We start from the raw sequence: 72,089 nt of genomic DNA on the forward strand, positions 1-72,089 counted from the left end.
GATCAGTTGTGCCTCCACACATGCATGGCAAGGTCAGCAGAGCCCGTTAATCACTCCTGGAGGAGGGAATGATATATTGCTTCCATTTCATTATGATAAACAAATTCTTAATCCTCTCTTTCCCAATCTATTCTGAAACAGAAGACAACTGAGAAAAGCTTGGCCTTAGTCCCATCAATACACATACCTTTCTACTGGGTTGGAAGAAGCACCTTGTCTGTGTTCCACATAGGAACGAACGTGTTGCAAGAACTGCTCAAGGGGAAGGCCATCTATTACTCAAGACTCATCCTGCTCCCTCTGACATTCATTCTGGTCTGTTTTGAACATCCCTCTACACATATGTATCTGTTAGACATTTATATAAAATACATCTGGAAACATTTTCAAAATTATATTTTTTCTATAAGAAATTTAATTTGCCCATCTTTATGCTAATTTAAAGAGGTTCATCTAATAACCAAGAGTAGTTTGACTCAGTCTTTCCTGAAACTGCCAGAAACAGTTGGAAGAAGAAAAGAAATTCATGATTGAATATTAACTGCTTCTCTTCATGACCTGTATTACCTGTATGTATTGATTATTTGAGTGCTTTTTTTGTTATTTAAATGTGGACCCTTGTTCCTCAAGTTTTTCTTTCTAGTGCTGTTGAAATTTGCTTTGTGCATGTGCATCTTCACTACTTATAAAATGGAATTAGGTAACCAAATCTAATTTTAAATTATGCAGCTTACAAAATACCTGTGAATGATGTGGCCGGGAAATATGAGTGATTTTAGACATTACATATAAAATAGCCCCCTAAAAAAGGAGTAGGGATAATTTATTCACCAGTTTTGAATTGGAGCTTTAACAACTGTATGAACAAGGTAGCATGGCATTATTGTCTGGAGTTTCATGGATCCCTTCACATCTGCATTCCTTAACCTCAATATTGAATCAGCCTCAGAACTGTAAACTAGAGGTGCTCAGGTCATCACAAATACAGGAATTTAAATGTATGAATTTGAAAAAGCACTTTAAAAACTAGATTTCATGTGCAGAAAGCCGTAAAAATACCACAAACTTCACTTTCACTGTCTGAGTGTCTATATCAAAATTAAACTAGAAACTCCAAGGTTATTAAACCCTTGGCTCTGAAACATATTTTATGTTTGGCAAACTACAATGCAAAATGTGTTGTATTCAGTGGTATAGTTTTGTAACCGCTAGTACCAAGGGTTCACTGAGGGTAAAGTCACTGAAAGCACACTTCAATTATGCTTGATATCTTACTAATTAAAGAGAAAATTGTGCTGTGAGAGACAACTGCTGCTGTTCTCAAACCACCTCTCTCTCACAGAGCTAATGGAGCAATTCTGTTTTTCAGTCCAGAAGCAGACATTCTTGTAATTGTCTGCAGCCCTACACTAAATGCTTCATCCAATAAGTAATTTTTATCTTTAACTAATTTCCTCCACTTCAATTCACTGTGTTCAAAGATGTAATTAAAAACTAGTGCTGTTTTCTAACATGAGTTTAGCCTACCAAACTATCATTCACCATCTGGAGGTTATGCTATGCAAAGATATTATCCAAAAAGGAAAACATACTGTTATTTGATTTGCTCTGAAAGATAAGGACTTCATTTTCATTTGTTTGCTATAAATCAAGAGCAATTCCACTGTATACTGATTTTAAAGCATACTAATGTATGCTTGTATAACAATGTGACTTGTGTGAGCCTGGCTGTGCAGAGAGGAAAAATGAAAAGCCAGAAAGAGAAAAAAAACCAAGCCCTTATTCCTGCTCCTCGGCACTTCTTTCTACTGAATCATCTATCCTGCCCAAATGATAACAGGAGGTAAAACTTTGTTCAGCCTAATTGAGTAGGGTAGGATCCGGTAATTGGATAAGGGCTGCACTGAAAAAATATTAGTCTAGCTTCATTTGATGGAAAACAATGTAGTGCAGAAAGAGAATTCTGGTAAACTCTGTATTTTATCATAGATCTCATGATACTTAGTATGATCCTAAAAAAATTTTAAAATAATAATAATAAAGAAAATTGTCAACAAAACCTGTGGTTTTTCAATGATTGTGAAAAGCTTGCTTTTCTTTTGTGTTTTAATTAGCTCATTCCTGAAGGTGGTAATTAAGCAAGAATTGGTAGAATGAAAAGCACATTCTCAAAAGCCTAATTAAAGAGCGGATGATTTTAAAATATGTTGATATTTTAGCCTAGAGTGTGATTTTTGGTTCCTGGTGGAGGGATTGATATATGACTGTTATATGCTTTGGTTTGGCCTAACTGAGATGTGCAACTGCAGAGTTAAAGCCCCTGGGGTCATTAAGTGTTACGGCTGGGCCAACTTCATGGTTCACTGCTGCCAAGAGGAAAAAGTCCTTCCTTGTTTCCTATTCCCCTCACTCTTGCTGTGCAGCCCTATCCTCGTCTTTACACAGATCTTGGCATGTGGTTGGTTAAGTTGTAAGCTGATTTGTCTGTCTAACCCAAACTTCACTCTCTGTATTAGATTGCCTTTCCGTCACATTAGCAGTCAGATCTGGCTCACCACAGAGGCTGGGCAGTGCAAGAGTGGGTGCCAGGCAAGGATTGGGAACATTTGACTTGAAATAGCGAATAAAGTGGTAAGAAAAGGAGCTTTCTGGGTTTTGGTGGCAGAAAACCATTAAGTTCAGTTGTAGTAACTAAAACTTCACCTCGAGAAGCACAAAGCATCTGACCCAAATAGAGTAGCAACATTAGTAAAACCTTGATGCCTGCTGGTAATAAGACATGTAGTTCAGTGCTGTGTTGGTTTTCTGCCCCCTAATTTTTTTCCTTTTTGAATGAGCCTTCTAACACCTTTTCTGCCTCTTCATCCGTATCCCCCGGTGAACCTGCTCATAGAGCTCTTGGACATTTTCTGTGTGGTAAGGATAAATTTTTTCTGGTGCCCTTTCTATATGCAGCTTTCTTGGTAGCTGTACATTTGGTGAAACAATTGCAAAAGAAACTTGAGGTAGGTTGTTAGTGTTTATTTCCATTAAAACATAGTTCTACTGAAAAGAAAAAATATATTTGTAAGTACTAAATAAAGAAATACAAGGAAATGTCTTGTAGTGCCAGAACATCTTTTCATTTTGAAACAAGACTATTCATGCAAAGTTAAAAAAAAAAAACAAAACCCTTGCAATAGATTTTATATGCTCCCAGGCAAAAACTGTGTCAGTTATAGAAGCTGTTTACCTTTCTTAGTTCCCCTCAACATTTTATTTCTCTCCATATTTTTACTCATGTAGAACCCTCTAAGTGTGTGGGATAGCTTTAGACAAGAGAAAAACATGGTCCTAAATATTTGAGTGACCTTAAAATATGTTGATAAATGGAGAGCGTGTACTAATGACTGAGGGATTATTTTCATCAGCCTTGTCAAGCTGGGAATTGCAACTACTAAAGCAGTAGCACTATTTCAGATCTCAGCTCAAAGACATTCAAATGAAGAACTACCAGTTGTGACACATGCACTTTTATTATCCTAAAATTGATTGATATCATGCTGAAGGCAACAGTACCTGTGAAATATGATGCATCTGTTAAAAAATTCCAGCTGTTTTGCTTTAAATATTATGGTACTTACAATGGAAAATTGCCAGAATCCAAATTATTTATTTTTCTAATATATCATTCCTGTATATATAGATACTGTGGAGGTCTATTCAGGATGCACATACAAACATGTACACATACATAAGTATGCATATATACATATATATACACATATATATATATATACACTTGCACATATGATTTTTTTTAAAACAGCTTTGCAGTCATACATGCATTACAGAGCCTGAGAGAATAGATTTTTTAAAAAAAATTTTAAGCCTCTAAGAAATAAGAGAAAATCCTGAACAATAGGTTCAAAATGAATTTTCCCTTTAATATCTTTAATCATAGTACAGAGATAGTAGTATAAGAGATTCAACCACTGGCAACAAATAGGACCGTATGTTTTTCCTAAATAGCATCTTGTATTGTCACCATCCTCTTCAGAGGAAGAGCATTGGGTGTAAATGCATCATTGATCTTACACAGCAACATGTTTTTTGTGATGGGAATCTAACTAAGGCTGTAGCTGCCTACAAGGTTGTAGGTTGTATGGGATAAGAACTTAGAAATCAAGCTGTGGCAATTATGTTGTAGAAGGGTGGAGATTTTTATTTGGTATCTCAATCTTCTTGCCTCAATAAGATGTTTTCCAGATGGTTATTTGTAAGCATATTCTTCCTGAGAAAGATAAAACAAACCTTCAAAAAATCAATATTGTTCCTTTTTTTTCCAAATAAATTACGAAGGCAAGGATCTTCTTGCAGTGTTGTCCATATGGAGGTTAGGGCAAATTTGCAATATTTCCTTGCCTACCTGAGAGACCCAGATTTCAGATGACTATTTTTAAACTATCATGCAAAGACACTGCTATTATTATTCTTCAAGAAATGATTGCTTGTCATACTGTATTTAATGATGTTGCCCTGGTATTTGGCTTGGATTCATATTTGCCTACTGTAGTAAGCCTCATTTGGTTTGAGCCCTTTTTCCCTATCACAGTGATTTTTCAAGTATTCTAGAGATTAGCAAAAAAGCTGCAAAATTCATAAATCTGTCAATCACATGATTTAATTTAAACTTTAATAAAACCCCAAAATATTTGATTTGAATGGAAGGGCCCCTCTCAGCAAGGTTGCTCTCAATCTCTTCATCCCACAGCCTGTGTTGATAGCAGGAGTTTCCCCAACCCATGTGCAGCACCTTGCACTTGGTCTTTTTAAACCTCATGATGTTCCCATGGATCCATTCTTTGAGTTTGTCCAGATTCCCCTGGATGGCATCCCATTCTTCAGGTATGTCAACAGCACCACTCACCTCAGTGTCATCTGCAAATTTGCAGAGGATATCTTCAATCCCTTCGTCTGTGTCATTAATGAAGATGTTAAATAACAATGGTCCCAATGCAGACCCCTGAGGGACATCACTGGCCATTGATGTCCACTGGGACTCTGAGCTGTTGACCACTACCTTCTGGATGTGACCATTCAACTGTTTTCTTATCCAACAGTCCACCCAAAGGTCCAGTTCAGGGACAAGGATGTCGTGGTGAACCACTAGGTTGCTAAGGCAACACTTGGAAGTTTCACTCTGTAATGGGTTTGATCCTACTCTTACGTGGAAAACACGTGAGGAATACTTTGTAATGTCCACTTTCTTAGTTACACCTAGTTACTGAGGAAGCCATGAATCAATCCCTTTACACACTGTTATTGTATACTTGAGCCTGAAAACAATACCTAATAAACACCGAATTAGTTCAATTCTGAGTAATAGAGATGCTCTGTTGTCAGAGAATTAATACAAGAAAAATGCTAAATGGACTGTACTGGTTAATAGAATTAGACTTTACCATCCCTGTCAAATTAAACACCATTTTACAATCTGTGTTTCTAATGTAGAACCCACGGCCTAAACCTTCTTGAGCCAAGAAAATGTCTGCAGAATGATTTGGTTTGACTTTAAGAGCAAAAGTGGATGTTTAATGTTTACCACATGATAATTCCTTAAAAATTACAAGCAAAAACGATGGAAAGTTGTCTCAAGCTGTGCTCCTTACTTTGTTGAAGAAGGTTTTACGGAATGAAAGGCATTTGGAGATCTTCCACTAGAAAAGAGAGGTCTTGAAATGTGGTGCTCTTGAAAGTAGAAAATTACAGAGTTTTGAAGTGTCACTGACTATTTGTTTACACCAGTGAGGATATTTCATGCTTTCATTCTGTGTCAATGCTGACTTGCTTAAAAAAAAACGTGAAAATCAAGGCAAAGGAGAACAAGGAGTGACATGGCATGAAGTTATGGCCAAATGAAAACTGTTTACATTAAAATAAACTTGGCTAAGAACATTGTATGATAAAATGTTCTTTGACAGATATTTTGATAGAAACAAGCAAGTTCATGGCAAGAATTTGGAGTTCAGTGCTGACTCACCAATAATCCTGCTTTGCAGGAGTTTGTTGTTGAAATTAGGCTAATTCATTTATCTGTACTACAATTTTTAAGGCAATGCTGCTGTCAATGGATAAGATGTGCCCTTAGTTTTCAGACAAAATTGTAGATCAAGAGTTTAGTTGAACGTTATGTGTACTCTTGTATAAATGGAGATCTCTTCGTCTTCTTGCTGTCGTTGCAAAGCTTCACCTCAAAGACAAAGCTCTTGCAGATGAGGTCTCTTCACAAGAATTGTCTAGTGAAGAAACAGTGGAGTGGTAACTGAAAGACTTCTCCTGGGAAAAAAGAGCAAAAAATGGTTAATTCTGCTGCTTGTGAACATTCACAGGTAAGGATGAAGCAATCAATTTTGCCTTAACAAACAGTCTTTGATATCTATTTTTAGTTCTGCCCCAAAGGCGAAGTAGATAGAAACACAGAACAGAAATATTTCCTGCATTTATAAGGCAACTATTCCTGTGAGGACCTGTTTAGAATTAGCTGGAAGGTTTATACATACTGTGCCTGTGCAATTACATTTTTACTACATTTTTGAAAGATTATCTGAAAATGAAATTTCAACATAAACTCATGTGGAATTTTCCATCCCTTTTTGTCATGCTTCTATTCAGTTATATAACTCTACAATAGACGGTAAAATGGTCTGTTCACTTTTTGAGGACAGGTGATTGACACATGAGTGAGATCTGTGTTGCTGACAGCATGACTGATATGGACCTCACTGACACACTTGGCATATGCATTAAAGGGATGCTTGTGCATACATGGTGGGCATTTGAACTGTTAAACATTTAGATATCTAGATGCCCTACAATCAGCAACACAACAAGGTTGGTCTGAAAATGCAAAATTGTTTACAGAAATAGGCATGTGGCAAACTAGCAAAGAACTAGTGAGATCGATGAGATGTGAAAGTTGAGGAGAGCTGAAACTGAGAGTGGTAATGGAACAAATAAGAGGTCTACAGAATGGGAGGAGGCAAAAATACCTTCATTAGTGGGTGGGGGGAAATGACTTGAAGCATCTAAACTTCAAAGCAACCCTTTGTTAAAAGCACATTTACCCAAGTATGACTTATTTCCTCTCCATATTTTAAAATGAATTCTTGCTTTCTAATACTATACTGAACTGTGATAACAAACAAGTGTCCAGAAATACTATATGTGCCTAATAAAGAAAACACTGTTTGTAGCCACTGCTGGTGTTACAATTCCAAGATTGGACCAATCACACCACTGCCATGGTTTTCAAACTGTTGTCTAGTGCTACCTTCTCACTGCCACTTATACCAAAGAGCAGACATAAAATATAGACAAAAGTACTCACATATCTTTGTCCCAACATCAACCAAACTTTGTGTCATGGTTTCCCCCCAGGTGGTAACTCAGTTCCACAGAGCCCCTTACTCTCTATCACCTGGAGGAATGGGGGAGAGAATCAGATGAATAAAAGCAAGAAAAATCATGGGCTGAGATAAAGACAGTTCAATATGGAAAGCAAAAGCTCTTCACCCAAGCAAAACTGGCAAGGGATTCAGTCACCACTCTCCATGGGCAGGTAGGTATTCAGCCATCCCCAGGAGAGCAGAACTCCATAACATGTAACACCTGGCAATCACTCTGAAAGTCACTCTAAAGTACCACCATTCTGACAGTCTTTCACCCCTTTTCTCCTTCTTTCCTCCAGTTCTGTGTGCTGAGTATGATTCTATATGGATTGGAATATCTTTATTGGAAGTTTGGGCCATCTGTTCTGGCTGTGTCCCCTCCCAGTCCCTTGTGCCCCTGCCAGCCTCCTCACTGGTGGGGTGGGATGAGAAGCAGGAAAGACCTGGGCTCTGTGCAAGCACTGCTCAGCAATAGCAAAAACATCCCTGTATTAACAATACTGTTCCCAGCACAAATGGAAAATATAGATCCATACAACCTACTATGAAGAAATTTAACTCTACCCCAGCCAATGTTGGTACAATCTCAAAGAAGTTTGACCTTATTTAGTATCCTTGTGATGTAAAAAAATATTCAACAAGGAACAAGGAGACCCAAGTGCAGAACAATGTTTTATGTCATATTATGCAATTTGAACAATTTTAAGTTTCCCATATTCTTTTGAAACTGCATTGTATTCAAGATAAACAAGCTTGTTTTATCAAAGTTACACAAACTCTAAACTTCACAGACTTTCCTGTGAGATTAGTAATACATTTCAGTATGGTGGTCAGTCAGATTGCCTGCTTAGTTGCTAATAAAGATGGATAAATATTTCTGCTATGCTGGACAGAGCACCCTACTGCTTTGACCAAGAAATAAAGCTTACATTTAGGTTATATACCAAACTTCCAACCTCTCTGCCTACGTCATAAAAGACAAGGGTGCACGTCTTTACTCGTGCCTTATTTATGGTATTTGAACTGAAAACAAAATTCATTATCAAAATAAAGATGAAAACAGTCCCTACTGTCTTAGTCATGCTTTTTGAAGGAATGGAAGGGGCTTGGACTTTCTTTTTGGAGTAGTGAAAAGGATTGAAAGGACTGAAGGAAGTGATCGGTTATGCTTATGAGTCTTATTCATAATAGCGTTGGAAAAACAGCAGAGTTTTTATTATTTTATTATTTTATTATTAAGTGCTACCTTCTGGTACATCTGGGGCCTCTTCATCTAGCCAAACTGTCCCATGTCTATATAAAGGTCTTGTCTATGGTTATAAAAATTGCTCAGTCTGGTTAGTCACTGTTCTGAGGGCTGAATATTTTCCAAAGCCTCTGGTTTGTGTCCAGCAACTTCTTGTTTTGAACAACTTTGATACCTTTTTTCTGTATTAAGATACTGGATTGCCTTTTGCTTTCATAGACTCCATTATGATATTCTCTGTGAACAGATCTCAAGTAACTCAAATTTCTCCCAGTTAACTTTCAAAGTCTCGATTTATCTCCATTTCAGGAGAGGTTTTCTTTGAGGTTGTATTATAAATATAGGCATGATCATACAAATACATGTATACAGCATTAGAAGATTCTTCAGGAAGATAGTCTTATTTCCAGATTTGGGGACAAAACATACTATCATAGCATTCCAACTTCAAATAATGAATCATTACAAAACTAACAAAAAAAATTTAAAGCCCAAATATGGAAAGGCAAATAATCTATGTCAGGAAATGCCCTATCTTCATTGCTGAGGTGACAAGCAACTGCCAGCATGGATGCCAACATGTTTCAACCTTTAAATAGTATGGATATACCCAGATACTTCTAGTAATCTACAATCTTCTTTAAAGACAATTTAGAGTTATACTTTCTGGTGGTTTTGACCTAAAAAGGAAGCATTTGATTCTCCAACAAGGAAACAGGACTCTTCAGCCCTTAATGGGCAGCCAGACAGAAACTATGTTCAGTTCTCACAGCTCTGTCTCACAGCAGTTTTAGTGCTCCCTCCATGCTCTCAGTGGAGAGAGATGGGCAAGAAGAAGCTTTCTTCAGGGTCTATGGTTTAAAAGGATCAGGTTTGCTATCCAGACCTGTGTTTAGGGAATACTGACCTTTGGATCTGGTTGGGGATTGTGTGCAGAATATGACAAAGCAGAAGCAGGTAAAATCTCCTTGTCTGAATATTGAAACCTGTTGCCTACCACTACATTTTAACAGAGACCCAAGAGACCACCTGAACATTGCAAAACCCATATAGTATTAGACAGACTCAGGCAGAACAAGACAGCCTTCTGCATGCTCCCATTATCTGGAGTTAAGAGGTCTGTGGCTGTAAATTCTGGGATTTGCAGGAGAGCTCCAGGATCAGGGACAAGGGACTACTGCCTTTACTGTACTTGCCAGACTTGCGAGGGTTGAGGGGTGGGTTGTGCTATAGAATGTATTTTATTTTATTTTATTTTATTTTATTTTATTTTATTTTATTTTATTTTCAGAAAAAGTTTAGTTTGTCTACTTTCCAGGCAGTTAAACTTTCCCATGGTCCAGTCTTACATTCACTGCAGTTGATGATGTTTTGTTTTGCTGGAAGAAGCCACTGCTCTGTGAGGCTGCAGCAATAGCACACAAAAATTCCTCAGTTTTTGAGAAGGCGCCCAATGCCTGCTAGGAAAGTGAACATTTGATATGGTTGTACTAATGAAGACAAGATACTTGTGGGTTTTTCTGGAGAGGGGAAAAAGAAGACTTTACAGGTTAGCTCTCCAAGGATTAGTTGATCTTCCCTTTGACCTCGTGAACAAACAAACTCTTTAGTTTTGGAGTCTAGAAGCAGATTAACATGCCCATTATGCTGAAGCTAAGTCGTTTAAGCAATTAGTTTCACAAAGGGCTGTTGCCATAACAAAGGCTTATGCACAGGGCTTTATGTTTGGAACAGACAGCTGTTGAGTCAGGGTGGCCTACATGCAGAAAAGCAGGGGTTCACATCTGTTCTTGGTGCTGGAAAAGTGGTTAAGTCTGCATGGCTTTCCAAGAACAGAATGAAGGAGAGAAGCCAGGGGATTTGAATGCTGTGTGCTGCAGCCAGAGTCGTTGCAGAAGGGAGACAGACATTGGCAGTCCAAAATTCTCTGTAAGGTGGTAAGGATGGTGGTAGAGGGCAACATTCATCACTTTTTTAGTTGGTTCAATAAAATAATCCATAATAATTCTTTAAGAAAATATTGTAGGGTTTAAAATTGGAGTTGTGAGAACTCAGTGGGGGAAAATCCACTGGACGATAAACTTTCATTTGCTTTGGGTTTGTTTTTTACTTTTTTAAGAAACTGAAAATATCTTTCAATATTTTGAAGATGTGCACAGACAAAATACAGCCCACAGATAATACAGATGTCAAAGAAAAACATCAAAACTAGTGATTAGAGAGCCAAAGAGTGGATCTTAATATTTTTTTTTGTCATCTTTGAAGTAGATCATATGGAGTAGAAGGAACATGGGCATTAAAAGTCATGACCATCGCACTTGCTTGCTAATTTTTTTTCTTTCTAACACAAATTAGGAACTGATGGCTGGTGAATGAATTTTTCAAAACAATTGTCCACTTCCACTGAGTTCCTGCTGCATTGAGCACTTTCCCATGACAAGCCTTAATCTGATTGTATCATTTCAAGTATTAAATTCTATTAAATATGGAGGTTTTGCCAAATAAAAATGCTGGTGCTGCTTATACAGTAATTTGATATTTTCCATATCAGAACCTTAAGGATTTCTGGATTTTCAAGGTACATTTACAGGTTTTGTAAGAATAAGGGTAATGGTTTTAAGTTAAGAGAGGGTAGATTAAAACTAGGTATAGGGAATAAATCTTTTATGATGGGGGTAGTGAAACACTGAAACAGATTGACCAGAGAAGTGGTAGATGCCTCACCCCCGGAAACATTCAGGGTCAGGTTGGACTGGGCTCTGAGCAACCTGGCTCAGCTGAAGGTGTCCCAGCTGATTACAGGGGTGTTAAACTAAATGACCTTTATAGGTCCCTTGCAACACAAGTAATTCTATGATTCTATGATTTTCCAGCCATGGTAATCTAGCTGCAGAAGTGAACATATTTCAGAAATATGTAAAATTCCTGCAGCATTTTCTTCTATCAAATGGGGGAAGAGGACAGTGGAGAAAAAGAGATTGTTTTTCAAAGATACAAAACTTATCAAGAATGGGATCATTTCAGTGTCTTGAATCCCACAGTCCAAGAAGGTTAAGGCTTGTGAGCACTGGATTTGGTTAGATATTTCTCAGAAAGGGGCAAGGAGTTTGTGAGTGTATGCTCTCAGTAATTATAGTTGCAGAAAAAGCACTGGGATCCACTTTCCTACTAATAGAGTGATCTGAAAAAAATTTCCATTATTTAAAGACTTATAGGAATATTACAGAAAACCCCTACAGATTTTGAAGTGTCACATGACCAAAAATTATGGATTTAGACATCAGTGGTGGAATGCACACTACAAGGCAGGGCTCTGGCTGTAGTATCTTCAGCACCTGTGATCTCAAACTGGCCTTGGAAACTTCTTGTGCTATGGATCACAACACAGCAAATAGTGTGGTCAGTGAGACAGACAGATTCATGCACATTTCCCCCTGTGACTGTCAATTCGGACTTACAGAATTACAGGAATGAAGGCCATTTCAAGTCTCTCCTCTACTGCTGAGGTCTCTGCATCAACTATAATGAAAGATTTTTGCCTTCAAGACAGTGGTCTCCCACAGTACGAAACAAGATGAAAGTCAAACTCTCACAGTCATAATATGGTCTGATAGTTTCTGATCACCTTCAAGCCAGGCCTACCTAGGAAAGTATTATTAAACTGATAAATAAAATGGCAAACCAATGAGAGCTGAGTACTGTGATGAAATTTAGTTCAGTTTTATAATGAGGTACTATAATGCCATCTTTAAAAGTGATAAATATTTTTCATGTCTTTAGATGCCTTTAAATAAATCACAGTTAAGATTTTTAAGACAGGGAAAACACAAATGAACCAGAACCCAAGTGAATCAACTCAGAGAAACCCTGTGAGAAAATCATTCCCATAAATACATCAAACATTTATTTAAGAATTGATAGATCTTCATGTCCCTTATGAATGTCCAGAATAAGATGATTCACCATCAGTACCTTTGGCGTTGTGTTCTTATACACTATCCACTGTGTTATAAATGGAGTAGAATGTGCTCAGTGAATGCTGTTCCTCATATTTGACTGTTGATAAATAGTTCAAGTCCTCAGAGATCCATCACGTGCCACAGATATAACAGTATAGAAACCCCAGAAAATAAAAAGTGTATTTTTAGTCATATTCACTTATAATGCTATATGCTAGCATACTTAAATCATCTTCAAAATAACTTTTGACAAGTGGACTTTTGCTCAATATTGTCACAAGAGGTAGGATGAGTGTGCCAGAGAGATAGACACTCATTTACAGCCTTTCTGGGGCCGTGTTTCCAGTGGGCAGTTCTGTTGGAGGAATAGATTCTGTGCTGTTTTGAGAGAGCCACAGTAAAGTCAAAAGTCTGGCTCATGAAACCATGGTGCTTGCTTGCTTATTTAATGCCTAAGTATGGCTTCTTAACAGTAGATTAAAAATAGCAGAACTTGGCTTTATATATGAAAATACAAATTGCCATCATGGAAGGAAATCTTTCTGCGTTGGTGGTGTTATTTTGAATAGATTCTTTTATTAGTGTGGTGGGGTTTTTTTAGTTTTGGGTTTGGTTTTTGTTTTTCTTTTATCACAGCATGAACCACAAAAAGGCATTGGCCTTTTATTTTAAGTGAAGGAATTGAAATGTGAATGGTGATACCATCTAAAACTGCTTCAAGCTGTCTGCTAAATGAAGGCCAAAACTGAATAAGCAGGGTTCTAAAGTTAGACATATAAGTTCTCATCTCTGTTTTGGCAATTTCATAAGCATACTCACATTCAAAGTGAAAGGAGCCTCCTGACTGCACTAAGATAAATGCAGGTTGCATTTTTAGGTATTAACAGTTTCCTGCCAAAATCCTGTTGTCCTGCCCTGGCTATCAGCAGAGAGAAAACTAAGGTAAATAATATCCTGACTTGGAAATAAATTTATTTTGCTGTCAGAAGCATTCAACTGTACTCCTGAAATCCATGCTTTTGTCCCATATATATGAGTCCAATCCAGTAGGCAATGTTCTGAAGCTATTTTTTCTTCACTGTATTAGAGCCTGAAACAAAGTGGAATTTGCAGCGTATTTGAAGAATGAATTATATTCCTTTTTGCCCTCAGAAAACTTCTAGAGTAGTGAAAACCTCAATAAAATGTTTCTTACCTCTAGTAATAGCTGACTGCTAGCAAATGCAAATATCATTAAATTACTTATTACACATGTAACCCCTTCATAATATGTTGACCTAATTAAAATATATTGGTATTCTCTAAGACAAAAGAGACATAATTTGGCTATTTTAAACACTGAAAATATTGCTGAAATGCATTTCTATCTTATGAGAATATTGAAGAACCATCAATACCCTGGGATTTTATGTTTGCTATTAAACCCTGCAGAATAAACACTCCTGTAAGGGAAAGAGAAATTAAATCCTTCCTACCTTATAATGTCCTACCTTTAAAATAGTACTAAGTTTAGCAAGTCAGTACTTACATTTCCATTCTATAGAAAGTTCTGGAAAAGGAATATGCAAATATCCTGAACTCCATACTCGTAAAACTTTACAGGCAGGGAAAGCGGCTCTTTCTGCACCACTTTCTTCTTTTGTGGTCTACAACCAGCAAAATCACAGATAAATTTTACTTCTGAATAATCATTTACCACTGGTTTAGTGGTAAGAGATTCCAAAGAAACATCATGAGACTGGTGTTCATGAGGGTCAGGACAAAGTGAAATGACACATTCACTGTTGGCAAGGGGAAAGTGCTTAGAGGACCAAGTTAGCATGAGGATTCCTTGAGTTCCTCAGTACCAGAGCCAAATGGGCTTCACAAGGTAATTCAAGCAGATCTGAACTCCTAACTGTCCCAAACTACCATCTAGACAGTTCAATCCATTGACTCTCCATGAAGAAACTTGATGTCCAGATCCTTTCTCTACCCCACTGACAGTTTGTTAGGGGAGTGCTGAATATTTCAAGATCCTCCAAGGATGTTTTTGATGTCCCTTTAGAGCACTTTGATAAAGTATTTGTGACGGTAAAGGAAATTGATTTACTTCAAACTAGAACTTCCAAAGAATATATGAGCTGACTTACTTGGTGTGTGCCTCACAAGAAATACTCTGCATGACTGAATCTGTAGAATCCAGCAGACTTACGACAGTTGTAATAAACAACTACAATAAGGACATATTATTTCAATTCATACATCTTTTTACCAATTCCTTGTACTGTATCATCTCATCCCTATCATAAAAATGTTAGATTTTTAAATAAAATGCTCTAAAACATAAGGCTTAATACTATCTATGCTCATGCTGAGAAAATATTCATAAGAAGTAACCTTTGACTTTTTGAAAACAGTTATCTCATTATTTTTGAACAGCATAATAAATTACTCTCTATCAGGGAATTGCATTTTGGCTTGAAAACAGTGACCTTGCAGACCATTCTACATGAATTACAGCTTGAAAGTAGTTCCCAAACCTAGTCTTCTGCTGTGCCCAGTTTATACCTCTGATTGGGAGATAAAAATGCAGCTGTTTCAGGCAAGCGAAGGGAATAGTGGAAAACCTTTTCCTGATTCACATCAATTGTAACAGATTGTACTACTAATACAGCAGCAGTACTACTAACACAGCAGTTTTGGAACTTGAGTTTTTTCTGAGGCATATGTGAGTTGGGGCAGAGGCTCTTAAGATCAGCAGAAATATGAGGAGTGTAAGGAGACAATGGACCGAGGAAAAGCGTAAGAGATTGTTTAATGAATGAAATAGATTATATATCTTTTCCCTTTGCCTTGTATGGCACATAGTACTTCAAGGAGGTCGCTGAGCATGAGAATGGAAGATGTCTAACCTATGAGGCTCTCTTCCTATCTGACAGAACATATTCTTGTCATCTATGTGGGCAGGGGGACCTACCACAGACCAGAGCATAAGAGATGTTACTTACAGGGACACACACTACTGTTTATGGTCTGAATACAGTTCAAAACACTGTGGTTTCATTCTACAAATATGCTGGATGGGAATAAATTACACTCTGAGATTCACCTTGTCTCTCCCTAGAGCAGAGTCTATCGCTACAGTTTCTTGCACTGCCCTTCATGTTCAGAACATATTTCTCTCATTCTTCAGCAACTCTTATTAGAAAATCCAATTATATAACATGTTTTTAGGGAGTGGTAAAACTTTGTTGTTCACAAAAGCAGCAGAAATGTTCATGAGCCATGTCTGCTCTTGTACAGTGAAGCATTTCTGCTTTAAGGTGTGCATTAGCACAGTGAAAAAATACAGCAATAAAAGTCAATAGATATGTTTCTACATGTCACAGAAGCACTTAAGATGAACACAGGCATTTTGTAGATGTCTCCATATCACTCCCAGACTAGAACCCAAGTTATTAGTAGATAAACTATAATGTTATACTCTTTATGTCACTTTTCAAGAGTTTTTCTGTGATCATGATCAGAAAACATGCATTGCAAAGTATTCTTATCTGAGGTGCAATTCTCCATATTTAGTATTTGCACTTCATGAACTAATATCTGATTATATTTTAACTGTGAGATCAGCCTTGACATTATGATGCAAAACATCGGAAATAGTTCTACTGGCCTGGGAGAATAGAATATAATTCCCATTTCCCATCTCCATCCAGGAGAAGCAGACTTAAAGTGTGTGGGTGTTTTCTGAACTGAATGACCAACAGTTTCAAATCTGTAGAGAAGTTCCCTAGGATAAATGTGAGGTATGTTTCCTTCACTTGTAGAAAAGGCCATGAAAGCCAGCTTTTCTTCTTAACTCTTCTAAGTTCAAACTCATAAAAAGGGAAGTTAGAGCCAAGGAGTTGACAAGGTCTGAGGTGTCTACCTATTCAAATGGCTTTGGGGTCTGGGAATTTTAGTGATTCCTGTTGGTTTTGTAGTGCTCTATCACTTCTGGCATGTCTTTGGAGCACACAGGTAATTCTGCACCCAATAGGAACAGGAAATGTATAATTTCTGGATACAGGAGTTTAGATACACTCTGCTAACTGATCAAATTCCTCTGCATAGTATGTGTTCCATCTTGCAGTGTAGAATGTTATGGTATATCATCTGTCAAGACAGCACCAATTAGAAATATTTTAGCTCTTAAATTACTGTTATAAATTTAGAAGCTGCTAGATGTCAAAGAAGTTATCTGGAAGAAAATATCTGTGCTTTAGTATACTTACCCAAAGGCACTCTGAGTTGTCTAGTTGGCACAATCAAAGAAAAACTGGAGGGCAAGTAACCAAAAGGCAGGTCTAGTATAAAGCTGAATTTTGAAGGCAATTTTTTGTCTTTGGTTAAAATTATTATTACGAAATGGAATCTGGAAGTTTGTTCTTGCAACTAACTCAAAGAGATACCTGTTTTCATTAAGTAAGCAAAATAGGCACTGAGAAAAGCATGCACATGTGTTGTTTGCTCACAAATCAGTGAAAACTTAGCACTCAAGGATTTTTTTTTAAGTTTGAAATTAAAAGGCGACTGTGTAATCTATAATACAGCCATTTTAGTCACTGTGCAGGTTATCCTACCACAATGTTGTCTTTACCGCTTTGTTAAAATCAGTCATGAATGAAAAGAAGGTGGGAGAGCTGAGCCTGAGCATTCCATGATATATTGGTGGAGCAGGAAGGGAAAAGAGAAGAATTCACAGCCAAACAGCTCTCCTTTGGTGGAAGTGCTTGTTGGTACTTGATCTGTTTAGCCCAAAGTTCACAAATTCTCCAGAACTGTTGCAGGGCATAAGGCCCTTGTATAACTATTAATGAAGTGATATGGCACCTTTCCCTAGTTAGAAAATGACCTACTTTGTCTCCCAGTGACCTCTCCTCATGTACTGAAGCTTCCAGTACATCTCAGCTAGTTTAGTGAAGTTGGGATGCACTGCAGTAACATTTTCCAGCTTTGTGTAGGAAGCTGAAGATAATCAAGATTTGTAGCTCATATACTCAAAAATAGAGATATGGATGATAGGTTCTGTTGTCTTATAGCTGCACTAGTAGAAAAATACCTCCTCCTTCTCAAGTAAAGATATATTTATTTAAGTGTAGCAGAATCTTCTATCTTAAAAAAAAAAAGAATATGCTAACAATATACAAATTACTCTTAATGAAGAGAGTTGGGTTTGGTTTTTTCCAAATATATCTATTGGGAATTTTCCATGTTGTGACTTATGTCCATTTCCCATCTTCTCACCACACACATATGAGAAAATTCTGACTCAACCTCTTCTACAATGACCACTTACGCAGCTGAAGACAGAAACTGGATTAGCTCAGTCTGAATAAAGCCGGCCTTCTCTCTCATCTTTCCTTGTACATCAAATGAGGGAGAATGGGTTGCATTGGGAAAGTGCCTGTCCAGATGATGAGTGCTCAGTCTCTGGGCACAAGGCATAATACACCAAAATATCTACCTAGGTGCAGACGCAATTTAATATAAATAATAATTCAGGGTACTGGCAATTCATAGCACTTCAACTTCTTGCCTTTCACACAAAGTCATCACTGAGTTTGTCAATACAACTAAGGACTTTTGTGATAAAACACATGAAGAGTGTAATTATGAGAAAATAACAGTGGCCAGTGAGTGACTGTGTGTAAATTACCTACAGCAGCAAAGCTGTCTCTGAATCTTTATAACGTCTTTCTCCATGCCAAAAGTATCAGATGAGACTTTGCTGAATCACAGGCTCCATCAAAGTGAATTCCCAGTTGACTATGACAGCAAATGTCACAAAAGTATGGTGGAGAATTTGCAAATAGGAAAACCTCAGAGGTGAGACTCAGTGGTGAGATTTTTCCCGTGGCACTGGAATTCATGGGTCATTTGTATCTGGGCAAACAAAAAGTAAGTTTGTTGCCCTAGGTTATAGGGAAGCCCTCCTGTGATGGGTTTGCTGGGCTTCTTGCATATTGGAATGGAGCCTTTAGATACTGAGTCACTGTAACAGATGTTCTGTTGATCCTGAACAATGAGAACTCCCAAAGCAAAGCAAAGCAAAGCTATTAGAAAATAGCTAATAATTTATTTTACATGCCATAAATCATAGGAAAAATCAAACAATGAAACACATAAACACTTAGAATTTTGCTCAATATATTTGAAAGTGTCTCTTCAATAATTTAGAGATGTTATGTTTTAAGGGCAAAACAGAGCACATTTCTTAAAGGAGAAATGTTTAATCTCTCCAAATGATTTTAACAGTTTATTTTGAATCCTCCTGAGTGATAAGACTTCTCTGATGATAGCTAAGTCTTAAGAAACATCAGTCACTAAATAGTAGCTCTGAGAAAAATTTAGTATGTTAGAAAATTGGGATAAGTATCATAATGCTTGTTTGATTATGCTTTAGAATGAAAAAGTTCTAAACAATCTAAATGTAAATGTATACTGATCAAAACCAACTTTAAAAAAAAAAAAAACTGCTTGCCAGAAACACTTTGTCCACCAAACTCAAACAAGTTCTTTACATTTGAGTTAATATTCTGTGTCAGGCTCTGGTCCAATTTAAATCTGGTCAAGTTAGAAGCCTTCAGCAGAGAGGATGAATAACAAACACTGACAGAGCCAAGTAGTTAACTCTCAGGCATTATAAAACATCAAAAGAAATACCTGGATTCTTCAACAGAGGCTTTGTTGGTTTTGGTTTTGGTTTTTGTTTGTTTGTTGTTTGGTTGGGTTTTGGGTTTTTTTAAAAGTGCATGTGTTTGGTGAAATCTTTTATCACTCCTCCAGAACACTACTTTGGCTTTGGAGGAATATTTGGCAGGATATTTTATTGGTTTAAATGTGTACCTGACTGACATAAATTACTATAATGAATGTTCCATCATTTCCCTTCTGGTTACAGGGGAAAGAACTAAGATCTATGCTTCATTATATAAAAAATTTGGATAGTCAGAAATGGATGGTAGAACAGTTCACTGTACTGGTGCTGGGGCATTTGGTACTGTGCTGCCTTGCATACTTGGATTCCATCCCATGGCCTTAGAGTAAAGTTTGGTATTTTTGGACTACCAAGAAGGTATTTCCCTTTACAATTCGTGATATGCAACAGGCATATAAGGTATTAATGGTAGAGAAAAAGGGTATGCCCTGACAGATGTTGAGCTCTTTGGACTACTTGCAGCCATATACCTAAAATCAAGCTAAGGAGTAGACTCACTGACTTCAGCTTGACTATTCTGATGAGTAGGACAGCATACCCACAGAGCTCAGGGAACTTGGGCAAATTAGTTCTTCAATAAAATGATTGTGAGCAATCAGGAAGAAAGCTGACGGGGGGAGCTGATATTGTACTGAATGTAGCTCTAATCTGAGAAAGGGAAGGACTGGGAAACTGTTCGCACAACCACACAACGTGAATAGTGAATGTACATGTGAAGTTGCTTATATCTGAATACATGATGCCTCTACATATGACAAAGTAGAAATTCTCAGATTGATGGGAAAGGAAGCAGACTGACAGATACTTTTGTGACAGATAAGGGAGTGCTAACAAAATAGACTATGTTGAAAAGGAAAGTATATTTGTAGTTATATTTACATAGAAACAATTTACTGAAAAATTTAATGAGAGTAAAACTTTTCTAGCTTTCTCTGGTATTTCAGACACATTTGATTTCTGGGATGTTGACTCAGTTGTTTCATGGAGGAATTGCTTACACACAAGACTGGATGAGTATGATAGGAATAGCAAACAAAAAATAGTAATGCCAGACGTAGTCTTATGCAACTACACAGTCGGGTTGCTCAGGTGGCTCTGTTTGCCCAAAAGTAGTCCAATAACAACACAAGGGACATCAGATCAACACCTTAACTTAGTTTGAGATGCAAATGCCAATTGCTGTTGCTGACATGCAGGGATGGGTGTGGCCATGTGGCAGCTCAGATTTAGCTTGGCTCCCCCTGGTCTGTAATAGTAAACATGGCAGTGACAAATATGGTCAGAATAGCAGATATTCTGAGCATCATGATAGAAAGTTTGGTTTCAGAAACATATTTGAATATTCATTGAATAAATAACGCACAGTGATTGAGTAAAAATGTACATCATGCCATATAATTGATGCCAGACATTCAAGGGGGAAAATAAAGATTTTTCAAAGGAGATGCTTTTTTAGTGCTTGATGTGGCTGGAAACTAGAATTTCCATTCTGTAGATAATTTGTTCCATTTCAAATTGGAACAGAAACTAAAGCTTTCCAGTGAGATGAAACTTTTCAAAGATTGAAATTCATGACTCATGGAGTATTTGATGTTGAGAATATCAGATTGTGATGAACAATGACATTTCAGGAGGAGAAAAGCTGTTCATGTTCATTGTTCAGATGAATTAAACTAAAGATTCTGGGGCTTTTGCAATATTAAGGCAATACAAATATTAATGAATAATGAACCTGAAATACTTAAATTGTTAGACTTATACATTTTGCTTTACTGAAATAGTAATGTTATTGTGATACAATTAGACTAAAACCATCTACCAGCACGTTCCAGTGTGAGGTTTAATTTGCAATGAAACTGCACTTTCCTATGGATGGGAAGTCTTTCACTGAATTTCTGATCATCTGTACATAACAGAAAGCAGCTGTAAAATTCACCAGCATCTGTGCTATGTTACAGACACCGCCAAAAGGAGCATTGCTCCAAAACAGGGTATTTAATAGTCTTCCAGTAGCTCTTTTATTGCTACGTTTTAGCACTTGTGGTACATTGAAACTCTTCTGATTGTATCGCTTGGTCAAGGTTGTACATTTCGTTGGGACAGATAAGAAAACACTAACTTAGTGGTCTAACTTGCAAAACTCAATTATTTTATCTAAAACCTAGGAATATGTAAGTGGCAATTCACAAATGTAGCAGATCAGAAATCAGAATACACCTTAAATGGAATAAAATAGTGGATAAAAGACACGGAGTAACTGTGTAAACATACCTTCAGCCCCACAAAAATTTTCTTACATTTTTTATGTCAAAATTACCAAAAATGGGAAGCAATTTCCAGACCTCAGCTAGAATGCTACATTCCCATTCAGGCTTTGCTTCTAAAACAATGCATGTGAACAAGGTAGAGACTCCCAAGGAGATCATTCTTACATCTTTTGAGTTATGAAATAAAGCATGTAAATGTTCTGAAATATATGAAATATTGGGCAAGGATGCAGGAGATGAACAAGATATACTGTTCCAAGTACCCTTGAGAACCTATCTGATGTGGTAGGCCTAAACTGCAGCAAAGGATATTCATAATGCACACTGGGAAAAGGTTTTGGAGAACAGAGTAAAGCAGTATAAAGCTGTTTGTGGGGAAACTGCAGAATTTTCCTGATTGAAGGTTTGTAAGAACAGGTTAGACAGACATCTGGTCAGATGCCATGGGCAGGAGGAGACAATCTCTGCAGAACCTTGCATTCCTTTTCCTCTCCTGTTTCTCTATGATTCCAAACTATAGGAGGGACCACTCTAACCTCGGAAATGACCAATGCACTGAGGCTTTTTTCTTTCTCTGTCAAGAGTCTAGTTCTTCAGTCTTCTAGAAAACAAGGCAGATTTTGATGCAGAAATCAGTTTTAGAGGGCATATAAAAGAAAAAGTATGATAGTATATGCATGGCCAAACTTCGCGAACAAAGATTTGGGAAGGGCTGTCCCCACGTGGGTGGGCCCTTCCAGCCTGCACAGTGGATTTTAGGTGAGGCTCAGCATGTGCAGAATTGGCCCCACCGTTTAAGTCCTGAGGTTCATCTGCCATGGCCGAGCGAGCTTGGACGGTGCCTGTGAAGTCCTCAGGACTAGAACCTACAGTACCCCGCATTTTCCAGGAGGTCTCCCATCCAAGTACTAATCCGGGGCTGACCCTGCTTAGCTTCTGAGATCTGATGGAATTGGATGTCAGGGAGGCATTTAACTGCCCATGCTGGTATAAGTGACTAGGGTAAACCAAATTTTTCTGCAGCTTTCATGAGCTGCTCTTGCTGATTCTTTGAGTTTGGACTCTGAACCAAACTAGAAGGCCAATGGCCTTCACTTCACTTTTCTCTTTATATGGTGACTTTTATTACCATATATTGCCAACTCCTGTCCAAATAGCTTATAGTGTATGGAAAAGAGGAGTGCCAGCTGGCATTTCCCACCATTTTTCATGTGCCCTGTCTCTTTAATACCACTACAAATCAAGTGCTGGAGCCAGAATTTTCAGTAGTTGTAGGGTATTTTTCCTGATTTAAGTGGACAGTAAGGTTTCTATTCAGGAGATACTTCATCTCTAAAATTCCTAGATGAAAGGATATGTAAAATGTCACTACTGTTTACCTTGAGAACCTGAAAGCTGGTTTGTAGCTTTGGTTTTAGGAGGCTAGTAGTTTAGACCAGTTAGTTATTATTTTACTCTAGTTTCACATTGTTTACTCTTCTATGCACTGACTCTGTGAAACAGAGCAAACTTTGTTAAGCATTCTACAATGTGTAAGAAAGTTCCCTATAGGATTCTTTTTCCATTTTATCATTCAGAATATACCCCTTCCAGGAAGGAAGGAAGATTTTATGGAGATTGTGTGAGAAGCAATACTTTAGTTTTCCTTCATAACGCTCATAGGATAGTTTCAAGATGAATATTTCCACTTAGTACTTGGTAATTAGATAGACAGACTCTTACTAGAACCGCCATGGGAATGTAAAGATGTTCAGATGGTGAAAATGAACCCTTCTCAAATTCAAGAAAGTCGTGTGTTGTGGAAAGTCAGATTTGATTATTAACAGAGCAATTATATTGCAACATCCACAGTCTAATAAAAGGAGCTGGATAACTACTGAAGAAAATTCCCGGAGTCAGTCATCTGTATTCCAGGAAGGTTAGCTATTGGTCCAGAATCACAGTGGAAGAGATTATCTCTATAAAAATTAAGAGCCAAAAAGGGCACACATTTGTTCCTTTAAAGCATCTGATTTTTATGCCAGTATTTCAGAAATTACCAAAAGAATTAATTCTGGAGGGAATTGTGCCAGAAGTAATAATCTGGTAGCAAATGGGAAGGGAAAATCTTTAAGACTGCCAAATAGATACAGCAGAACAAATTTGCTAGACTGGCAAACAACCACTTGCCCATCTCAACACAATCAGTTAAATCCTCTTCAGCATTAATAGCCTATGAAGGAAAATACCTACAGAGTGGAATTCATGCTGTCAAAACAGGAGAACTATTGTTCTAGGTCTTTGTGCAGCCATATAGGTACCACTGCAGCCAAGGACTTTACAGACATCTGCATAAACTCAGGGGTGGGCTGCTGCGCTTCAAAGGAGACCAGGACAGGCCTGTATGACATCTTGTCCCTTCCAATATTCAAGTCAGCTGATTCAAGCCAGTTTCTTTGAAGTCCAGTATTTTCAATGTTTCAAAATGTCTCCACATAGGGCAGCTTTAATAAGTGAATGTAGTGTTCCTGATTGTATAAGCCAGCCTGATGAAGAGAATATTAAATCATTAGAATAGTATTTAGAAGCTTAGCCACAATTGAGTCTCATCATAGCGACTTAAATAAACATAATTTTCCTGTTTCTTGCACTGCGGCAGCTGGGAGCAGGTGCTGGTACTCTGCAGGGACTGGTAATCTCATTTCTTCTTGTGTTTTTTTTTGTTTCTATTGGAACAAGTATCTCCTTTAATCCTGAAATAATTCATACAAACCTGGAGGCTGTTCTTTGAATGTACAGGGTCTAATGGTGTCTGTGTTTTGCCTGATATTAATTATTTTCTCAGTTTGTCTTGGCAATTTACTGTTATAATGAGTGTTTACCTTGAATTCCCTGCTGGCTATGCTGTGGAAAGAATGGGCACAGAGACAAGGTATCAGTAACAAAGAAAATATGACATGTTAACTACATTCAATCAGAAAAGTAATTTCATTAGTATATTAAAATTACTGTGACTCAAATAGAAAATGACCTGAGGAATTTGGATCTCATTTTTAAAACTCTGGTATTTATCGTTTGACTGACTGGATATTTAGGTTCATGTTATACTGTATGTTAGAAATTGGAGTCCTGTATGAATACTGGAACACATTTTGGTGCCAGTCTGCCATACACAGTTCAATTTTATCAGCTGATTCTCTGGTTCTGATCTTTTTATTCATCTTTAGGTTTTGCTTATGTGAAGACATTGTACAGGAATTATTCAGCCATGACAGATCTTTTTCCTCAGTCTGTTATCTTGATGAGCTAAGCCTAATTTAAAAGAAAAACCAAACATTATTATTCTTGAGAATTCATAACTTTATATGTAAAAGTCATTGTGTAAAACATTTTTCTTGCATCATAGCTTTTCCTTTAAAAATAAAACTTATTACAGTTATTGATACTGTCTTAAATATGAAGAGTAGCACTCATCTTTAAAATATGATGGTTGTTTTTCCAAAGTAGAAAATATCAAGCTCATCACAGATATTTTTCCTCTAGGTAGTCAGTGGACTTCTCTAAATTGCTTCCATTTATGTAGAACATCGCTAATTTATAACAGCAGTTTACAGATTAGATTATTACATTGAAATGAACAGTGTCAAAGTAAGGCTTGCAAGAAAATTCTACTTTGTGTCAATGTTGTACAGACAGTAATACCTACTATGATTTAAAATCTCAGTCAACAGACACATTTCTAAGATACCAGACTGGTTTACCATATGCATAATGAAGCTCTATTCCTTATTTTCACTGTAGAGTGTTGCTATGGAAATGCACATATTCAGAAGGTGGAGACAGAAAACTTTATATTTACTATGCTGCCACTTATTCATCTATGAATTGTTTGTACTACATGCTTAACGCATTTTCAGAGAGATGAAGTAGAGAATCTGTAGCAAAATCACAGCCCTATCCAAGCCAAATGGAACTTTTTGGAATGATAAAATTCCTTTTTCCTTGTGTGGTTTTGAGTAGCAAGGCGTTTTGCTTGACACTGTAAGTACTGCAGTCAGTCTTCTCCTCTGGAAACTACAGTCAGGAAAAACTCTAACAGGAGAGAAGCTCTAGAATTCCAATCCTAAAGTGACAGTCACCTTGGACAGACTGGGCTGTCTGTTGACTAATCTTCTGGGATAAATATACCACATACTTATTCCAAGTAAGGGGTGGTCCCATGGTGTAATGGAGAGCACTCTGTACTCTGAATCCCAAGGACCTGAGTTCGAGTCTCAGTGGGACCATTCCCTGGCAGTTCAATGCCTCCCTGCCATCCCATCCTGTCAGATCTCGGATGCTCAGCAGGGTCAGCCCCGGTTAGTACCAAGTGCTATGACAGTCCTGAGGACTTCACTGTCACTGTCCAAGCTCATTCGGCCATGGCAGATGGACCTTAGGACTTAAACGGTGGGGACAGTTCTGCGCACGCTGTGCCTCACCTAAAAAATCCACTGCGCAGTGTGGAAGGGCACAGCCACGTGAGGAGAGCCCTGCCCAAATCCATGTTCCCAGAGTTTGGCGGTACACACATTCCAAGTATTTCTCAGAAAGCAGCAAATGGAATGGCTTAGAGTCCCAGATGGACCCAAGTGGTAATTTGGAATCTGAACACCTCTGACCACCTACCATCACCTCCTAAGCTCCTTAGGTCTTCCTAAACATAGAATGAAAAATGTTGGCAACCAAATAGAGAATCTGATTTTGGGACACATCAAAATGTTTACTTGACAGCACCTGCTCTGATTTGACTTGCTACTTTTTTCTTGAACAGGACACTACTCAATTTAGATAGTAGAGATGCTACTGAACATACATGTAATTTGAAATTGAAGAATTATTCAGCAGAAAAAGATGTCCCATAAAGATGATTGCTATATGAGTACAAAGAGACATGAAAGTTGTTGAAAGAAAAATAATAAAAACTTGCTTTCTATGTTAAATTAAACAGGGTAATGGCATTAAACAAGAATATAATTTTCATAATAGTTCTTCATCATTTGAGTTTTTCTAATGATCATATTTACTGAAATATTAAAAGAAGGATCTGTGCAATTTGGAAATGCCATATTTCATCTGTTACATTTTGTATACAAATCCTTCATTTCAAGTGCATTTGAAAAGGTGTGTGTCTGTAAAATTTACCAGTAAACAATCACTAGAGAAATTAAGGTAAAATAGTTTAAAACACCACCTGAAAGAAGATCTTTAAGTTAGCTCACGATTGAGGGAAGAACAGTGATTCAGTTTCATCTCTCTCAATCTAAGATGATGATTTTTCACCTGAATTTATAAACACACTCATGTAGCAGCTGTGGCTGCTCATGGCAGGTCAGTTTATTAACAGGAGGATGACCCCTGTCCTGAGGAAGACCTGAGAAAAGTCTTTGAGTCTCAAGTAAAAACAGTCAACAACCAGATTTCTAAAATCATGCATGAGATACTGAATGCCCCCTCTGTAGTATGCTTGACTGCATTTTTCCTGTTTTCTCATTTTTCTGCTGACTAAAACATTACACCACAGTGCTCCATTCAAGTTGGGTAGTCACCTTCAGAATTGGGTTTCTGTTGTTTCATGTCTCAGTGTCTCTGAAAATTAGCGAGAGGGCACTGAGGGTAAAACAAATAAACTTATTTTCAGAAAAGGCTTGTCTTAGTATGTTTGCTGGGTTATTATTTAACATTTGCATGTTAAGTGCACTCAGTTGTGTAGTAGGTAGTCAAAAAGCCTAAAAAAGCTTTAAACATTGCAATTTTAACTACTTACTAAAAAATACCCACGCTCTTTGGTACAATGGAAACACAGCCAAGAAATTTATCCTAAGAGGATGACAGTAAATTCAGAGAAATCTTGAAGATATTTTCAAGACATTTTTCAAAAAGCTGCATTCTGGAGAACCTCAGATTGTAAAACAAAGAGAGAAGGTCTCTGTTTTAAAATGCACTATATGTAAATGTTGTTACATATTATGTCTGATGAAAAAAAAATCTGGATATATTTTCTCTCCTTTTTTTTTTTACCTTTTTCCCATTTTTTCTTCTGAACTGTGCAGCCAATCTCAAGAAAAACTGTGGCTGTCTGGCAAAATGACATAGCAAAACACCAATAATGACTTATAGACTGATATTGAAGTCTATGCATTTTTCAGGACATATGGAAATAATGGTCACACTGGTGGAACACTATTGACAGCTAGGACTATGAAGAGTAAAAAAAGTAGATCAAATTAAATAAGTGATAATAGCTTCAGCAGGGATGTAGAAGAATTTCTGTTGGAATAAATGTATCTTGAATTAGACATCTCAAAATACTCTGATTTGTGGAAGGAAAATGATTACAAAAGTCACTTTAGGAGATCTAAACTGTATTGCTGGCACATGTACATGTTAGAACAACCTGCTCACTTATAAATGGTTTAGGTAAGTAAAGAAAATCATATTGTGTCCTGGGAATCTTGGACTGTGTGATTATGAACTAATTTAGTTTAAACTTAGTAGAGGGTAAAACTAGGATTTTAGCTACAGATTTTTCGTCCATTAAGGCAGACCTAAACTTCAACAGCTGAGTCTGTGACACAATTGAAAATGAACCAATTTCTATCCAGAAACATCACAAGCTTAGTGTGGCAAAATGCTGGACAGAGTAAGCTCGAGTGAGAACCTGAACAGTGTTGGGCACATGTGAAAGTAAGTTAAATAAACACTCTGCACCTTATTTGTGCAAATGACAATCCAGAGTAGTCCCTGACATACTCCACTAGTTGCAGTCCAGACACTGATGGAAGATTTTTCTCTGAAGTCTCTGCTTTCATCCTTTTCTTTATATTTCTTACCTTTTCTGTGCAGCCATGGAATCATAGAATTATTTGGGCCTGAAGGGATCTTAAAGATCATCAAGTTCCAAGCCCACTGCCATGGTCAGAGGAACATCTTCCTCAAGACAAGGTTGCCCAGGGCCTCATCCAACCTGACTTTGATTCTTTCTTCGCTTGTCTTTTGATTCTTTCTTCTCTTATCTTTTCACCTATCATCTACATTTTTATCTATTCGTGTGTGCCTTTTTTATCTCTCACATGGTTCCTTTGCGGCATGTTAGCTCAATGTTATTTGAGTTTGCAGTGAAGTTTCACCTCAGACGTTACTCTAAACAGAACCAAGAGTAGACTATCAAAGAGTAGATTATCTAGTTATTTGATAATCCAAATTAGAAAACCATGAGGAAAGCCTCTGAAATGTGCCATTCTCCAGTTTTAAGAATGTTCCTGACACTGTGGTGACTGCAACAGACATTGCCTTGTCTATCAATACTTTAGCACTTTGCTGGTTCCATCGAATTCAAAGAGTACTGAGACCGAATTAACATTTGAATGTTAGCTGTAATCTCCCCTACTGATAGTTTTATCCCTGTTTCCATTAACAATGTGTGTTAAATACAGTGCTTACTTTGTTTTGTATAGACCTAGGAGTGGAATGAGACCGGATTTACAACACAGCAACACTGCATTTACATGACAGGAACTCAGTTATAACCTCACAGGTGAGAAGTCCAGAGTACAATGCAAACTGTATTAGAGTAGGAGCAGTGGAAATACAGCCCTGTATTTCATGTGGGTACATCTTCAGGGTTTTCCCAATAGTTAGATAAAGAATGGGGCAATATGAGATGAATTTTCATACAAGAGAAAAGTTGTGAACTCAGAAGAGGTTGCTGTTTGCCTCATTTTTTCTGGATCACAAATCAAATTATTTTAAGAGGGATTTACATTTGCTGTTGAGGAAGGCATGTTGTTTCTTAATGAAAGATTCTATTTTAGATCAGCGGAAGGTGGTAATAATAATTTTCTCTTCAGCTCTAGATGACAAAATCCACTTCTAAAAACCAGTATTTTGCTATGATTCCCTTCTGGGTTTTTGGTTTTGTTACTTGTTTTTCTTGGAGGTTGTCCTAGTTCAGCAGGTGGGACCAGTTATCACTGTGTGGGAGTGATCAAAGCTGTGTATTCTACCACCTCTATTCATTTCCCAAGAACACTGGACCATTTGCAGCAGCTGCCCAGGGAGTCATTAGCACCTTCACACCCAGCCTGAGGGGGCGTAGCTGCTAAAAGTCCATCAACAGTTCAAAAATACCCCATGACTCACAGAGTTAATCACCCATTGTGTGAGTCCCCACCCTGGGGTAGGGATTGGGTGCTCCCTGAGGGTACATAAGTGGTGGGTAAGAAGACCTTGGGAACCTCTTGTCGGATCCAGAGGAGCAGCAGGACCTTGACAGGAGGAGACCACCACTCTCGACCAGGCTACAGCCATCACCTGCACCAACAGGTTTTTCACTTTCTTTTGCTTTGGACTTGGGGGAACCACGCGGGTCTCAGCACAAGGGCTAACAAACCACTTTGGGTTTGTGCCCCAGGACACTGGGTTATACTGCTGGGTTTTGTGAGTTGAAAGCAATTTCCCTTTGTGTCAGTATATTTATTGTAATATTATTATTAAATTGAAGCTCTGACTTATAATCTCTCTTGTGTTGAGTTCATTTCTCCTGCTGGTTTACCTTTAAACCAGCACAGAGGTGGAGGAGGTGTTTCACATATACTTTAATAACCCTCTGACAAATGCTAGCAAATCTGAACAATATTAGATATTTTATGGTCCACTGGAAGGTGCTGTTTTCTACAAATGCTTCTGGTGGCCTCTAGGAAGTCATAGGAGAACATGCCTTTGTAGCACCATTGGGATGTTATTCCCTGTGGCACTCAAGCAAGTAGACACAGGCTAGGTGGAGCTCTCCACACCCTGGGAAGATGCCAAGTGGGTGAAGCTTCTGTTCCACCTCCTCCACAGATGCTCTCTGTGTGACTTATCTGGCACCAGGGCTGCACCTACAGTCATTTATGCCCACCTGTATTATTCAGAAACAAAGGGCATACTGAAAAATTATTTTAATCTTTTGGTCTGAAAATATGAATATATATGCATATAATGTAGTTAAATGGCAATAAAATATTTATAAATATATTATAAAATATTTATAAATAATTACATTTATAAATAATTTATAAAATATTTATAAATATTTTATATTTATAAAATATATTTATAACTTTTGAACTGGTGTAGAGTAGAACTTATCCTTTTATGTAGGGTATAAAGATTGGTTGAAGGCATTGCACTCTTCCACAAAAATACTGTCTTTTAAAATATTCTTCAGTTTCTTTATTTCATTGCAGCTTTGTAATCTGCTGGCAGTTATTTCAGGACACAGAAAACAGTGTCTGGAAGACACTATATGTAGGGCAAATGTATTGAAAAGTATTTTCCTATTACAACACAATGCTTCAGCACCAGTACAACTCTCAGGGAGAAAAAACAAAACCAAAAAAAAAAACTGAAACAAAAACCTTTAAACAAAAAAAAATAAGAAAAAAATATATAAAGCTTAGTGATGGTGAAAGGAAATTAGTGACTTGTTCTTCATGAAAACTAATGACATTGCTTAACAGGATTTTTTTTAATGATTAGTGATTTTGTTATTGTTAAAATGAGACAATTCAAGTAATGACAGGGAAATTTAGTCACAGAAAATTCTCTTTTCAAGAGGGCTGAACTCTGTAAATCTGGAACACTGGTATGAGCCCCTGCAGGCAGAGAGGCAGGATTTGTACCAGACCAACCCTTGTGCTAGTAACTCCCATATCCACAGAGTAAATAGGAGTGTGTCACAATGGTATTATAGTACACGGTTATTGTAATTACTAGTGATATATGGTACACTGATAAAAGAGATTTCATATTTCTCCAAAGCAAGGATAATTCAGGTAAAGGTTTTTATCAATATAGTAGGAGGGTTAGTTGGTTTACTAAATTACAATGATTTTCTTACAAAATACCATAAAATACACCCTTTATATATTTCTATTACACCAATTTTAAAACTGCTTAATTTCTTAGTAGTATTACAGTTCAAATGTCCTTAAAATATGTTGAGATGCTTGCAAAAATTGAAACAGGAGATTGACTTTGCCATATTCCTGCCTTTTCTCTATTGAATTTCATTAATGTGACTTAAATTTATTTTTCAGTATTCTGAATATGCACAGTCAATTTTAAATTGTACTTATTTTCTGTTATGCTTTAAAAAATACCCTAGACTCAAAAATTGTTTCATCCAGTCCCATAGTGAAATCTCTGTGGCACTGCACTGCAAGGATTACATTAGTCATTAGCCATTCAAAGTAAAATTTAAAAACAAGCAAATACAAATCAACACGTTCCAGATGGTTTTTCAGTCATAATGTCTCCAAATATTGTACATGTTGGCAATGACTGACTGAGTTAAAGCTGTAATTTAGTCTGGCAAGTGCATTCCACACACCCTATCACTGGCAGAGGTAAACATTCAATGGAATTTTTTATCTTAATCAATTTGCGCACCCACGTCTGCCTGCATATAGAATAAAAATTGCCAGCTGTTTTTTAAGTAGACAGACCACTCAGGATTTCCTGGCTTCTTCCTAGTGCAACACCTGCACTGGCTTGTAAATACCCTCTCAGACTACAGGGCAAGATCCAAAGAGTCAGGATACAAGCACTGCAGTGTTGTTATTCTTGACATTAACGTACTGCCTGGAATGACACTGTTGGTATATTGTTTGTGGATAGCCTAAGCTCAAGCAATTCTCAGAGCAGAAAAACATATGTATGGTTAGGTGAGGAAGAAAGCTTAGCTCTACAGATGTAAGCTGTTCAGTGGTTTGTTCAAAACTTGTTTTCTGGTGCAGAGAACTCCACGGTGGTGTTTAAGAAGAGACTGGACGCATCACTGAGTGCTGTGATCTAGTAGAAAAGGTTGTGTTGGGTCAAATGTTGGACTTGATGATCTCAGAGGTCTTTTCCAACCTACCTGATTCTGTGATTTTTGTAAATATATGAAGGCATACATTTCTGCCCAAAGGATCCCACTAAATAAAGGGTGCCAGGAAGCAGTCCCTGACCCTAAAGCCAAGTGGTGCAACTGCCGTGTATTCTTGCTGTGTGGGGCCTACACCTTCTGCAGCTGCTACGCTACATGCAGCATAACCTCTGAATCTATTCTGGGCCCCCTATCATATCACCAGAGGCAGTGTTACAGCACAGAAAACTACCTCACACAATTCAAACCTCTGGGCTGTGGCATAAAAGAGCATGGGAGCTTCCAGGGTTCAAAGTCTGCCCAGACAGAGTTGAAGAAGTGTGAATAGTGTAGTTGAGGGAGCCTATCTCACAATCTCCATGCAGCCTTGGAAGCAGTCCTTAGGGTGAGGTGTCAGAAAACTTTCCAGGCTGTGCATTGGAGAGAACAAAAAGCAGTTACCTCATAATCAGCATGGACTAGCAAACCTCTGTTTGCAATCACCTCTGTCTGACCAAGACGGTTCCATTCAAAGTGACTTGTGTTGCAGCAGAATAATCATGTGTATTGAAAAAGAGGAAAGTGCTCTGTACACTCTTCTGTGTAATGCTGCTTCCTTCACACAGGATTGCTGTTTTCCCAAGTAGTGTTGTTGTATGTCTTAATTTCCCAAGACCTTTTCCCCCTGGAAGACTTTGAAGTTTTCACTTAATTATGGACATGAACAGAGGTTGTTTCAGAGCACTAACTTTTCCCTAGCTGCCAAATATCTGCTGTTGTCTTTTATATATCTACATATGGCAATTCAGCTTACATAAGAGTGGAGTAAGTTAAAGGTTTCCAGGAAATGGTGACTATGCAGCTCAAGCACTAAATGTGTTTGCATATGTAGAGTCCTCCTGACAGGCCCCAGCTTCCAGAAAGAAATGGAAATCCTAGACAAAGTCAAGCTAACCCTGTGTCCAGAGAGATGAAGCACTGACTGTTGAGCGTGCCTGATGCCTTAATCTTTGCATATGTTGGCTCTTTTCTGTTTATCTTGATGTAATTAACCAAACAGTCCCCATATTAGTTCATTTAGTGTCATGAGAATTGGTATCTTCCTCTTGTATCAGTTGCAGCTGTCCTTTCCTGATTTGACTCCAGTGCACACACTGTACTTCTTGCGGTGACTCATATTCTGAAAAATGCCGTAACCACATGGAAACTTAGAAATGACCTAGACAAAGCACACACATGCATTCAGATTTGCCAGTGGTAAATAATATTTAACACAGACCAAAAGAGTATGGAAACTCAATAGGTTTCTCCAACAGTAGAAATTAATGGAAGCGAGCCGAAGTATTCATTTTTAAGATAAAAATGACCTGACGCATATAGATCCTTCCGGCTGCAAGGTACTACAGGGAGGAGCTGTAGTGAGGTAGGTGCTGTACACATGAGTTTGCAGCATAGCTCCTGTGAATCAAACTCAGGCTTGGAATTGATAATAAAGCTAATTTTTTCTTAGATATTCTTAATTATTCATGGGAAATAATATACATTTCAGTGGCTCATGTACCATCAAAGATAAATCTGCAAAATTTTGTCATCAGTTATTCTTGTCTGAAAATTTAAGTTGTTTTTTTTTTTTAAATAACAATTGGTGTTTGTTTAGAAACTGAGCTCTAGCAAGCGATCTATTTCTACTTCAAATGGCAATGCAGTCTCTCTGCAGTCATTCAAATTTTCTTGCAAATTCACATCTCATGCAACAGCCTACCAAAGTGTGAAGCCTCCTTACAAACTACAAAGGGCAGGTGAGGATTGTGAAGCTGTGGCTGAGTTTGTACACAGTGGTTGAGTGCCTGATAAGAGGTCTGTTCTTACATGGATCCAAGCCAGCTGTTTCTTCCAGGCAGTGAATTGTCCTCTCTCCCTCTGTTGAGACATGACTTCTTAGTTTTCCAAATGCATTCAGTTCATAATTAAAGATAAGAAAAAGGAAACACAGGTTAAAGTTGCTTAGTAGATGGAGTCAAAAATCAAATATTAACAATGAACGTTATGTAAAAGAAAGGCTATTGTTTCAGTCTCTACCTTTCTTTTGTTTTCTTGCCATCAGAGTTGAACCTGCGTCAACAATTTCAAAAGTATTAATAATCCCACTGTTCAATCTTGTCTCATGTATGTCTTACAGTTTGTCTTGGTCTCAATGCAGTGTATTGTGTATTTTGGTGGATTTTGGCCTTCTTATATAAGGACTGCAAACTGCAGAGTTCTACAGATGCAATTAGAGTACTAAGTGGGAAAGCAGCAGTCTATTTATTTACTGTGATTTTTGCAAGTGGTTAAGGACAGTTATTTTGGAATAATTGCAAATACTATATTCCATGAAAGAGTGAAATCAGACCTATCATTCAGGTTTTGTGCAAGCATTAGGCAATGTAACCTTTAGCTCAGTAAATAACTTATTTCCAGTACAGATCTGAAGGAAAAAAAACAAAAACAAAACCAAAAACAAGAATTCCACAGATGTTTAGATCTTTTGGATAACATGGAAATTCTGATGCATAAACTAGATAGTACAGAGGGTGGAACAAAATCCCAAAACAAAGGAAAAAGTAAAATACACAAAGGGATTTTTAGGCTAGTGTCATATGGAAGGTGGTAATAGTGTAGGAATGCAGGTTTATCTATTCTCTTTCTACTCCATGATGTCTTTTTAGTAAAGAACATAGCCAGTTAAAACCAGTCTAGTTTGGATTTTTTAAAAATAATCACTTTTAAAAAATACTTACTAAGGACAACAGCTAGGTAAAAAGAAAGGTTTTCATCTACATTTCCCATTGTTTGATACTAAAAATTAAATTTGAAAAGTAAACCCTATGTCATAGATCTTTAATATCCTTAACAGAGAGAAGAAAGAGGGGAAACAGTAATGAAATGTATTCTTTTTATGGTACCTAAACTTGATTTTAAGATTTCTTTTTAGCCATATATGATATTAACCCAGGTACATGGTTTTAGAAAAATGTCTCATTTATTTTTATTTATTACATCTCAAGTCTACAACTGTTGGATAACACCATAATTATTTTACAAAGACATGATCTAAATTGTACAAAGCATGATTGGATTTATTAAACTTTACAGATACCAACTAACCTTGCTAAGATTTATCCTCAAAGGATGGCATTTTCATATCAAGCATGTGTTCATTTGATGACATGTGGATAAATTAACAGCTTTATTTTCTAAGCACAGACGTTTATATCCAGACATGTAAATGTAATATGTGTCTATTTATTGGAGGTGTTAAATTCTCATGAGTGAATTCTCAAAATCACAAGGGGACATATTAAATCTCCAGAGCAACTTTACTGATAATTTATTGACCTGAGAATATGGCCTTGTTTTATTAAACATACTTTATGTACAAGTCAGTCTGAAAATAACCTTTTTGTTCCTTAGCCTTTTCCCTAGAGTTACAGATAATAGTCACACTTGGTTTTTACCCTGTTTTATATTTGTTTATTATTTTATATTCAGTCCTCATGTTTTATGCTTCCTAAAAATAGTTGTGGAAAATAAAAATGAGGCCTTTCAAAGTTTTCCTGAGGCTATAACATTTGTGAAATTATCCAAAACTACAATTTCTCTGGTTTAAAGAAATACTAGAAATTATTATTGATTTCCGATGTATTCATGAACTAGTCTGGCAGCCTAATTTGCTCTGACTAGACAGGAATATGAGGTGGGGATGTTATAGTTCCTCACCCGTGCTTGCTTCTGTTTTTCAAGATCGGAATGGCAACCCCCAGGCTCTGAACTCACCAAGCAGTTTACACAGAAGACATTTTCTTTTCTTTCTATTGATAGTTCATAAACATGATGTTCCCTCTAACACCACCCTACTCTGTTGGTTTCTTGTGAGTTTCTTTGCCTTTCAATGGCAAAAATTCACAAAAAGTGTGAGTTTAGTGGGTGGTAATGTGCAGTATGGGGCAGCATCAGACCTTGCACCTCACAGATTAAACTGCAGGCAGGTTCCCTACCCACAGCAGTGACTAACCAACATTTTTCTGTTTGGGGAAGAAAAGCTTTCCTCATGAGACCATACCCTCTGTTCCTGCAGCCAAAGGAAGAAGTGAACTTTAAGCACAGCTGCAATTTGAAGATACAGTTTGGGAAAGCAGATTCAAACTTGTATTTCTGTGATATTTGAGTGAGCAGAGTACAGTGTACTCAAAACTAAAAGTTTGACTTTGTCTAGAGGTCTTTCTAACCAGAAAGGAGGGATGGAATTCAGGAGCAGGGTTTTAGTTTTTTCATGGCAGTGGACTGTTACTTTGGATTATCTCATTTTAAGAAACTCTAATGGTAATCAGGAGGAATTAAAATTGGGTAAAAAAAAAAATCACAGGAAAACACTAGAGTTTAACCTGCTTCACTAGCATTATAGTTTAGCCTGTTTCGGTAGCATTTATGATTGTAATTAAAGGAATACAAGGCTTGAACCTGATAATAGTTTTGGATGCTAGTTGTTTTCATACCTTGAAGCAACTTTGTTTAATTCTTGTTTGAAAAATGAGATCAATTCTTCTTGCTTTTTTTGCCTTTTTTTTAATGCAGGAAGATAAGTTGATTAGAGACATAGCTATGATAAGCCAGTGGAAAATTGCCTTAAGAAACACCAATGAAGCATTTTAGAGTAAATCCCATGCCACAGTGTATGTCCTTGGGATTTTCAGTAGTGTAAGCAACATTCCCTTTATTTACCATTCCTTGTGAGCAAGGTAATATTTGCTTTTTTAGCTTTATGAAAGACTTTCAAATTTTAAATAATTATAGCAATGTCCAGTGTTACTGCATGCATGCATGAATCTGAACCTTTACAAGGAAACTAATCAGAACTAAGTCCTTTGAAATCCCTGAGTTTGTCTCTACATAGAAACAGGCAAGAGTAATGCTAGAGGTGATCAAGATTGCTAATGGGGAGGGGAATAAAAGACTATCTTGTTTAATGTTAGCTTTTAGCTGAGTGGCTGAGAGATGAATCAAAGTAAACTTCTAAACTCCCGGATGCTTCCTTTGACATGTTCACTGTTCCACACTATTGAGGAGCAAAACAATACATTTCCCTCCTATCCAAACAATTGCAAAGTGTCTGTCTTTCTGACCAATAAGAGTTAACAGTCCTTTCAACCACAGGGATTAGGAGCAGGCCAAGATGTGGTGAAAATGGAGAGGTACGGTTGTCAGCATAGAAATATTCTTTCCTTCCCATGAAGGAAGACTGCAAAGGACTGGGACTCTTTGGACCTCCTTACCTGCATTTTGCAGAAGCGGAATAAAACCATAAAAGGTCTAGCTAACTATAATAACATCAGATTGTGCTGGCTAGTAACAATGAATAAAAGTAATGTTTGTCACTGTAAATGATGTACTGATACATGAATCCAACAAAAACTTGGTTTGAATTAGAAGTGTTTATCTACAATGCAATGAATCATGATGTTTATGTCTGAGATAAGCAGGGAATCTTGCCTAAATGGTTGTATAATTTTTTATGGATACTTGAGTGGTGAAAGTTTTCAAGATAATAAGGCTTTTATAAATGAAATAATGAGGAAATTTCTGCTAGGAAGTACTTAATTCAATTAAGAGGTAGAATTTCTAATTGATGTAGAATTCTCAAAGCTCCCAGGGCAGAGTATGTAAAACTGACACATACAAGAAAAAAAAAGGAAAAAAAAAGCAGCAACACAGAAGGTTAGAAATGTACAGACAAGTACTAACAGAGAATGAAATTGTATATGTGACAGATCATGAGGGCTTAGGATGTTTTCTCTGTAGCATCTGACTGACAAATTTAATTCCCAGAATGAAGATCTGTTAGGGAGAGAAGTATCATCCAATGAGTATCAGTCCTTGGGGCTGGCTAGCCACATCATTGCTGAGCTGCTAACAAAATTGTGCCTAACGGCACAGAACTTGAGACACTGATAATTGGCATGTCAGGAGGGAAAGGTTCTCTGTGTCTCGTCCTTATGTTTCTTAATTAGCAAAGACCAGATTCTGTACTTTGTTCACATCACTTGGCATTTTACTCCTCAAGTAGATGTCAATGGAACTACATGGGAATAAAGCTTCAGGCAATGAGCAGAACTGCTGAGCAGCATAGTGCTCTGTCATTAGCTCAGTGATATAAATATTCTCTTTTTTTATAGAGTATGCATTTATTTTACCTTGTTGTCTATTAAAGTTGAGTTTATAAGCCTATCTTTGTTGTTCAGACTCCTCAAATCAAACATGCCTTCATAAGTTTGCAGCAAAAATGTGAATGTGTTACCCTGAAAATTCCTTTAACAGTTTTATGCTTCAAATGAATGAATATAAAATGGAAAGTAATTTTAAAGTATCAGTGGGAAGTTGATTAAGCACAGGTCCACTGTTTAAGTGGTGAAATATAATAGTGTTGTCACCATGGAATGTGTATCCTAATCAGTTTGAATTGCAAGTTAAAATTATATAGTACCTGTCTAGGGAGATCAAATGTTATCTGGGATCTTGGTGCCATATTTTCTATCTTCAAAGAAATTACCAACCTAAGACACCAAGAAATACTTGGAACTATTTTGCAGGAGCATTGAAATTCCCTGGGCCATACAAGCAAAAATTGTGAATGGCAAGGGAAGCCATTTGATTTTCAGTGCTGAAAAGGAAGGATAACCATTTTGCTTCATATCTTAAATGTGAATTTGAAAGACATAGGTATTAGAATTAACTTAGCATCTCTTTCTGCAAAATACAGAAGAAGACAGAGGTAGCATCAGATTTTCAGAAGTATAAAATGCAACTATGTCTCCAAATTTCACTGTTAGCCAATAGAACTTGAATATTTATTTCCTCCTACTACTTCTGAAAACTTCTCCCTAAATTAATTCCTGAACTTTGTATGGCCATGGGAGATCCAAGGATTGAGGCCAGGGCTCTTGGTGACTGCGATTAGATAAGCTTTTTTTTTGGCAAGGGTTTACTGCTAGTCTAGACTGAAGCTCTGCTGAGCTATGCTAACCCCAAGCAGAGCAGAAGAAAAGATATGTGACACTAAGCTGTTAGGTAAAAGATCTGTTGCTCTTATATGACTGTCAGGAGTCTCTTTAGGGGAAATGGAGAAAATATATCTGAAGAAATACCTTGGCGTACTGAACAGAAACTTGAGGCAACAATCAAGCCTTGCTCTTCAACCAAAGATTCAGTACATTTTGGGTCCATCATATTTTGCCTCCAGTGAATCCCAGGATAATGGAATTCTGCTCTCTGTCCTTTGCTGCCCAGCTGCATGTAAATCACCACACAGACTCTACCCTGAAAAAACCGGACTAGCCATAGTTACCTAAAAAAGACGAAGTAGTTTCTCAAATGGCTAGGAAACTGAAGAGCTAGAGACTGATAACTCAGCTACCACTAAATATGATTGTTTTCTGCACTAGTATTAGATCTCTCATTCTTTTCCACTAAGGTACAATTGCATTTTTGCACCAGTAAATACATTGAACCTGGAAGGATAGTTGGTTGTGGATCCCTCCTTAAACACTAACCTTTGAATTTCTCATCTTGTGGAAGGAAAAGCAGACCTATGGTAAAATGTAGAAATCTCCCAGCAATCAAGATATTTAGCAGTTGGTGCCGAGCCAAGATGGCTTAGAAAAGCTGATGCTGGTGTAGGTTGGGGCTGGGAGGTGGGAGTGATGTGAGTTTCAGATCTGACTGATTAGTAAAGAATTTCTGAGACTTTGTGAAGTTACTGATAGTGAAAGTGTGCTCATGGCTGGAAAGTTCAAATGTAGAAACTACATACTCTCAAGTTTCTTGGTAGTTTGCCGTAAGCAACAGAACTATTTTCTGCAGTTGTGTTGTGTTTATAGGGGCATATGTAGAATAACCTCAAAGACAATAGTGGAGCATTTTGGAGAGTCAAAAAATGGTGGATGTGTGCTGTCTCCTCTGGTATTCCCCTTATAGCCTTAGATGGATGGACAGACTGGGGCATTTGCAAACGTGAGTGAAGTAGATTGAAAGTCAGGCCACCTGTTGTCTCTCTGTGAAACAGAGCTAAACAATAGCCTTTGGTTTAGTTGCTATGTGCTGTTTGGGACGCTTGACCTCTTGTGAACTTACTCTATGGAGAATGGGATGATTTCAGTAGGAGGGGAAGTAAATTCAGAGGTTAGGGAGAGGCTTTTCATGTTCAGCTCTACAAATATTACATTGGCAAGAGCATATCTGAATTTTATTTCTACATAATTATTTCTGGAAGCAATCATAATCTGGTGTTAATTGCCTTTGGTGGGTCAAGATCATGTCAGGCGCAAGGTCAGGCTGTAGCCCAGAGTGCTTTTTGCAGTAGTTTTGTCCACATGGCAGTGGCTGAAAAGTGGAAATTAGTTAAATTCTGTCTATTTCATTTTGCTGTGCAGTTTGTGGTGTTGCTGAAAGACATTCTGCCAGCAATTTATCCAAAGTATCTAGGTATAAAACTTTACAGGAAAATTCTATTAATATTGTAAGGCTGTGTGTTCTTGTCTGATTGCGTTGATAAATTGGCAAGCAGGTGAACACAAGTTAATGCTTGTTTTTTTCTTCATTCAGGTTTCATTTGTGAGTGAAAGGATATCTTGTGTAATAGTTGCTATGCTACATCAATTTCTTTTTTTGTATTTAAAGAGCAAGGTATTTTTTCTTTTTTTTTTCAATCTTAGAACTAAAAATTAATTGAACAAATGTAGTAGGTGTCAGAGATAGTAGTTGACTACTTGAGGGCTATTCTTACAAAGACTTTTATCTATTGAACTGTGGAAAATGAAATTTGAAGATTTCCCCACTTCTTAACCTTTAGAAATTCAAAGGGGTTGATACATTCTAAAAACAGAGACATCAAATAGAATAATAGCTTTCAAGATGCAGACTTCTCTTCTCTTCATTGTTTTTGTTCAGACTCTTCCACCTGTTATGAAAGCTCTCTTTTGCAGTTCAGTGGGTCCTAGCATACAAAGGAGTCAAGAGGGAACAAGAGAAACACTAATCTATTTTCAAATTTAAACAAATATGTTCTCCTCTAATAACAACTGTAGAGAAGAAACAGTACTGTGAGGGCAGTGCTTATAGTACATTGCATTTTGCAAGAAGTGTTTAGAGTGCAAGTTTGGCAGGGAGGTCTACTATATATATAGACACTGTGGCAGGGTAGTCAGCTTTGATTAATGGAGGGCTCTAAGTCTAAGATATTTCAGTTGGGATATTTCTTAATACACAACTGTAGTCAGGTGATCATGAGAGAATCTAGGTTTGTTGGTTTAAATGTTTCCAGCTCTTGCAGTAGGTAGACTGGGAGCTCAAATTCTGTGCATTCTAAGAGTTCAAACTAAAATTAACAACATGACCATCCATAAATGTGTTATTGGTTTTTTTTAAGTAAAATGATTTTCTGAGTTGAGTATATTGGATGGATAAGAGCTTCATAGAAATCTTGTTGATACATGTAGGCTCTATTCCTCAGAAGTCTCTCTCTATTATATATGACATAAACAACAAAAGTAATTGAACACAAATGTTGCTATGAATTTATATGGTTTTGCCTCCCAAAAAGGGTAGCTGAGCATTGAGTACCCAAGACTTCCAGCCTCCTCTACTGCTGTCCCATGTTCCAGTCTTAATATGTCCCCGAGGCAATGAGGATGGGAGAGAATGCAAGCTGACTGTCACCTTCTGCAACATGACTGTGCCAGTTCACTAGAAGTAAGTGCCACCCTTCCCTGAATGGTGTGGAAATCCCCCTGCTTGACATACAGTCCCAATGCAGTGAGAGCTCTGCTTAACTGTGCTGAAACATCCTGTGAGAAGTACAAAGTTGGGTCACCAGGTCACTTCCTCCCTCAACACAACATCAAGTCCAGTTGAATATTTTTCCCTTCTGTTTTCTCAAAAAGCCATATTGGCATTTCCAAGCAAGTAGAAGTTACTTTATTTTTAATATTTTATTTTTAAATACTACCAAGAAGGTTTATAAGGGAGATGCAGCTGGCTCAGTGTATCTTCCAGTGTTCTCTGGAAGCCATTGCAGTAGGAACAAGCAATCACAGTCACCTATAGTAAAACTATGGTAAGGTGTCTTACTTATGGTAAATAAAAGCTTTTATACAGAGAGTTTCTGTAGCAACACCAGAGATGTCCTTTGTACATGCTTTGTGCCTTTACACCTTGCACAACTTTGATCAAAATTCAAGGCTGATTTGTACAGCTTACACCACCCAGTCAGCAAAGACATTTTCTGCGTGCCAAAAGCCAGGGCACTGTGGTTCATAGGTTTATAGACCTCATTTCTAAAGAAAGATGAATTTCCTGGACACAGTGTCATAGGGACCTAGCTAGTTTTGAGTCTAGCTGCAGCTGACTCAGGCTTGGGGTACCCCATGAAAAGGCACAAGGTGCATTAATGCAAAAAAAATAAAAAAAGGATAAAATCCAACTTTCTAGAGTTCCATTAAACTGATAACCTTAATCACCATTTGTTTTTTTCATATATGAATTCAATGAAATGAATGATTCCCATGTAGCAGTTAACAAGGTATCCATTTTCAGGAAAAGGCCCTGGACTCAGCTGTGAGTGAGATGCCCAAGCCATGGGGAAACCAGAGTCTCTTCTCTGTGCAGACTGTCAGAAGGTAAGCTATCTGAACAGATCTCAAGAAGTTCTCTTACTCTTTACAATGGCCATCATGAATCACATTTTGAGATTCTGTCTAGGCTTTACTTAAACAGAGCAGATAGTGGATTCTCCCTGGAAGAAGTGAAAGGGGGAGCCCACTAGGACTTCAGCATTGCAAAGCATGGCTTTCAGAAATGTTACATCATATTACATCAGGTCACACTATTTCATTCTGAAGCCCCTTATATCTATTTGAAGACATGAAATTCTAGTCCTTTTACCCATCTGTCTGTGTAAAATTTTGAAAAATACTCCTGTTATACTGGACAATGAAAAATAACTTTACATTATTTATTTCAAAATATATCACCACTGAAGAATTATTTAATAAAGAGATTAAATATTTCCATGAAGTCATCTCAATATAATATTTGCCTATCAGAAAATGTATACCATTGCAGTCCTTTTAGAATGCCTATTATATGATATTTTGTTGATAATAATGAACTTGAGCCATTTCAGAATAATGCACTCAAATGACCCCAGGTAGCAAAAACTAAAAGGCTTGATTGGTGGTTGCAAGATTTCTGTTCACAGATGTTAACATTTTGAAACAAGGAGTAAATGTAAGGCAAGTGAGTTCAAAAGAAAATATATCATTTAGGCAGCTCAGTGAAGTGTAAATATTATGCTATGTAGTCTGGGAGCTAGATGAGGTCAGGTGACTGAAACAGTGTTCAGAAAAAACAGGCAGAGGTTATTTTAAGACATAAATGTGAAACTTTCTTTACTGTATGTGAAAGCACATAGGGATGTAGCTTAAATTAGCTGAGATTTTGTGGTTGCGAATAGTGTTTACTCTGAGTTCATCTGGGGAACATTGCTGGTCACCATAGGGTATTCCTGAGCCCATAAATGTCCAGCAGATCCTGTCACTCATATCCAATTGGTGCAAAGATCAAATATGTACTCAGCTTTCAGTCCATGAAAGTCTGCCAGAAACAGAGTCATCAGGAAGTGAGAGTCACTCTGAAAATAGCCTAAGAGAGAAATGTGGGCATTAGGGTGACTTCACCTTTTTTTTTTTTAATAAGGTAATTTTGTCTAGATGCTCACAAAACTGTGGTGTTCTCTTGCAAAACCCTTACTGTAACACACCTTCTTACCTGACACTGAATCTCTTGGTATACTTAGACCATAATCTGTGCTGGGTAAGGACTTTTTGGTCAGCAGAAATCATATGACCTCAGCACAGTATATCCTATCTTGGCATTCTACAATAAAAAGTTTTACAGCTCAGGTGAGCTGATTTTTTTCTATTACAGGATTTATTAAAAAGAAAAAAAAACAGTAAAATTCTGCATACCCAGATACAAAGGGATACTTATTCATAACAGAAATTACCTACTAGAAAATATGAAATTAAATATTGCTGATCCTGATACAAAGCTTTAGTCATATTATAAATTAGCTGATTTATATTTTGTTTACCTTTGTGACATTTTCAATATGAGGTAAATATTCATGTTCCTAAAAATTTTGAAGGTTTACTTATGAGATTCAGTTCTAAGTGCTTCAGTTAACACATGTATTTTTATATAGAACAGAAACTGACTGCTTAAAATACAGAAAAAAAAATTATTTAAAAGCCACAATCATTTGCTATTGGAGACATCTGGAGAATTTTAAAAAGAAAGAAAAGGAGAACAAGATAAACTACTAGAGAGGACAGATGGTGGGGATTTTTCTTGCTCTTCCAGTTTCTAGTGCTCTTACCTGAAACCTTGTTAAAACATAGATACTTCCTCACATCACATTTTATATTAATGGTTGGGCTTGTTTACTAAGGACTTGAACAAGCACATTGCTATTGGGCAAGTTCTTATTGGTAAATAAATAAAGAGGATCCAAAGAGCCATTCATGTAAGAAAAAAATGCGCCATGTAGGGTCCAAAATATGCTCCTCAATGTGATAATTTCAACATAATCTGGTATTATTCTGAGAGTCATTTTTTTCACCAGGCAGGCATATATCTAGTTATCTCACAAGAAAAAAAGTCCTATGAAGCTGCAAGCCAGAAAGACAAGTAAAAGGTGATCAGTCTAAAAGTGATGTACTAATCATCAAAACACTCTCATTTACCATAAGCCATTAAAACATTCTTACAAGGATTGTTTGTGGGAAAAGAATCTCTCTTAGCAATGTAGCCTTTATGCTTCCGTGGTTGAAATCAGGAAACAGAATATTTCTGCATTTTGCTGTGGGACTGAAAAAAGGAGACTTATTATCAACACAACAACTTCTACTACTTTAGCACACAATGTTCTTAAATGAAAGAAGAAAACTATGTTTGTGATGCCTACAACAGGAAACTCTTACCATTGCAGTTCCAAATGATTTTATTTTGGTGGTTGGGAGACATCCATTTCAAAAGGAAACTCTTTTTGTTTTCATTTTGCCTTACTTTGTCATTTTTAAAATCAACAGAACTGAAGTTACTGTTTGCTAATGTGTTCTTAATAACAGTTATTGCCAAGAATTTGTTTCAGTGCACTTGAAACTGGTGTTTCCAAAACAAAGGGAATTCAATTTGAAAGTTGGGATGACAGGAAATCATGGTTTCATATGAAAAAACCTTCCATAATGCTTTTCTAGCAGAAATATTTTTTGTTCATTTTGTATCCTGATCATTTTCTTAGTATCCTTGCTGATAGGAAAAAAAATTAAATGAGCATTAGTTTTAATTTCAGATTTTTATCTGCTGTCTCATTGTAGTTGATGGGCAGAATGTTTGTGCAAACCCAGCCAGAATTATTGCCTTGCCCAGCTTTTAGAAACCTGATGTGAAAATAGCTCTTTCACAGACCCGGGGAAGATCTGAAAATACAGGGGAATATTGTATGTGTAATAGCAGAAGTATCAGATGACATGGTGGTAATCTATCCATATCACAGTAGTACCCTTTCATTAAATGTATTTCAAATTACCACTGTCTTTCCAAAGTATGAAGTAGCAGCACTAAATAATGTCTAGTTCCCACTGAACTAATTAAAATCATAATATATAACTGCCTAATTTTGATCTTTATGGGTTTTACATGGATTAAACTCTGCAGTGTGTACATTAAAGTGCATTGCATTCTATGTGAAAAACCACATAGAATACAATGATCAGATAAGTTAAACATCCTAATTTCTTATAACTGGTCTTTAATGTCTCCCAAAAAACCTATTTAAAATATTTTGCCTATGAATATTAGATAACTTCCATATTGATTTGCTTTGTCAATCAGGGCATAATGTACAGTGTCATACATCTTAGGTGTTCAGATTAGCAAGTCATGACAGGTGTCTGGTTATTGAGGAAAATGCCATGCAAAGATAGCTGCGTACAGCCTTATCACAATGACACAGATGCTGGAAAACATCAGCGGTAGGCTGAAGTTCAAAGTGCCAATTGATAGCATTCTCAATTAATAAATCATTGCTTAAACAGAAAACTACAACAACCTCCTTTTTGTTCTGGAACAGCTTTTTCTTTATACTGTTTGTTCCTTCATATATTTATTCATGACATTCTGATTGATAAGATAATGCAGAAGTACCCTGGCCAGATGGCCACAAAACCATTTTCTTCAAGGGGATTTTAGTGGCAAAGTGTGGGAAGTATATATTCTGACAACAGAAAAGCTGCACATGAGCAGTAAATCTGTGAAACAAAAAATCAGGTGTTGGTTTAAGGGTATCATGGTGATATAATTGAAGTGTTACTGCCAGAGCTGTGGAACATCAGGATAAGGTAAAATTAGAAACTATTAACACATTTGAAGAATAGATGCTTCTGGAACAGGCCAACAAACTAGAGGGTTTACCAGCCTCTTAGCAGAATGTTTCCATCTCTAATGCATATACTCAGTCAGTGTTGTAGAACATTTATTTCTTCTATCCATGCACTTACTCAGCCTAGTGTAAGGAGAGTACACAACTAACACAGGAGCTGGGTTGAAGTTATATTAATGCTTGTTTATAAAATGGTCTGAGATACTCAGAAGAGAGGAACTTTAGAAGACCAAGCATTTCTATATATGAAGATGACTTGTGAAGCATCTTCTGCCTGCTTCTGCTTTGGTCTTGAAACACTGAACCTGTAAAGTAGCTGAAGCCCAGAAGCAAACATTTTTCAGAACAGTTGATGCAGTGTTTAACAAAGTTTTACTTTGAAGATTAACAGTGTCATATTTTAAAATGTTTTCTTGTTGAAAGATCTGTATGCCCTCTTCAAGCACTGGTGACAGTCTTGGAAAGGAAGGGAATAAAAAATAAAGTGTTACGCCTCCTGTGTTTGCAATACACCATTGCAATGCAGAGATGTTCACATTAGCAGGTTCTCCCTTAAAAGTAATGGCAATGGCCACTAAAGCAGTTCCTTTGGAGGGCTCACGGCAGCAAATATTTTGTGAGAAGTACTCTTCTTGCAACTTGGCATTATATGTGCAATTCATCAGTATTTTTGTACTAAACAAATTCTAACCTTGATGAATATGCTGGTGTTTGGAGTAGAACCTCTAGGCATAAGCTACTTGAAGAGCTGAACTCTTCTCCTGGAGTAGCAGTAGAGCATGTTCCATGTAGGAAGAGAGTTGGACTGGTGAGAAGAGCTCTACAGCTCAATGAAACCCAAGAGTAAAAGCTATATGATCTTGGTATGGTCCTACTAAGAACTGAATTTTTCTTTCCATCTCTCTCTGTGCCAACAAGCCTCCACCTTTCTTTTAAGGAACAGGTCTTCAAAAAGGGTGATCATACACCAGCCAAAAACTGCATAAAAATTCTTTATTGCATTTTCTCATAAGGAGAAATTGAAAAAAAATATTAATTTCCAAAATTTTTAAAGAGGTTTCCTCAGAAGTATGCTCCTCAGCCAGTTGGTATTTCTTGAACCTATATGGTCTTTCACACAATAATCGCATTTATCTAAAGCACAAGCACTTTCATTAGAAAAAAAATGCTGTCCATGAGGATTTCTTTTTTACTTCAACAGAATGAGGACTGTAGTCTCGGGTTTTGAGAATGTGTGCTCAAGGCAGCAGGGGGAATGGCATACTTAGATTTGCTGTTTGTCTTTGCTCATTCTCTCAACAGTTACATGTTTTTCTCTGTCTGCAGTAGCCTGCCATTGTAGAGGAAGGCCAGAACAGTGATACAATTCCTCCTTCCATAGGTCTCTAACCTGCTTCTATTTAAACTAACTGCAATTCAAAGTTTCTAACAAAAGTCTTCATTGCAGGAGAGATGTAAAGCACCCATTTACAGTTATCATCCATGTCTTCACTACGATAGGGCAAAATCACAGATTCTCACTGTTAAGACAACAGGTTTTATTTCTATGGCATTGTAATTTTTTTATAAAATTCAGCTGAGTTGTCTTTTAGTTTCTAAACTGAGAAACAGGATGACCCTCATCTCTCTTCCCTACAAAATGAGGCCTCTGCACAGTTTTGGGTTTTTTAAAGAAAAAATTAAATTAAAAAAATCAAAACCCACAGACCAGTTTGTAGTAGTGAACTGACCCAGAAAGTACTTGAAGAACTGACAGAGTTTTTTTTCCATTAACAAGTATTTATTATGAATTATATTTATCTATACTATGATAATATTTATGCTGCCTGTGAAAATGGCTACACTGGCCATGATTCTGCATGTGTTTGTAAGATATGATTATCTGTATGCACACAAGTGGGCTCAGGAAAAGCTGTGGTACTATGGTTAAAGATAACTCTGCAAGCAGTCAGGTATTTAATTTTAAATAAGTTTTAGTAGTTCGATATTGGCATGCAGGATATATTTACATGGTAGAAAAGCCCCCTTAAGTGGACTCATTAAAGACACTGTTGGTTACCCACTTAGCTTAGCTCTAAATCTGAAGGTGTTTATTTTTAACATTATCCCTTGACATCATAATAACAGTGCTGTGGCAGGAAAATGACTTGGGGTTTACTGGTTTCTCAAACCAAAGACCGCATAGCTTCTTAAGTAGTCTGATTTCTTCTTATCAGAGGTGAGAGCTGTATTTCCACCTTTCAGCTGATGAAATGGAGTGTAGAGACATTGAACCTTATTATGCCTGTTAATCAGGCAGGTAAAAAGATATTCAGAAAAATGAAGCAACTTGTAGAAGGACAAATTGGCCAGATGGGTGTCTGTTTTCTGATTCCTGACTTAGTACTATAGAGGGTGAACTGTATCTGCTATAAATGGCCATATTCATGACTATACAAAATCTGACACCTGTTCATAAATTTAGGATATACCCTATGTCCTTTGAGAAGTCTCACAATTACAAGAGTTTGAGGAATCACTCAAGGCGAGATCCTTCCTAAAAGATATCCCAACATTTTAGGTAAATAAAAACTTGTCCATTCCATTTTTTTTCAGACTCCATCTTTAAACAAATAACCATGTTTCCTGTTGCTATTATCTTCTTTAAAAATCAAAGTGTCTGTTGGAAAGGCTTGTCAGTAGTTGTTTGATTCTCACAGAGTAAGAGAAAATAGAGGCGTGAAAAGATTTCAATAGGTCATCGGTTTTTGCTGAATCAGAATTAACTATTTCCAAACTGTTCTTGATATAAACATAAAACATGCCTAATTCTGTTCTCTACAGTTGCTGACAGAGATTTGCCAAACTCCTGAGATAACCTGTTCCTAGCTATCTTCACCATTGCAAAATGAGTCTTGGTGTCTAACTCAAATGTACTAGCTGGTAATTTAAGCCCATTATTTTTCACTCTATACACAGTAAAAGTTATTATTTCTCCTTCTGCAATATCCTTTTGCACATTTGAGAGCTTGTATTATGTCTTCCCATAGTCTTTGTTCTTTTATAAGTGTAAACAAATACAGTTCTTTTCTCACAGGTCATGTTCTCTAGACCTCTGACCTGTTCTCCACACTCTCCACTTGATCTGCATTTCTCTTGGGAAACATCTGAGAACTTGTCTGTATCCCCTGCAGTGAAAAGATTATTCCTTCTGCCTCAGACATGAAACTTCTGTTTGCATATAGCAGTAAGTTTGAGGGTGTTTTACCTGTTCTTGGCACAGTTTAGGATCAGTTTTAAGAACCAATGTTTTGTCTGAAAACCAGCAGCCTAGCACTCACTTCCCAATTTTTCCTAGTGTTCCACTGCATTTTGTAATGTACAAAAATCAATTTGTCAGGAACATTTGTTGAATGCAAATCCTAGCTCTCAAATAAGTGTGTTGTAGTTTGGGATTATTATGTAAATTCTCTCCCCTGCCACTTAACTGCCCAGGCCAGCGGTTAACAAAAGAAGTAGTTAACTGTTGATCGCTGGGGTGGGGGCAGGTTTGTCTCTTTTGGTTTTTTTTTTTGGATATTCTCCGGAGTCTTGGCTCGGCGGAACGGGGGAGTGGGGGCTCGAAGGAGGCAGGCTGCCCTGCTGGTTACTGCTGGGGTTTTCCCTGGCTGTCTTGCCGCTGCCCACCTCGGACTACTTTTTTCGTGCCGTGCTGATGCTGCTACCTGCCTTGGATTTGCTGCTGGTTGCTCGTACCTTTCTGCTTCTTGGACGGGGAACACAGGGGGAAGAGACTGAGTCCATCTGAAAGCCCACTGCTCGTCTGTTTCGCTGGAGAGGGACTGAAACTCACTCTGCAGCCAGACGGGCTGTGACAAGGACACTTAAGTATAACCTTTTCTCCCGGAGAAAAAACCTGCTGGGTTTTGTTGTTGTTTTGTTTCTTTTGGTTTGTTTTTTTTTTCCTCTCTTGTGGTGTTGGGGAAGTGGGTTGCACTAGTCTGTTTACATATATATATATATAGCAGTTATCCTTCTTGTATTAAAATTCCTTTTCTCAAATTTGATAAAGAGTGGTGTGATTATCGTGGAGGAGGCCCCTCCCCTGCTTGTGGGTAAAACATTTTGTTTTTTTCCCCCCAAACCGAGACAAAGTGAAACACAGGTTGTTGTTAAATCTTAAACAGACCATTTCGAAATCCTACCTCATACATAACTACACAGTATGGAGTAAATCCATGATAAACATACTCTGGACTTTCCACTTAACATGAGATCTTGCCTAACAAGTACTGAATCTAAGCTTTTTTTACTGATGTAGGTGGTTCAGATAAGTCCTCTCCAAGTTAATGTTCCTCTCCTTTCTCTGTTATTTTTGTTATAGATAAAAATAAGTGCTGTTTTATTATTATTACTATTATTGTTCTTGACAAATCAGCACTACTTGTTATTTATTTCTGTGTTGTCTTTGGGATGCTTATAAGGGATCAGTTTTTTATTTTAGCATTTTCCAAAAAATTTATTATCAACTGACTAATTAGCAGTCTCCTAGCTGCTCCCAACCCAGTTTTCAAAACCAGCTGTTAATTTGCTCTTTTCCATTATCTGGTACCTCACCCATAAATTGTTCCCCAAGTGCTCTGGGATGATTTCACTCCTGCCCAACCCAAATCAAACATGCAGTTAATATAAATAGCCTCTTTTCCTGATTCAGACTTTTTCCCATTTTGTCACACATCTTTAAGGTGAAAGAGGGTAGATTTAGATTGGATATTAATAAGAAATTCTTAGCGGTGAGAGTCATGAGTCACTGGAACAGGTTAACTGGAGATGTTGTGGATATCCCATCTCTGAAAGTGTTCAAGACCAGGTTAGAGGAAGGCCTGAATGACCTGGACTCATGAAAGGTTCTCTGTCCTTGGCAGGCATGTCAGAACTAAAGAATCTTTAAGGTCCCTTCCAACTCAAATTATTCTATAATTCTCTGATTCTTTGTTCTTGATTACGTCAGTTTTCTTACTCTGTCAGTCTTCATATTGAAGACATACTATACACTTCTCTTCATTGTGTTCACTACTATTTTCTTTCCCTTCTGAATTTTTTCTTACCAAAAACATGATTACAAAAATTTCTTATTTGCTTTTAAATCTCTTGTGTTTGCTTTTGTTCCCACATGCTTGAATATTTTATTGAAATACATCCCGTTTTTTAGGTTTTTTGCATACTTTACACTTATGTATTCTTAATCCCAAGCTTTAGTTAAAAAGATCTTCTCTTCCTATTGTAATAGATAATTAATTTGCTAGAAACCAAATCAAATAATATTTTTAATTTTGTTTTAAATGTAAAATTAAATATGCCTGAAAACTCGGAGATAACCAGAAAGACAGCTTCTCAGCAACGCCTTATCAGAGAATGGCTCGGTGCTTAACAAGGAATGTAAGGTACTATCTGTAGAGAAAAGGAACGAGGCCCCAGTTTCGATATCTCTCAGCCCGGTGCCTTCCCCCCCCTCTTTCCCCTACAGGTTTATCTAGCCCCAAACAGTTTCGCCCTGCTAAGAAAAATACCTCCTTGCCTTTTTTTTTGTTTCTAGCTCTAAGAATTCCCTTCTTCTCCAAACCCCCCCCACTGAATCTCCGGGGAAGACCCGTGCCCTGCAAACCCCCCCAGGTTCGTCTCGTTCCCCTCCTAAGCCAGCACCCGGGAAAAACCCCCACTTCCTCTCAGCCCCTCCATCTTTCCCAGTACAAGCCTTTCCTGGCCATACATGCCCAGTTTCACTCCCAAAACACCCAAAACTCAAAGCCACCAGTTTTTCTCTTTTTTCTTTTCCCCTGCGGCCCCGGTCGGTCTCGACTCCCACGCCAGCCGCGCTGGGGGGCCCTGGCTGTCTCCATGTCCTGCCGGGGCGCCTGCCAGCCGTGTCGCTGGGGGCCGGGTCCCACGGAGCGCCCCCGGGGATCCCAGTACCACGGTCACCCACAGCGCAAGCCCTGCCAAGCTCCCCGCCAGTTCCCCTCCCCCCAAAGGAAGGCTGTGCAGCCCCCACACCTGGCCCCAGCTACCCCATGCCAAGGCAGGAGCACAGTGGAGATAGATCAGCAGAGATAGCCGCCACCCTGGAGAGCTTCTCCAGCTAGCCACGCAGCCGGACAAAAAGCAGCCCCACCGGAGAAGTCCCCGCCGCCCATGCTAAAAGCTGAACCAGCGTGGGGAGCCTGCGACCAAGCACGCCAGCGGGCGCCGGCTCGGCACGAGCCGACCCCCGTCTGAACGTGCAGCATTGTAACCCTTCCTGCTGTGTACGACCAAACAGGACATCATGCTAAAGCCTGCAGTTTGTTCCTTGCCGGGTATCCCCGACTGTATAGCCACATGGAAACCCCCCCACTCCTGGGCACCATGAGGCAAAAGTATTGCGAAACACGGCCAGACCTGGTTGAGGACTGCAACTGTTACAACGAACAGAACTGAGCCTGCGCAAACGAAAAGTGCTGACGAAACTGTTATGTAACACATGGAAACTGCGCCTGCGCAAAGGGGGCGTGGCCTACGCCAGAGAAAGTGAATATAAGCAGAGCCCTGGACGAGAGCCAAATGTGAACCTTTTGGAGCTGGTCTCCTGGGTCACCCGGTGCTCTGCTATCCTGCAAGCACTGTGTTGCTCCTCTCCTTGCCTTCACAAAGAGCTGTAATCACTGAGGCTAAGGCCTACAGAGCTGGACGCTGCAGTCACTGAGGCTAAGGCCTACAGAGCTGGATGCTGAAATCACTTAACAAAATCACTACCTTTTTTTAATAAATGCTATTAACCTTTTTTTCTCCTTATAAAATAAAATAAACGTTGATTTATCTAGCTAATGCCTCAGTGCCCATAACAATTCTGGTGCCGTGACTCGGATCCAAAGGCCTTGGACGTGGATCGTCGACAGGAAGAGCGCTCCCGTCATCCCAAACAGACGGTCCTGGACGCAGATTCTACGGAACAAGACCCTGGACACCCGAACCTAGAGGGCAAGTAGAAAGAGCAACAAAACGGACTGCAGTCAGGTGTCGGTTTGGCCATAAAGGACCCCGTAATTCCAGTGCGCACTGCCCGAACAAAGAGACCCAAGGACGAGTAAGTATAGTACGATTCTGTTCGGTTGGGGAAGGGTTTCCTGGAGTGCAGTGAATGAGAGGTTCTTACAGAACCAAGTGAGTGCGGACTCTCTACGTAGTGCGGTTCCCATTGCTCGCGAGAGCGTGGGCCACGAACGAGAGGAAACGAGAGTGTGTGTGTGTGAAGGCACTTTGGAAGATGGGACAGAAAAAGAGTAAATTTTCTGATCCCATGGGAGGGTTTGAAGTAAAGTTCCCGGATATACCCCCTGATAGCCCCTTAGGGCTCATGATGACCTGTTGGGATAGTTGGCCCTCTAACCAGGGAAAGAGTAGAGAAAAGATGGTAAATTATTGTATGAAGGTATGGGGAGGTAGACAAATCCGTAGAGACAGTCTTTATTGGCCTATATTTGGGACATTTGAAGACTGCCTATGTAACGCATTAAATGAGTATGTTAAAACCAAAATACCTTTTAATCCTGAAGAAAGTGAGTATGCAAGCTTATGGGTAAGACCAGAAACCAAGACATATCTATATCCACTTAAAGAGAAAAAAGAAACTAAGAAAAAGCATTTGAAAATTGAGGAACTCCCGCTATCTCCTCCTCCCTATGTCCCTCCTCCCCCTGCTCCAATCCCTGCACCCATTGCAGTACCTACTGCTCCTCAGCCAGATCCTTTAACGGACTCTGAGGATTCCCCAACACCCTCACCATCACAGTCCCCGGAACCAGCTAGAAGAGTTACCAGAAGTCAGACTGGGAGGAGGGGGCGATCAGAAAATAAATTATATCCCTTAAGAGAAACAGCTATGGGAGGTCCCCAACCAGGGGTGGGATTTGTGTCAATTCCCTTAAATTCAGGGGATGTAAGAGAATTTAAAAAGGAAATGGGAAATTTGTTAGAGGATCCACTTGGTGTGTCCGAAAGGTTAGACCAATTCCTGGGTCCCAATTTATATACGTGGGATGAAATACAATCTATTTTAAGAATATTATTCACAGTAGAAGAAAGAGAAATGATTCGAAGGGCTGGAATGAGAAATTGGGATACAAGACATCAAAATGGCCCAGCCGCAGATACTAAATGGCCTTTACAGCGGCCTAACTGGAATAATCAAGACCCAGGAGACCGGACACACATGGCAGACCTGAGGGATATTATTGTCCAAGGTATTAGAGAATCCGTCCCCAGAGGACAAAACATCAACAAAGCTTTTAGTGAACACCAAAAGAAAGATGAAAGCCCCACAGAATGGTTAGAAAGACTAAGAAAAAGCTTACAGCTTTATTCTGGTTTAGACCCAGACACCCCAGTGGGACAGGCCTTATTAAAGACCCAGTTTGTGGCCAAGTCCTGGGTAGACATACGAAGGAAGTTAGAGAAAGTAGATGATTGGCAAGAAAAAGGATTAGATGAACTTTTGCGGGAGGCTCAAAAGGTTTATGTGAGGCGAGATGAAGAAAGTCAAAGGAAGCAAGCAAAAATTTTGGTTGCAGCGGTTAGAGAAGGGCAACGTGAAATTAATAATGGTAAAAAGGGTGGGATACCCCAACGAGTAGATGGAAATGACAAGGGAGACCAAAAAGAGCGAAAAGACTTGAAAAATATTGAATGTTTCTACTGTCAGAAGAAGGGGCATCTGAAGAGGAACTGTAGAAAACGCATACAAGATGAAGCAGCATTTAAAGAAGATTAGAGGGGTCAGGGGCTCTATGTGCTGGGGACCCTAAAAGGAACAGAGCCCTTGATAAAATTAAAACTAGGTCCCCAGCAACAAGAAATGGAGTTTCTAGTAGACTCCGGGGCAGAAAGATCAACTGTCCAACAAGTGCCCCGAGGGTGTTCACCATCCTCGGAGAATATATATGTAATTGGAGCAAAAGGGGAACCCTTTAAGGTCCCCGTACTAAAGGAAGTAGAAATAGAGGCCCCCTCCAAGATTGGAGTAGGGTCATTTCTATTGGTCCCAGAAGCCGAATACAATCTTTTGGGAAGGGATTTAATGATTGAATTAGGGATAAATTTGGAAGTGGAGAACCAAAAGTTAAAAGTTAAATTATACTCTCTCACTGTAGAAGATGAGAGAGAAATAGATCCTGGAGTCTGGTACACCCCAGACTCTGTAGGAAAATTGGACATAAAGCCTCTCGAAGTAACCATTAAAAATCCTGAAGAGGCAATAAGAATCAGACAATACCCTATTTCACAAGAGGGTAAACAGGGTTTACAACCTATAATCGAAAGGTTGATAAAACAAGGATTATTGGAACCCTGTATGTCACCTCATAATACTCCAATTTTACCAGTACGGAAGCCTGATGGGTCATACAGGCTTGTCCAAGACCTAAGAGAGGTCAATAAAAGAACCATTACCCGATTCCCAGTGGTGGCTAATCCTTATACTTTATTAAGCCAACTTTCCCCCGATTACAAATGGTATAGTGTTGTAGATTTGAAAGATGCCTTTTGGGCTTGTCCTCTAAAGGAAGAAAGCCGGAATTACTTTGCTTTCGAGTGGGAAAATCCCAACACCCAGCGTAAACAACAACTAAGGTGGACCGTGTTACCCCAAGGGTTTACGGAATCTCCCAATTTATTCGGGCAAGCTCTAGAATGCTTATTAGAATCTTTTTGTGTTAGCAAAAGTGTCACTTTAATACAATATGTAGATGATCTGTTAATAGCTGGAGAAGACCAAAATCAAGTTCGCAAAGAAACTATCAGGTTGCTAAACTTTCTGGGTTCTAAGGGATTAAAAGTTTCAAAATCTAAACTACAATTCACAGAAGAAGAAGTCAAATATTTAGGACACTGGCTTAGTAAGGGACATAAAAGACTAGACCCCGATCGAGTTAATGGAATTCTATCCCTGCAAGCCCCCACAAGTAAAAGACAAATTAGGCAACTTTTGGGATTATTAGGATATTGCAGACAATGGATTGAAAATTACAGTAGCAAAGTAAAGTTTTTATATGAAAAACTAACTCTTGATGGACTATTAAAGTGGAGTCCAAAAGATGAAAGTCAATTAGAAGAATTAAAAGCAGATCTGGTAAATGCACCTGTATTAAGCCTACCAGATATAAAGAGACCTTTTTTCCTATTTGTAAATACAGAAAATGGGACCGCGTATGGAGTTTTAACCCAAGAGTGGGCTGGAAAGAAAAAGCCAGTGGGGTATTTTTCCAAAATACTAGATCCTGTCAGTAGAGGGTGGCCCACTTGCCTACAGGCTATTGTGGCCACTGCTCTTCTAGCAGAAGAAGCCAAAAAAATAACCTTTGGTGCAGAATTAAAGATATATACCCCTCATAATATACGCGGAATATTACAACAAAAAGCTGAGAAATGGCTAACAGATAGTAGGTTGTTAAAATATGAAAGCATTTTAATCCATTCTCCCAAATTGGAACTAGAAGTAACCAGCCTTCAAAACCCAGCTCAATTTCTATATGGAGAACCCTTAGAAAAATTGTCACATGATTGTATTCAAGTAATCGAGTCTCAAACTAAAATTAGAGAAGATTTAGAAGAAGAAGAATTACCTGATGGAGAAAAATTATATACAGATGGATCTTCTAGAGTAGTAAATGGGCAACGCAAATCAGGGTACACTATAGTTGATGGAAAAACGTTTGAAATTAAGGAATCTGGGCCCTTGGATAAGACCTGGTCGGCCCAAGCTTGTGAGCTATATGCTCTCTTAAGAGCTCTTCAGCTATTGAAAAACAAAACAGGGACAATTTTTACTGATTCAAAATATGCATATGGGATTGTGCACACATTTGGGAAAATATGGGAAGAGCGAGGGTTAATAAATACCCAAGGAAAAGGCCTAATACATGAAACACTAATTAAAGAAACCCTAAAGGCCTTAAGACTGCCCAATCAAATAGCTGTGGTACACGTAAGAGGACACCAAAAAGGGCTATCTCCTAAGATAAGGGGAAACAATCTAGCTGATGAAGAAGCAAAGCGAGCTGCATTACTGATGATAAAAGCACAAGAAATAAATAGCAGCAAAATCGAAATAACCAAAAGTTTCACTAATCGGGAAAAAGAAAAATTGCAGCAAGTGGGAGCAGTAGAAAAAGATAACAAGTGGCTGCTACCAGATGGGAGGGAAATCCTTCCCAAAGGGCTAACTCAAAGGATTATGAGAGAATTCCATCGACAAACTCATTGGGGAGTACAAGCATTAGTAGATCAATTTGAAACCAAATATATAAGTATAGGAACTTATAACATTGCCAAACAAATTGTTGGAGAATGTTTGACCTGTCAAAAAGTAAATAAACAACAATTAAGAGAAAAGGTACAAGGTGGGAGGGAATTAGCTAAAAGACCATTTGAAAGGCTACAAGCCGATTTTACTGAACTACCTAAAGTGGGAAGATACCATTATCTCTTAGTTTTAGTAGATCACCTTACCCACTTTGTAGAAGCTTTTCCTGTAGCTCGAGCAACTGCCAAAACAGTGGTTAAAATATTATTGGAAGAAATTATTCCCCGGTATGGAGTCATAACAGTAATAGACTCAGACCGAGGGCCACATTTTACCTCCAAAATTATTAAAGAGGCATTAGAACCTTTTGGAATTAAATGGGAATATCATACTCCTTGGCATCCTCAAAGTTCTGGGAGAGTGGAAAGGATGAATGGAGAAATTAAAAAGCATTTAACAAAACTAATGATTGAAACCAAAATGAATTGGGTAAAATGTCTGCCTTTAGCTTTGTTAAATATAAGAACTCAACCCCGTACAGATATCGGAATATCCCCCTTTGAAATGCTGTATGGAATGCCATATGACTTTGGAGTCCCAATTGAACACCCAAAAGTAGAAGAAAAACTGTTGCAAGAATATGTAGTAGAATTAATGAAAAGAAAGAAAAAGTTAGAGAAAAAAGGATTGGTAGTCCAAAGACCACCCTTAGATGTATCTATACATAAGATACAGCCTGGAGATAGAGTGCTAATAAAAACTTGGAAAGAAACATCCTTAACCCCTCGCTGGGAAGGACCCTTTCTTGTTCTACTTACCACAGACACTGCAGTCCGGACAGCAGAAAAAGGATGGACTCATGCCAGTAGAATCAAAGGACCAATCCATGATCAACAATGGGAAGTGGTGAATAACTCAAAGGACTTAAAACTGACTTTACGAAAAAAAGAACGAATAAGCTGATGTATAACTGTACATTGTGTAAATGCAAATTGTAATTATTATCCATTTGTATGCTATAAAAGTAAGGTCAAGAGAGGTGGTGGGTGCACAGTCATTACGAGAATACTCCTGAAGAAGTTTTTTTCTAGGAGTAATATAATCAAAAACAAAGTTAAAGTTCAAAAACTTAAAATTAAGGGTAACAGTGGGAGAATACAAAAATTTCAATCTGATAAATTGTGGGAGGTTTTTATAAAAGATAAAAAAACTCCGAAAAATATCACTAAAAAAGTGGTGAGGATAAGCTGTGACTTAAGAAAGGCAAGAAATAAAAAACAACTGAGGCACATACCAAGTAAAGTAAAACGAGCTAAGCTAAAGATCCCCTGAAGACTACACTTGCTGCCGAGAAGATGATAAACCCCGTTGCTCGATGCAACCGAGTAGACGGAGGAGGCAGAGGTGTATTACTGTGGGGACTGTTAATGGCTAGCCTTGTTGGAAATCCAACAAATGCCCTGTGCCACCAGACAGAAGGTGCAATAAAATGCCTTGTAAGTCCAAAACAGTCTTTCCCCCACTCAAAACAATATGAACCGGAGTTTTGGGGTATAGAACTGCATTGTGGTAATAATTATGCTCGAAATGACCTTATAATTCCACCATCATCTCTTAGACCATGGGTAATAACGGCAATTTTGTTAGCAGTTGTAAAAACAAGTAAAGCAAAATGGCCATTAATTTTTATGGGGATAAATCTAGTAAGTGGGGAAAATCCTCATCAACCCTATAATTGGACCTTGGTCAGAAGAAAAGATTCTTATGTTATCCAACAAATAGTTACACCCGGATCCCCAAGTTTCACTGCCTCACTTTGTAATCTAATACCCACAGACCAATGTGTAAAGAAAAAGCCTTATTACTTCTGCCCAAGTTCCAATCCTGGGAAAGGATACTGCAATCTTCCTGATGAATATTATTGCGCTCACTGGGATTGTGTTACTATAGCTGCAGCTTGGGAACCCCCAACTACGGATAAATTCCTAAAAGTTGGATGGGGGCCAGCTGGCTGTAAACCCCCAATTTACAACATGGTCTTAGAAAGGCGAAAAATAAATACCCTTGGTAATTGCAAGTACTTATACCTTAATGTCACTTCTCCAGAAGATTTTGGGTGGAAAATAGGAAAAACTTGGGGTGTGAGATACTGGGAATCTGGTAAAGATCAAGGAGAAATAATAGTAATAAAAAAAGAAGAATGTTGCTTTTATGCTGATTATACTGGAATAGTCAAAGATTCTTTAGCCAAAGTAAGAGAAGGGATTGAAAAAAGAAAACGAGAAAGAGAAATACAACAAAAATGGTGGTTTAACCAGTCTCCCTGGCTAACCACTATAATATCCACTATAGCAGGTCCCCTAGTAGTGTTATTATTAGTGTTAACTTTCGGACCTTGTATTTTAAACAAAATAATTAATTTAGTTAAGTCTCGATTAGAAGCTACTCACTTAATGACATTAAAAGAAGCAGATGTTGTTGCTAGTGAACATCTGTTACAAGAAGACCCAACTTTACAAGCAGCACGAGAAACAATAGCTAGGTTTGATCAGCAAATTAATAATCGGTAGAAAAACAAAAAGGGGGGATTGTAATAGATAATTAATTTGCTAGAAACCAAATCAAATAATATTTTTAATTTTGTTTTAAATGTAAAATTAAATATGCCTGAAAACTCGGAGATAACCAGAAAGACAGCTTCTCAGCAACGCCTTATCAGAGAATGGCTCGGTGCTTAACAAGGAATGTAAGGTACTATCTGTAGAGAAAAGGAACGAGGCCCCAGTTTCGATATCTCTCAGCCCGGTGCCTTCCCCCCCCTCTTTCCCCTACAGGTTTATCTAGCCCCAAACAGTTTCGCCCTGCTAAGAAAAATACCTCCTTGCCTTTTTTTTTGTTTCTAGCTCTAAGAATTCCCTTCTTCTCCAAACCCCCCCCACTGAATCTCCGGGGAAGACCCGTGCCCTGCAAACCCCCCCAGGTTCGTCTCGTTCCCCTCCTAAGCCAGCACCCGGGAAAAACCCCCACTTCCTCTCAGCCCCTCCATCTTTCCCAGTACAAGCCTTTCCTGGCCATACATGCCCAGTTTCACTCCCAAAACACCCAAAACTCAAAGCCACCAGTTTTTCTCTTTTTTCTTTTCCCCTGCGGCCCCGGTCGGTCTCGACTCCCACGCCAGCCGCGCTGGGGGGCCCTGGCTGTCTCCATGTCCTGCCGGGGCGCCTGCCAGCCGTGTCGCTGGGGGCCGGGTCCCACGGAGCGCCCCCGGGGATCCCAGTACCACGGTCACCCACAGCGCAAGCCCTGCCAAGCTCCCCGCCAGTTCCCCTCCCCCCAAAGGAAGGCTGTGCAGCCCCCACACCTGGCCCCAGCTACCCCATGCCAAGGCAGGAGCACAGTGGAGATAGATCAGCAGAGATAGCCGCCACCCTGGAGAGCTTCTCCAGCTAGCCACGCAGCCGGACAAAAAGCAGCCCCACCGGAAAAGTCCCCGCCGCCCATGCTAAAAGCTGAACCAGCGTGGGGAGCCTGCGACCAAGCACGCCAGCGGGCGCCGGCTCGGCACGAGCCGACCCCCGTCTGAACGTGCAGCATTGTAACCCTTCCTGCTGTGTACGACCAAACAGGACATCATGCTAAAGCCTGCAGTTTGTTCCTTGCCGGGTATCCCCGACTGTATAGCCACATGGAAACCCCCCCACTCCTGGGCACCATGAGGCAAAAGTATTGCGAAACACGGCCGGACCTGGTTGAGGACTGCAACTGTTACAACGAACAGAACTGAGCCTGCGCAAACGAAAAGTGCTGACGAAACTGTTATGTAACACATGGAAACTGCGCCTGCGCAAAGGGGGCGTGGCCTACGCCAGAGAAAGTGAATATAAGCAGAGCCCTGGACGAGAGCCAAATGTGAACCTTTTGGAGCTGGTCTCCTGGGTCACCCGGTGCTCTGCTATCCTGCAAGCACTGTGTTGCTCCTCTCCTTGCCTTCACAAAGAGCTGTAATCACTGAGGCTAAGGCCTACAGAGCTGGACGCTGCAGTCACTGAGGCTAAGGCCTACAGAGCTGGATGCTGAAATCACTTAACAAAATCACTACCTTTTTTTAATAAATGCTATTAACCTTTTTTTCTCCTTATAAAATAAAATAAACGTTGATTTATCTAGCTAATGCCTCAGTGCCCATAACACTATGCTTCCCTCATTTTTGGTCTGATTGCTAGTTTCACTTTCATTCTTAGTTTTGTGAAAGAAAACATCAATCTTTCATTCAAGTCCAGAGGTCTCAAGATAGAACCAGTTTTATGTGCAATTAGTATGCATGCTGGTTCCTGTAGGCATTTGCCTTGCTTCTCTCGTGCTGGGGTCTGATACCTCCATTAGGCAAAGTGTAGGAAGATAATTTTTTCCTGTTCTCTCCCTTCACCTTCCCCAGCCCAAGCTCTTTCCAGTCTTGAGTCTCTTTTGCAATTCACCTCCCATCCTATAGTAGCAGTTGGCACGTCTTGAACATACTTGCCTTACTCTTTCACACATGTTATCACTCTTTCTTTAGCTCTGCAGTCCACCCTGCACAGATTGCTTCTGAAATATCAAGGGTGAAGAGTAATTAAGGTGGGAAAGGACAGCTTTAGAGGGTTCCAGTTCAACTGCTCTTCAAGAGCAGGGCCCACTTCTGTTAGATCAGTCTATTTAGGGACTTGCACAGAGTTTTAAACCTCAAAGAACAGAGTTTCTGCAGCTTCTGTGGGCATCTGGTGGCAGTACTGAACTACTGTTACTGTGAAATGCTTTTTCCTTAAGTCTGGTTGGAATTTTCCTCACTGCTGTTTGTGTCATGGCCTCTTGCCCTTTGTAAGGAAGTCAGCAGATGAGACCTTATTAATGCATTGTGTATTGAAGGGTGTTGAAGCTGTAAGGATATGAGAAATCCAGGACTGGTCTGTGTGCACTTCATAATGATAATTTCTTTCTACTCTGTACTTTGGATAATACTGCCTTAAGTACTGTCATTTTTTCAACCAAACCATCAATATGGAAAAAGTTAAAAGGTGAGGAGGTATGATGTGGTGATAATTCTGGCTAGTGCAAATACTGCTCTGAAGGTAAAGAGGAGGAAGGAAAGATGAAACCTTTCATTTTATCAGCAAAGATATGCAGTTTTTCAGCTAAATGTTTTGGCAAAATTCTGAACAGACATAGAAACAAGCGTAACAAAAAGTATTACAAAAAACCCCAACCAACCAAACAGAATCCAAACAAAAACTCAACGGACAAGATGCCATAAGCAAACAAACAAAGAACCTAACCAAACCTGTAAGTGTGTAATTTATTGTACAGGTTGGATAATTTCTCTGGATATCTTATTTCAAATATTTGACAAGAAACAGATCCAGAACATGTTTGAACAGCAAGTACTGGTGGTGAGGGCTGCTTTTGTTAGAGGAGAGTCTCTTGAGCTTTAGAAAGGAGACTTCACATCATTATGCCAAAACTAAGGCTGTTTTAAGGGGATAACCGTGTTTTATATTGGGTGGCAGTGTACTAAGAGATGGTAACTATCACCTGGCTGGATCATGAGGGTGAACCTCAGTGACACTTCCCAGACTCTCTGTCCTTCTTGTCCTTCAACTGAGGGGGAAAAATGCCCTGCACTAAAGTCGTTTGTGGTTTCCAGTTAATTTACTTGATGGTAGGTTAAAATATCATATACAAATATTAGTGAATAGATCCCAGAGACATATAATACATGGCCATTTTCTTTCAAAAAACACAGCAAGCTCTGGGGAGCTGCATGAAGGTATCAATGCGTTTTTGTAAGAAACCCCTTCTGTGGAGAGTCTCCTGTTGGCTGAACACTACTCTAAACATAAATTAGCACATTTCATGGATGCCTTTGGGCTCTTCTGCAGCTGTTCAGTTCTATTGTCTAATAACTCAGACTATATAGCTCCATGCATTGCAGAACACATGCATGTGAGCATACAAACACATGTAGCCACTGCCAAAAAGTACTTACTGAGGCCACCACTTACGACTTATGAGCAGATCAAATGCAACTTCTATGCATTAGGAAGCCCTCTTAGCACCAGGAAGAATTGCTATCTTACGGGCTCTCCTGTAATCCATACTCCTTCGTGTGAAAAAAAAAGTAAGGTTGCTAGAATGCAGATCACAAGGTTTTCCTGGTTTGCATTTAGCCCAACCCTGTAATTGTGGTATATTCAAGAGCATTGTTATCTGCATTCATCACTACCAGTGTTTGAGTTTTTGACTCTTCAGTGTGTATGCTATATGTCTTGGAGCTCTTAGCTGTGAGGTGTTGTGCAGATATGCTGCTAGGATTTTTTATTTGGGATATATCCCTAGTGACATTTTTGAAGGATTTGCATAGAATGCACTGGGATCTAAGAAGATACCATATAAAATAGCCATGACACTTCCCTTTATCCATGTCATTCAAGCTGCTCTGTACTACAAGCTTTTGAAATATGGAACTTCTGAGTATTTATATGACACTAACAGGGTACTGCATGAAAAAAAATAGAAAAAGCTTGGAATAAGAAATTCCCTTCTGATTTAAATGGGCTTAAAAATGCAATATTTCCATGAATTGTTTTTTGAAAAACAATTTCTGAAATTTAGTCTTTTAATAAGGTCAAAACACTATTTCTGATTATTCTACATGCTCCTTTGGATCACATCCATGGAAATTTCAAGAAACAATTATAACATTTAATTTCATATTTTTTGATGAAAGAATATTTAAGAAGCATATAGACAAATCCAACTGCATTTTAAACTGAAAATAAGAGCACTTGGAATTGTTTAGTCATGCCATGGTCTCATTTTTAAAACTTACCCCAAAGGCTAGGGAGAATAAGGAATGGAGTGAATGATAGTTGCATCTTCTATGATCCCTCACGGGTAAGTAGCTAACTAGAGAAATAATTAAGCAAAGGCATTTGGATTGCATTAAAAGCTGCTTTTTTGATGCAGAAATAATGTTTAAACTTCTCCCAGTCAACAGAGCAGATATTTCAGCACTCATCTTCAAGATAAAGATATGTAAAAGGAATACATAAAATGTACAAGATTTCTGACCTTCTCAAAATAAATATTAAAAATAAAAACTTATCTTGCTCTGTTTGATAATTTTTTTACTAAGTATATTTGATATGAAGCCAAAGTATCAAAATGACAGCAAATTTCTGAGCATTGCTGCCCAGAATCTTTATCTGTCACTGGAGATATACATGTTCAAAAGTGTGTGTGGATGTACCCATCTGCACACACAAAGGATTCTTGTGGAAGTGTTGCACTTTGTTTGACATTAATCTCAAAACAAGGATATCTGCCTCATTTCTACAGACCTGTTTATGGAGCCTTTCAACTGGCTTTCTGTTTCAATCAACATGTCAGATGTTGCTCCTTTCCTGCTGGAAATGGAAGAGAGCTCGTTTGCTGCTTTGAAAAAGTGAGTGTGTGCTTTTCTCATAAACTGCATTTTAAAAAGTGGCCATTACTCACAATGTCCAAACATTCTGAAATAGAGTTCTCAGTGTGTAGGTCTGTTCTTTATACTCAGGTGTCACTGAATGACTTCCATTTTCTGTGGCATGAATTCACTCCAAAGCATTTCAGCTTGCAATAGCCAGGATTGGAATAACTGTAATATTCTTACTCCTGCCTCCATCTGCATTCTTCCCACAGAGTTTCTGAGAAATTCAGATTGCTATTCACTGATGTAATTCTCAAAGGATAGAGAATATAGAAATCACCAAAAAACCAAAATAAAAACAAACCAAAAGAGGAAAAAAGCTTCAAAATAGCAGCAGAAAATCACTGAACAAAGAAAGGAAAAAAGGAGAAGACTGTTTAAGAGGACACTAAACAAAAAGCAAGCTGCAAAGTTTGGGAATGATTAAAAGGAGGTGAAGACTACTTCTGCAAATAATGTACTTTGTGCAGATAAGGGATCCATAGAGAAAATCTGCTTTGGAAAAAGATAAATCCAGGGAAGAAGGAAAGAAAATACCAAAATATTTTTAAAAATATTGCTCAACTTCTTGTAATTTGGGGACTTCTCTTGCAAAATATCAGGTCAATTGAACAACTCTTCTTTCTTTCCTCCAAGAATGGTATAAAGAAACCACAGCAAAAAGTAATGAATAGAGCTTAAATCCAGAGTCTGGATGCAAATCAGGATGTGGTGAGGTCTGTTTATCAGAAGCTCAGATGTTCTCCTGCTACATTAAGGATATATTTGAAGTAGCTACCATGTAAAGATTATGCAATGACTCAAGTGAAGTGACCTTGGTGATCTCCATTCCGTTCCTCTTAGACTTTGTAAAAAACTGCCTTTGTCCCATGTGGCATGTAGTGAAACCAGGTTATAATTCTCACGTCAATACAGACTCCTGTCTTGTCAAATGTGGTCAGGTCACTTCTGAGAAGGACATTACCTGGGGCACTGATTGACACTAGCTCATTTTTCATGGACATATTGAAGGAGGTGTAAGGAAGTAGCAAGTACGACTCCAGTGTTGTGAAGAGATCAGAGAAAGTACTGGTGATATAATCATTATGAGGCCAGGTATAAATTCTCTTTCGTATTCTGAACCTATTTAAAAAGCAAAGAAGATATATATGACTTAAAAATCTTTTCATGGTTTGCCATGTCTGTCCATTTTGATCAATATCAGAATCAGGCAAACTAACTAAAAGAAAATGCTGTTTTCAAGGACTTCTGTGGGGTTTTTTTGAGATTAGTTCCATTCTAATTGAAGACCAAAGATGTTATTCTAACCTAAGCAGCAGCATGAATGGCACAACACTTCTCGTTTTTGCAAATGCTTCCTGCCTCTTCACTAGAAAATCTCAAGAAAAAATTCTGGAATGCAAGTCCAAAGAAAGGTGGATTAAATATTTTATGTTTTAAAAACTAGAGAGAACAAAGTAAGAAACATAATTCAGTGAAAACTTTGAACATTTTTGCAGCTTGACTTAAAACACCACTATTTCTACAGCAAACAAAAAAAGTGATTCTGCTCTTTACTTAACACATAATTTGATTTACCTGGAGAGTTGAGTGACTTTTGTTGTGAAATTTCTGTCTAGATACTTGTACCACTGTGAGCTCTGTAGTGTCTCAGAACTTCATCATGATAACAAATTTGTCCACAAAAATCCACTTGGGCAATAAGATTTAGTATTGTTCCTGTTTTACACATGTCACAGGTTATGTGATCTGGCCCAACTCATGCCTCATGTCTGAAGATGATCAAGAAGAAGGTTCTGAGAGCCTTGCTATAAGTCCTGATCACTTTGACTTAAATCAATCATTTTTCTCTTTCTTCCAGTGTAAAAGGTTTACTTGCAATAGGCTGTAATACCACACAGCAGTCTTGAAAAAGTACAGTAATTTGTCATGTAAGTCTTAGCGGGCACTGGAACATGAGAAACTGCAAATAGAGTCACTGTATCTGATATACAACATGTTTTCTGCACTGGAGTCTGATCTACATGAGATCTACATCTGCCAACTAGTCTGTATAATAGCAGACTGCAGCTTTATTTGTTTATTGACAGTTTACTTTAGAAGCTGCCAGCAGCCAGTCAGAATAGTAACAAATATCACCAAATATGATACAGTTAATAATAGTTGTTACTTGGAGTCCATCTGTTTCTCAGTCATTTCCCTCATGGTATTGCTTCTTAAGGAACAGAAAGATCCTATGCATGACTCAAAGGTCCCATTCATGATGCAATCTCAGCTCAAGAGGAACACTGGCTTCTTCCTGGGGAATAGCTTGAATCTGTGCAGCTCACTCTGTAACTGGCTGTTCAGAACTCTCCATTTCTAATTATATACATATAGATAGAGATTAGATAGATAGGTAGATAGATAAATAGGTACATACATACAAACATACATATGTGCATACATGCGTACATACAGACATGTACAGACAGAAAGAAAGTATTTCTGTCTCTCAGAAATTCTCAGTCCTTCCTGTCTTCTTTATGAAATTCAAATTGTAATCTGATCTGTAAAGAACCTTAGCAAGCAAGCAGGTTTCTCTCTTCTCTGGTGTTCTAATAGAAAATGCAATAGGAATCATGGGTTAAGAATTGTTCTCTATATTTGAATGATATTGTCTTGTTGTGTTACATAACATAGTTACAGTAAAAGTGAAGATATTATTGCTTTTCTCACACTTCAATATTCAGGATGTTTCCATCATTTTTAAATCTTTCTTTGCCTGTCAAAAGGCAGTTGATAATCACAGTGGATTAAGGCCATATTCTATGTAGGCAATTTTCTAAGTACTTTAGAGAGCACAAGCCTTACATTCTGATGAGGAAGAAAAACTTTTGGTTGGTGAGAGATTAAAGAATAAGAATCTAGCCTGTAGAACTGACTGAACTATCTGAGGAACCAAACATCAAACTTAGATGTAACTGTTTGGATACTATATGCCAGAGGTTTTGTAATGTGTGTGATTTCAGCCACATAATATACATTATCAGCAAAATGGAATACTAAGTGTTCACTTAATTAACGAACTGAGTCTCAACAAATGTTGATAAGACTTACTCACTAAGCAGAGAGTTGCTCCAAGTGAGACTGCACAGTCAAGGCATTTGTTCTAGCGTGATTTCAAACATACACCAACAAGGTGGAAATGCATATGGAAGCCATAGAAGATAAATCATGGTCTTTCATGATATCATAATTCATACCAGTGTGTCCATGCTGCTCCTTACAACTGCTGCCCAACCTGCTCTTAATATGGGCATCCTCCTCTCCTTAGCACATCTTCAAACTCCATAGGCAACATGGTCCAATCCATTCCTGCAGGAAGTTAATGACATTTGATCCTATCTAAAGTCAAAGTGGAAAACAGATTATTCCCCTCCTGTTAGCTTTTCCATATATGAAGACTGTTATCACTCAGTCCTTTGGTGTTCTCATTTCTACACTGAATGTTGTTGACACTTTCAATTTCTACACTTAGGTCATATTTCTAGATATTTTTGTGTTCTAGTCTTTTCATTTTATTTCTTCACAGAATTTTCTTCAGTTGCTCCGCGGTTGTTTGAAAAGATGAGGAATGAAGAGGAAGAAGGAAATTCCGTGGGTTTTCCCTATACAGACAAGATATTTAATGACGTAATCTGGAGTTTTACCAAGGCCAAGTAAAAAAGTTGTTCTTGTTCATAGACCCGCTGTTTGCCTTTTTCGCAAGATCATGACATTGTTGATTCATGTATGTTTATGTGTACTGCTGCACTCCACCTTGAACGGGTACAGTGGAATGTCCTTGTCAAATGAAGTCTCATATTTGGGAGAACCTTGCTGTATCCAGCTTTGATATTTTAAATTTGTTTTTTGACTTCTTTCCTCCTCAGGACATATTCTTTCATTTACCAAGATAATTTTGCATTCTCAGTGTCCTCAAATGCACTGACAGTCCCTTCTGGTTTTATACATGGCCAGTTAGCTCTGGACTTTATGAGAACTGAACAAGAAGAGAATAATTCATAAGGCAGAGAGCAGCGTTATATTCTTTGGTTTTGTTTTTTCTCCCATCAATATGAATAAATGAAGCACACTCAAGACTTTCACCTAACATCAATGCCAACGACATAGACTAAACTCCAGCACATAGTACCTACATCCAAACTGTGCATAAATGACACCTAACTCATCCGGGCATCATCTAAGATGGTAATCTTTATCCCATCCTGATTTGTGCTGGAACATTTCACTTGTCTAGCTAGTAAGTCCCACTGCTTGGGAACGTCTTCTTTTCTGTTTAATTTGCTAGGACTGAGTTTGCCACAGCACTAGCAGTTAGGAAAATGTTAAGGTGTTACCCAGGTATCTAAAAACTGATGGCAGAGTCCCTGCTGTATGTGGGTCTATGAGTACTGACACTTGTCTTTGAAATGAGTCATCAAGGCAAAGAGTGTTCCACTTCAGCCTTTCAGAGGGTATGTCTACCCATCTTCTGATGTAAAGCAGTAAACTATCACAGAATCACAGACTATTCTGAGTTGGAAGGGACCCAGAAGGATCATTGAGTCCAACTCTTAAGTCAATGGCCCACACAGGGGATTGAACCCATGACCTTGGCATTATTCCAACCAAGTTTTAACCAACTGAGCTATCTTTTAGGTTTAATCTCAATCACAAGCTTTTGTGAGTGAGTGAATGATTCAAACACAGGCAAAAATCTAACAGAAAGTTAAAAGGACACCGACTTCTCCAACTGAATGCTTCACTGATACAAATTATAAGCAAGTTATCAATGCACAGAAAGTGTTTATGTTGTTCAGAAGAGTCTGTACCAAGAAAGGGCTGAACTCCCAGGTCCTATGAGAAAGAGTGGTTTATACTTTGAAGTATCTATCTGGATATGTTGTTCCAACTAGAAGTACTACTTATTCTAAAGTATTATGTTAGTGTCTGTCAGTTGAAGGGCAGCATAATGTTTCTTCTTTCCCTTCTGACCAATCATTCATCAAAGCATTAAATGCAGTACAAGATTGGACATGAACCTCCAACACTGTGTTTGGCACCAACAGTCAGTTCTGTAATCTCCAATGCTGCTTTCTGGTTCGTTAGAGACAGAGAAGTGCTGTGTTTATCCAGGTTCTTATACTGAAGCCTGCCCTGAAACATTTCCGTTTCTGCAAATACTTACAGGTTAAACAAGGCATCATTTGATAAATATGTATTTTTAGGCTATGCAAAAGGCTTTGTCATGCACCTGCCACCATGGTGACCAGGACCAAACTGGATTCTGAAAATACCACCCAGCAACCAGGATACCTTGAAAGTCCATTCAAGAATACAGCTTTTGGGAAGCATCACAAACCATGTGCAGACTCTGAAAGCCCCAGTTATTTCCCTCAGCCTTAGCTAGATCCTTCCATGAGTATGCAAGACAGTGTATATTAGAGACAATTTGACTAGGCTGAGCATGGACCACAACCATCGGTCAACTCCATCACACTCCCAGGGGTCAATATGAGGCTTCACGGCTGTTAAATCTCTACATAACTCACGGAGAACAGAATCCTCAAAAGATCTGTCTCTGAAAAAATGTAGAGGTGATGGTGGATAATATCCAATGGTCTCAGCCAAAACTACATGCAAGATCCCTGGGGCTGGCAGGGAGGGTTGACAAATTCCTCTTTGGAGCTGGCATGTGTTTGTGAACTCCTTACCTCCAGTCTTCACAGTAGGACTGTTCAGTGTTTCCAGTATAGGTGATATTTTATTCCTTTTCCAAACACTCTTTCTTTCCAGAGACCTAAGGTCTGAAGATCTCTGATGCTGAAGGAAGATCTCCCTGAAGGTGGGCTAGCCAGGGCTCCAGGCTATGGGGTACCTAACTGCAAGCCACTGTTAATCTCTCTTCTCGCTATGGATTCAACTCCAAATGTTTGGGGGTTTTTCTTTGCATGAACTGTGATATAATAATTCTTTCAGAATTTGTCTCAATTCAAATTTCTTTTATAAACAGAAAAGGTAGTTAGTTCAGCAGAAAATAATTAAGTAATCCAGTTGTGCCAGAATAGGGGGGGGAAATAAAATCTTCAGCAGGATGTTACAGCACGTGTACCAGGGAACAGGTAAATGTAGACCTACCTCTCTACCTCTTCAGTTTAAGATAT

The 72,089-nt window shown here is 38.3% G+C and overlaps 1 long non-coding RNA gene across 1 annotated transcript; it reads right to left on the reverse strand.

The window, feature by feature from the left end:
- Positions 1-3,005: 3,005 nt before the first annotated feature.
- Positions 3,006-14,262, reverse strand: LOC139684515 (uncharacterized). The gene is made up of 3 exons (XR_011699925.1): positions 14,164-14,262; positions 7,370-7,459; positions 3,006-6,318 (listed from the first exon to the last, which is right to left on the reverse strand). It is a non-coding gene; the product is annotated as an uncharacterized lncRNA (long non-coding RNA).
- Positions 14,263-72,089: the final 57,827 nt, after the last annotated feature.

Source organism: Pithys albifrons, chromosome Z, assembly GCF_047495875.1.
Source record: "Pithys albifrons albifrons isolate INPA30051 chromosome Z, PitAlb_v1, whole genome shotgun sequence".
NCBI lineage: Eukaryota > Metazoa > Chordata > Aves > Passeriformes > Thamnophilidae > Pithys > Pithys albifrons.